At 38.2% G+C, this 72,089-nt stretch overlaps 3 protein-coding genes across 3 annotated transcripts; 1 reads left to right on the top strand and 2 right to left on the bottom strand.

The window, feature by feature from the left end:
• Positions 1-1,531: 1,531 nt before the first annotated feature.
• On the bottom strand, positions 1,532-3,311 carry LOC138898774 (uncharacterized). Its single transcript, XM_070184871.1, has 4 exons — positions 2,789-3,311; positions 2,183-2,668; positions 1,624-2,053; positions 1,532-1,556 (listed from the first exon to the last, which is right to left on the bottom strand). The coding sequence occupies exons 1-4, from the start codon at positions 3,309-3,311 to the stop codon at positions 1,532-1,534; spliced, it is 1,464 nt and encodes a 487-aa protein (XP_070040972.1).
• Positions 3,312-37,663: 34,352 nt separating this feature from the next.
• LOC104113379 (J protein JJJ2) lies at positions 37,664-40,195 on the top strand. Its single transcript, XM_009623521.4, has 4 exons — positions 37,664-38,024; positions 38,500-38,551; positions 38,623-38,690; positions 39,482-40,195. The coding sequence occupies exons 1-4, from the start codon at positions 37,872-37,874 to the stop codon at positions 40,001-40,003; spliced, it is 795 nt and encodes a 264-aa protein (XP_009621816.1). The 5' UTR covers positions 37,664-37,871; the 3' UTR covers positions 40,004-40,195.
• On the bottom strand, positions 40,192-45,626 carry LOC104113380 (pumilio homolog 24). The gene is made up of 17 exons (XM_009623522.4): positions 45,323-45,626; positions 45,034-45,087; positions 44,270-44,331; positions 44,067-44,148; positions 43,859-43,982; positions 43,671-43,754; positions 43,362-43,476; positions 42,788-42,938; positions 42,594-42,707; positions 42,427-42,498; positions 42,214-42,264; positions 42,071-42,121; positions 41,871-41,978; positions 41,506-41,697; positions 41,187-41,261; positions 40,695-40,942; positions 40,192-40,612 (listed from the first exon to the last, which is right to left on the bottom strand). Exons 1-17 carry the CDS (start codon positions 45,554-45,556, stop codon positions 40,501-40,503), a joined length of 1,929 nt encoding a protein of 642 aa, XP_009621817.1. The 5' UTR covers positions 45,557-45,626; the 3' UTR covers positions 40,192-40,500.
• Positions 45,627-72,089: the final 26,463 nt, after the last annotated feature.

Here is a 72,089-nt window from a genome sequence, read left to right as displayed (position 1 = left end):
ACTTCGCATTTGCCAAGTTGATGTTGCAATTGCGACATCTGAGGCCATTTTATGGATTTCTTCTTTTTTTGACTCGTTTTCACTTGGTTTCTTCATCATCACTTCTAAATCACATAGAATCTTTAAAATAGAAGTAAACGACATTAAACACACAATTTTATCAATCAAACATAGTAAAAATCTAAGCTTAAAGACGAGTACCAACTTATCAAACCCCCAAACTACTATTGCTTGTCCTCTAGCAATCAAAGCACAAAATCCCCTTCCAAGTATTTAACTCAATAGTGCATCAATATCATACCAAGTCAAAAGGTCTACTTTAAGTACAAACACATGACTTTGATTGGTACCAACAATTAATCCAAACCATATGAAACACCAAAAACTTCTCATAAATTTCATTACAGTTCAAGTGCTCAAACACTATGTTAATCAAAGTATCAATCAAGTCATGACACTAAAGCTTCAAAATTTACCTCTTTATCACAAATAACTTTCCCTTGTTCATTCCTCCCAATTAAAAATAGGATTAAATTCACAACTCAAATCTCATGTGCCCTCACACTTAAAAGAGAATCCCACACTCATAAATTGCCATTCAAAACATATATGGGATATCAAATGGAAAGAATTAACTCTCTCTCATAAAGATGTTCAAATGCACACAAGTAGTACCATAGCCTTCATGTATTTCTCCACTAATGTAGACAAACTTGGCTCAAAATCAATTAGGACTTAAAGGGTTGTAGTTTAGGCTTTTGGTTATGGTAGGGAATAATTTTGGTTAGAGTGACTCAAAACCTCCCTAAGCAATAAAAATTTTCAAATATCAAAGTATACTTCCTTCAAGAACTTTTCCACCCTTTCTTAATTTTTCTTTTCATCAACTCGTCTTTCATTTTTTCACAATTCTCTATTTTTCCTTCCTTTTTCTTCTTTCTTACTCATTTATTTTTCAAAAATCAAGGAATGTTTCACTAATTTTTTTATATTACCTTTCACCTTTTAAGCCACTTTCACACCACAACTTTTCCAACCTTCACCCCCAAACTTAAGCTTTTAGCCTATGTTTACACTTTCAACGTACTTAGGGAGGTAGGATGCCAAAAGATAGATCAATAATGAACAAAGGGTTAAAGCTTGTAATATGGTTACCAAATTAAAAGTTTAACGGGTCAAAAGGGGTTGACTAGGGAAAATATGGAAGGGTAGGAAATGTAAGGCATAATAGCGGTCCAAGGAAGGCCTAACAACAATTTTCAAACCAAGTTAGTCTACGATTTCGCCTTGAAGCACATTCCGGAAAAGTTCTAGACTACAAATAATGCAAAATAAATCACAATAAATCTCACCACATATGGCAGGTGAAAACTCGAGCAGAATACAAATCCAAAATCCAATTGAAACAAGATCATTTGATGCTCCACACTAGGTTTGCTATCTTCCTCTAGTTGTATCTTGTGCTCACAAATACCGGCGGGAATCCCTAGGATATCCGCTATAGTCCAACCAATGGCCCGTCTATGCTCCCTCAAGGTCTCAAATAAGTGTTCAACCTGCACATCATTTAACAAAGAGGAAACAATTAAGGGTAGAGTTTCATTAGAGCCAAGAAATGTATACCTTAAGTGTGGCGGAAGTGGCTTGAGCTCAAGTTGTAGAGGCTCGATGATTGAAGGCTTAGCGGGAGCAGTGGCTCTATTCTCCAAGTCAAGAGAAATCTTCTTTGGTGCATAAATGTAGGATCCCATCCCTTCCAATGCATTCACCATTTCCACATATCCTTCTATGTCTTCACCATCAAAATTCATCACTATTGCCGACAATGCCTCAGCAAGGCATTCTTCTTCCATATTTACCTCAACAGCATCCTCTACCACCTCAATAACATCAATGACAAAGATACTCTCATATTCGTTTGGCAATTTCATACCCTTACTTGCTTGAAAGGTAACTTCTTCGTCATTAACCCGGAATTTAATCTCATTTATTTTTGAGTCCATGAGTGCTCTCTCGGTAGCAAGGAATGGTCTCCCCAAGATGATAGGGATCTCTTTATCAACAGAACAATCAAGAATAACAAAGTCAGCATGGAGGAGAAACTTCCCCACTTTCACAAGCACATCATCCACTATCCCCACCGGTCACTTTATCGAATGGTCGATCATTTGCAACCTCATACTTGTAGGCCTAGGAATTCTCGATACCGCTTGCTTATAGATAGCAAGAGGCATTAAGTTGATGCTAGCCCCATTATCACAAAGAGCCTTTGCAGAGTCATGCAATCCAATAATGCATGGAATGGTGAAAGCCCCCGGATTCTCTTTCTTTCGGACGAAAATTGTTGCAATGATAGAGCTAACCCGGTGGGTGACACTCACCACTTCATTCTTGGTTGTTTTTATTTTAGTGATCAAGTCCTTCAAGTACATAGCAAAACTGGGCATCTCTTGAAACACTTCCACAAATGAAATGTTTTCCGATAATTGCTTTAGGATGTCATAGAACTTCTCAAGTTTGCTATCATCAACCCTTCTAGCTAGTCCTTGAGGAAATGGAGGAGGAGGTCTAGGAATCACTACTAGAGGTTTTGGTGCCTCTATTACTTTTTCCTCAACCTCTTCACGGCTCACATCTTGAGCTTTCACCTTCTTCGGGGTTCTTTCAACTTCAATAACATTTGGCACCTCAACTTATACCTCATCTGCTTATTCAACATCTTCCACTCCGACCACTCGTTCACTCTCAATTTGAAGTAGTTTCCCACTTTGAGTTGTAATGGCCATACAATGAGATGTTGGGCCACTCCCACTACCTTTTGGATTTGCAATTGTATCATTTGGGAGTGTGCCTTTTTGCTTCGGGCTTTGTTCTCTTGAGAAATCCCTCATTTGCATCTCCAACTTTTGAATAGATGCGGTATGAGAACCCACAAGATCGGTCATATTTTTCATCAAAGTGTCGGACCTCTCTTGATTTTGCAATACTCTTTCAAGCATGTTTTCCAACTTGGAATCACTTGAAGAACTCTCCTTCCAATGTGGAGATTTAGAATATTTCCCCTTTGGTAGAACATATGGGTTTGAACTCCGGTTAACAAAATTGTTGGTGTTGTTACTCCAATTTCCTTGATTAGAACCACCTTGGTTGTTTTTCCATTGTTGGTTACCTTGCGGGTAAGATCTCCATTGGTGTTGTTGTTCTGATCCTTGGTAATTTTGTATTTGATATCCTCCTTGTAAATTGTTAACATATTTTTCTTCTTTGTATTCCTCATTTGACATTGGTTGCACATCTTCCACAATATTCATTTTCTTTGTTTGGCTTTCAGTGAACATTTGTCAACACATTCACATTGGTAGCAATCCCGGCAATTACGTGATCTCTTTCTTGATTCTCCTTAATCATGTTGGTCAAAGGAGTACCATATGAGATTCCACCCATGGTGTCTTCCAAATGACAAGCTTGGTTGTGTTCGGCCATCTTGTCGAGGATTTGAGTGACCCTTGCAAATATTTTATCCGTGAATGATACATCCGTTGCATTCTTGGCTATGGATTGATTCATAGTATCCAAGCCCATGTAGAACTTCTCCAACAAAATAGTGTTCGAAAACCCATAATTCAGTTATCTCACCAAATATAGCTTGAATCTAGCTCATGCCTCATGTAGGTGTGATGACGTCCAAATCCACTACTAAAAAGTAAATGGAAACGGTCGCATGCAATATAATTTACCCAACTGTGAGTCGAGGTCGAATCCCAAAGAGAACAATATGTAGGCGATTAGGAATGTAAGAAAATTATCACTTATTATGCAATGCCAAACACTTAGAATGGTTTTTGAGAAAATATTATAACTAAATGCGAAAACATAAACTAACCTAGAAAGCAAGTAAAATGATCAATGGCTACAAGCATGGGTGCATCGGGATTTACACTCAAGTAACGATCCAATATATTTCACAATTTTATACATATGAACGAGTTTATTATTTATTAGCCTCGGATAATAATTCTATATTAGCTTCTCTCGAAGACTAACAAGACTTCCTAATTGAATTATTTCTAAAACAATTAAGATATTAAGCACAACCGAATACGGGTACAAGTAGTTCATTCCTATCCCTAGGTAGAATCTATAAAGTGAGGGTTAACGCCTCAAGTTTTTGTTAATTAATCTTTCCCAACCCCAAATTAGTTTTTCCAAAATTAATCTGAAGTGAATAGGTGAGTCCTAGGGTTAGCTAATCACTTTGGAAACATTTAAGATCAAGAATAATTCAAGAAACAACAACTCGCTTCATAATAAATAAAAATCGTTTAATACATAAGCACAACAAGGTATTTAATCCATACTTTAAATATGAATATTTCCATAAACAAGATTCAAGTGTTGGAAATAAATACTACACACTTAGATATACAATACAAAGCAAGGCAATGAAGAAATGAGTATAAAAGAGTAAGAAATTCTCAACCAAAAGCTTCAAATCTTCAAGACCCAAGTGTGTGTGCAAGAACTCTAGCTTCCAAAACTTGTTCTCTCTAGTATATGGACTGAAAATAAGCCAATGATGGTTTACAAATGAGCTAAGTCGGGTATTAAATGGGTTTAGGATCAAAAAATGTAAAATGACATAATTGCCCAGAACTGAAGCGCGATCTTCGCACTTTTCGCATTTGCGATCATTGACTTTCCTGTTGACCTTCGCAAAATCGAGAAGGACTTCGCATTTGCGAAGTTTGACTGTCTGGTTTGACTTCACATTTTCGAACTATGCTTGATTTGGCTTGCTTCGCATTTGCGATTAATTTCTCGCAATTTCTAGGTCTGTTTCTTCACATTTCCCACAAATGTGTCGCAATTGCGACACTTGAGGCCATTTTCCAGATTTTCTTATTTTTAACGTCTTTTTTGACTCGTTTTCACTTGGTTTCTTCATGATCACATCCAAATCATAGAGAACCTATAAAATAGAAGTAAATGACATTAAACACATAATTTTATCACTCAAACATAGCAAAAATATAGTCTTAAAGAGAAGATAAGTTGGTAAAATACCAACTTATCAAACCCCCAAACTTAAACTATTGCTTGTCCTCAAGCAATGAAAGCGACAAATCTCCTCCCAAGTATTTAACCCAATAGTGCATCCATATCATGCCAAGTCAAAAAGGTCTACTGTAAGCACAAACGCATGACTTTGCATGGTACCAACAATTAACACAAAGTATATGACTTACCAAACACTTCTCATAAACTTCGTTACACTTCAAGTGCTCAAACACTATGCAAATCAAAGTAGCAATCTAGTCATGCCACTAAAGCTTCAAAATTTGCCTCTTTATCACAATTAACTTCCTTTGTTCATTCCTTCCAATTGAAAATGGGATTAAATTCACCACTCAAATCTCATGTGCCCTCACATTTAAGAGAGAATCCCACACTCATAAATTTCAATTCAAAACATAAATGGGATATCAAATGGAAAGAATTAACTCTATCTCACAAAGATGTTCAAATGCACACAAGTAGTACCATAGGCTTGCCCTTCATGTAATTCTCCACTAATGTAGACAAACTCGGTTCAAGATCAATTAGGACTTAAAAGGTTGTAGTTTAGGCTTTTGGTTGAGGTAGGGCACAATTTTGGTTAGAGTGACTCAAAACCTCCCTAAGCACTACAATATTTCACAATCAAAGTACACTTCCTTCAAGAACTTTTCCACCCTCTCCACCGTTTTTTTTTATTTCACCTAGTCTTCATATTCACAATTCTTTATTTTTCCTTCAATTTTTTATTTAAAAATACTACTCTTTTTCTCCCATTTTATTTTTATTTTTATATTACCTTCCACCTTTTAAACAACTTCACATCACAACTTTCCCATCTTCACCCCCAAACTTAGGCTTTTAGCCTATGTTTATACTTTTAAAGTACTTGGGGAGGTAGGGTGCCAAAGGGTAAGTCAACAAAGAACGAAGGGTTAAAGCTTGTAACAGGGTTGCCAAAGAGAAAGGTTAAAGCCTCGAAATGGGTTGACTAGGGAAAATATGTAAGGGTAGGAACTTTAAAGCACAATAGCGGTCCAAGGAAGGACTAATATCATTTTTCAAACCAAGTTAGTCTAGGATTTCGCCTTGAAGCACATTCCGGACAAGTTCTAGACTACAAATGATGCAAAAGAACTCACAATAAATCTCACCACACATGGCACATGAACACTCAAGTGGAATACAAATCCAAAATCCAATTGAAACAATGACTCAAAGAAGTCACATATAGCATAAGAAGCTATTTAGTGAATCAAAGAGCCAAAAATTGAGTCTAAAAGTCATGACAATGATCTTTACTTCAATCATTTTTTTCTTTTCAAAGATCAAAAAATCAAATGCCGAGGTTTAAATCATGTTGGTACCAAGCAAGCCACAAATTGGCCAATGGGCACAAACCCCAACTCAAACCACTTATTCTTCCTAAATTAACAAAAACTATATCTAAACTACAAGACTAATTCCCTTAAGAAAGTCTCCACACTATCCATTATCAGGAAGAGTCGAAACAAAATTTTACCAAAAGTTACCCGGTTGAAAAAGAAATTTGGCATCCTCGGAAAAAGAACCGTGGTGAAAAGAAAACCAAGGATATCGCCACCAAAATAAAACATACTATGTAAAAATCAAGAAGCTAATAAACATACTAATATAACACATCACATGAAAATAAAATAACATCACATGAAAACAAAATACCAATCTACCTTATCCACAGTTATACAAGAAGCCACCCCCAACTCGAAATGTTGCAATGTCCCCAATGCAAATAAACAAAATAGAGTAAAATGGTGAAAGGTGCTCTCTGAATACTTCATCAAGTGCTCTCCTCACTGTCGGACTCCGTCGCATCTTCTTCTCCTTCTTCCTCGGACCAATGAACTGGAGCATCATCATCATCTTCCGGATCGGTCAATGGTAGTGGCTCTTGAGGCTTTAGAACTTTCAATAGCCCCTTCACACCCTTCCACAAATGGGTGAAGAATTTATCTCTCTTCTTCTCCCTTTTCTTCATCCTGGTGTGTGCATTTGCCAGTTTGGCATTTGATGTGCTCAAACTACCGTGCGTCGTGGCCAAATCAGTATATGCCTTCTCCAGCTTCTTTAGGTGATCCCCCTGCTTATTCTGATCCTCAAGGTACTTTTGAAAATCTTTCTTTGAAATGTATGCAGAGGGTCCCTCAGATGTTTCCCCAGGTCCCTGTGGAAGGCTAGCTACTAGATCGCGAATCTGCCGTATTTCCTCGGAAAGCATAGAAAATGGCCCTCATGTAGAAGATGAAGGCTGGCTACCCTGGTCAGTCTGAGAAGACAATCCCAACTTCCCCTTTTTGCTCTTGACGGTGTCGCCCTCTCATCTTTTCTTTAATGGGTTGATAGGCTTTCCCGGCTCTATCCAGCTGTCCTCCGAGTCCTCATCAACCCCAGTAAGTTGGCACAACTCAGTGATAAAAGATGGGAATATCAATCATGGACCGTTTAGATGCCGATACTCCCTCAGTTCAATGATGAAAATCTCACCAACATTGAGCGGAATACCATCAAGAATGTATGCTACCATCTGGGCTCTCATTATAGGTACATTCCATATATTCGACACGGGAGAGATGCGATTGCATATGATGGCCAGCCATATCTTAGCTTCAGCAGTGAATTCCTTGGATGCGATTCCTCTCATTTCCACTACCCAAGGAACATCCACACACGGGCATAATTTGAGACCAACCAATCCCCAGGAACACAATCTTTTGCACGGAATGAGTCCATATCCTAGTCATGGAGGTGATAGACTTGGTTCACAGCTTCTGCTCCGAAATGTACCATTTTTCCGCGAATCCTCATCTTTGGCTTTTTCGACCTGATGGCTGGGAGATTTGCATAGAACTCCCTCACCCATTGCCCATTGGATCTACAAGGTTGAGGGGCGAAACAGGTCCAGCCCATGTCTACAAGTCTTCGGTGGAACTCAGGAAGACATTCCGGGACCTTATCCAACAATATTCCACTTTCCGAGACCAACTTCTTTGAGATTAACTCAGCATAATATCATTCCTGACATTCAAGTGACAAGAATCGGTGCTGGTCATTATTCTCCTCAACCTCCAAAGGACTTTTGATGCGCGGATTCATCGGAGTTAGTGCTCAATTTCAGCTTATGTACCTGTAAATAAAGCATTGGAGTGAAAACATGGTATGGCTATGAAATATATTGTAAAATGATTCAAAGATGTCAAAGAAATGATTGGACAGTCGAAACCATCCTTAGAAAACATTTTCAGATTTTCAAAACTGGAGGTGTCTTCTCTCTGATATCGCATTTGCGATATTTTCTTTGCAATTGCGAAGGCATCAGATTTTCTAAGGACTCGCAAATGCAAAAATCTCTTCGCAATTGCAAAGATAGTGAAGGCTGCCAGTATTCGCAATTGCGACCACCTCTTCGCAAATGCGAAGAGTCTACCGCAATTGCGACCCATCGTCCCCAGCTTTAGAGCAGTCCTTAGACTCGAATTTGTTTTTTCTGATGAAAACACTTTTAAACACCCCAATCAGTTTTTCTTTTAGGCATTCAAATTGGAAATAAACATCACACACAACCACATATTGTAAAAAATTTAAATGATTCGGCCAAGAATCTCATTCGGGCCTTTCATCGAACACATAGGAAGCACACAAACCACTCTTATTTTAACAAAACCATGGGTACTCAGACTTCCCCAATTTTCTAAGAAAAGGTCTAGGCTCACACTCTCAACCAACCTCACCCAGAAATCAATACATGATTGAGCAATTTATTTATTTTTTTGAATAATTTCTCACAGGGGAAGGACCCATTTGAAACCTAGGTTTTGAGAAACAAATGAATGAAGAAGAATAAGGTGCAATGATTAAGCGTTCATACCTGGATGCTTGCACTTAGGAGTGAAAATGAGGGAGTTTTGAAGTTGGGAGAGAGAGATACCAGTCGTTCAGTTTCTTTTTGCCTCAAAGGATTTTGCATTTTTTGTTAAACTGAACAACGAGACCCATTTAAGTCCTTCAGAGGTCGCATTTACGACCCCACTTTCGCAATTGCGAACTTCCAAATTTCAGCAGTGGTCGCAAATGAGACGGTTTTCTCGCTTTTGCGATGTGGGCCTGATTCGCAAATGCGACTGATGGTGCTTCTGCAATTTTCAGCTACTGGTTTTGTTGACCTATTCAAATCAACTCCAAAAATTCTAAAACTTGGCAGATTAGTTCAAAATAATATACTAAGCTATTTTTAAAAAGAAAATTTCAAAAACGACTAAAAATTTTAAAAACGATGGGTTGCCTCCCACCAAGCGCCGCATTTAACGTCGTGGCCCGACGCGGAACAATTTTACCATTTTTCTTGCCACTTGGACGATATGAACTGGGCACCTAGCTTGTAATCATGCTTGTGACCATGAGCGGTGGGGGTGGTAAATAGATGATCAAGCCAAGCATTAATTTCATCATTTTGCACTTCTTGGCTTTCATGTGAGGAATGTTATTTTGCCTTCTTGTTCCCTCAAATTGTAAGATGTATGGCCTTTGCCTTTCCTCCTCGAAATCCCTCATTGACTCGTGTAGTTCAATTCCCATATCACCGCACAAGTCCAATGTTAAAAAGTGCTTGGAATATGACATCAAACCTCCAAATTGCAATTCTTCCCGGATTTTGACATCCTCTTTTTCCCCCGGACTAGAGTCAATCTCAACCATATTTTCAATTACACCGGTTGACTCTAATTCCATATTTTTCTTGGCATCACTAACACTCATGGGGTCGGTTGGCATATGTTCAATTCTTGATTCCCCAAAATGAAGCTCACTTTCTTCCTCGAAATCGGACTCTTCTTGATCTCCTTCCACACTCTCAAGTTTGTGGGCATAGTGAGCCTCAACCAATATTTTCATTTGATTTTCCAAAGTGCAGATATCCTCATCATTTTGAATCAAGCCTTGTTTCAAGTCCTCGAATTCCAAGCTTTGCTTTTCCTCATTTTCAAGAATGGCCTCCAACATAAGCATCATCCTCTCATTTTGAGCATTTGAGAGTTCTTCTTGGTTTTGATCAAGTGCCAAGGAAGGATTTTTGACTTCAACCTCTAAGGAAAATATTTGTCTATCATTCACTTCCGATGCTTTTTGGACTTCTTAAGCTTCAAGCATATCTTCCATTTGTGATTTCAACCTTTCAAGCGCCAAGTCATTTTGGAGACTATTCTCCAAAAGCTCCTCCAAGGCATTTTGCTCATTGTTTCCTCCTTCAAGTAGGCATTCTAACATGAATTTGAACTCTCCATTTCTACCATGCTCAATTTCTTCCACTTCCTCATCCCTATAATTTTCATCACAAAAAGTAGAATCATCATAGCGGGGGCTTGGGGAAGGGAAGGACAAATAAGTACAATCATCCCAGTGACTATTTTGACGACCACACTTATCACAAATACTCCACTCGTGGGTTTGGGATTGTGCGCACAATCCACCCTCGGGAGAATTTAAACAATTTTGCCATGAGTGTGGTCCTCTACAATAAGGACAAGGGTCATCAAAGTATGAATAACTACCATCCGACCAATTTTCATTATATGATGCCATTTATTTTTCTTTTGAAAATTAAAAAAAATAAACAAGAAACAAACAAGAAAAATAGACCAAGGTAAGAAAGATAATTACACAAATATTCACAAGTTTGGACCAAAGCACTTACGCTTATTTCTCAAACAACCTAAATTACGCCAAATTGTTCCCTGGCAACGGCGCCAATTTTGATTACATCCAAATCCACTACTAAAAAGTAAATGGGCACGGTCGCATGTAATATAATTTACCCAACTATGAGTCGGGGTCGAATCCCACAGAGAACAATATGTAGGCGATTAGGAATGTAAGAGAATTATCACTTATTATGCAATGCCAAACACTTAGAATGGTTGTTGAGAAAATATTATAGCTAAATGTGAAAACGTAAACTAACCTAGAAAGCAAGTAAAATGATCAATGGCTACAAGCATGGGTGCATCGGGATTTACACTCAAGTAACGATCCAATATATTTCACAATTTTATACATATGAACAAGTTTATTATTTATTAGCCTCGGATAATAATTCTATATTAGATTCTCCCGAAGACTAACAAGACTTCCTAATTGAATTATCCCTAAAATAATTAAGATATTAAGCACACCCGAATATGGCTACAAGTAGTTCATTCCTATCCCAAGGTAGAATCTATAAAGTGAGGGTTAACGCCTCAAGTTATTGTTAATTAATCTTTCCCAGCCCCGAATTAGTTTTTCCAAAATTAATCCGAAGTGAATGGGCGAGTCCTAGGGTTAACTAATCCCTTTGGAAACGTTTAAGAGCAAGAATAATTAAAGAAACAACAACTAGCTTCATAATAAATAAAAATCATTCAATACATAAGCACAACAAGGTATTTAATCCACACTTTAAATATGAATATTTCTATAAACAAGATTCAAGTGTTGGAAATAAATACTACACACTTAGATATACAATACAAAGCAAGACAATGAAGAAATGAGCATAAAGGAGTAAGAAATTCTCAACCAAATGCTTCAAATCATCAAGACCCAAGTGTGTGTGCAAGAACCCTAGCTTCCAAAACTTGTTCTCTCTAGTATATGGACTGAAAATAAGCCAATGATGTTTCGGGTATTAAATGGGTTTAGGGCCAAAAATTGTAAAATGACAGAATTGCCCCGAACTGAAGCGCGATCTTTGTATTTGCGACGCAATGTTCACATTTGCGATCATTGACTTTCCTGTTGACCTTCGCAAAATCAACAAGGACTTCGCATTTGCGAAGTTTGACTGTCTGGATTGACTTCCGATTTGCGAGGTCCTTTGTCATATTTGCAAACTATGCTTGATTGGGCTTGCTTCGCATTTGCAATTAATTTCTCGCAATTTCCAGGTCTGTTTCTTCGCATTTCCCACAATTGTGTCGCAATTGCGACATCTGAGGCCATTTTCTAGATTTTCTTATTTTTAACATCTTCTTTGACTCGTTTTCACTTGGTTTCTTCATGATCAATTCCAAATCACAGAGAACCTATAAAATAGAAGTAAATGACATTAAACACATGATTTTATCACTCAAACATAGCAAAAATATAGGCTTAAAGAGAAGATAAGTTGGTAAAATACCAACTTATCAAGGTGTTCTCCTGGTAATTTCTTATTGATGAAAATTCTTTCCTGAATCTCGGACTTCTTGCATTGTGGGAACCATTTTGCTAGGAAATCTCGCACAAGTTCTTCCCAAGTGTGGATGGAGTTAGGAGGTAGATTTTGGATCTATTGTCTTGCCTCTTCGATTAAAGAGTATTTGAACAGCCTCAACCTTAGGGCATCATCCGAGACATGATTCTTTTTATGCATTGCACATACATCCAAAAGGTTTCTAAGATGTTGTGTCGGATCATCGTCGGTGAAATTTTGGAAGAACCCATCCATCTTTAGCATTAGGATTAGACTATGTTCCACTTTGAAGGTAGCAGCGTCAACTCTAGGAGGGACAATGGCGTTTGTATCCTCAATACACTCATCTATGTCTACAAACAAATTCTCTTCTTTCGGTCTGTCCTTGCTCACCTATTGACACCAAGAAAGGCAAGAAAAATGTGATGGAATAGAAGAAGACGTAAAGTAAAGCACGCACTAGTTAGTAATTTCAAAACTGTATTCCCCGGCAACGGCGCCAAAACTGGATACGCTCAAATTACACTTATATAAAAAGTGTAAGGCGGTCGATGTCAAATATAATAACCTAAATAGGTTGGGGTCTAATCCCATAGGGAATATGTGTGAAAAGGTTACTTGAATAGTGTGTAACTTGACTTAAGCTGTATCTACTCCGTTAGTTAGGAAAGAGTTTTGTAATTGTGAATGGTTAAGAAAAGCTATTTTGTTAAGAGAATTGATTAATTTGATTAAGAAACCAAGGTTGTGTCCCTGTCGATGTAATGTTATTGGTATTAATATGATATATTTCTAATGGGAGGTCCTTTGATATGAAAATAGTTCCTAAATGACCACCCAATATTTTCCAATAATTAGGTAGTATTTCATTTTTATGATTTTCCCAAATATAAAAGAGTTACAATTAAGAACAACCAATTAATTCCAAGTAGAACCTACTTATTCATAACCGATTCTATTAAACAAGTCTTAAAGCCTTGAGTTATTGCTATTCAATTCTACCAAACCCTAACCCACGTTTCCAAGTAAAAGATAGAGTAAAATGGCACTAGTTAATGTTTGCAACAATTAACTATAAATGAAGCATGCGAAATGAATTGAAATCAACCAACCATTATATATATTTAATGGTAAACACCGATTAACATTATACCCAATTAGGGTCCACAACCTTAGTATTTAAAGTTTGTTGTTCAAACTAGAATACAAGAATAAAGAATTAAATTAAGTCATAAAAGCATACAAAGAGGACAAAGTCTTGGAATCTCCCTCAAAAAACTCCAAAATAATGGTGTATTCAATGCTCTAAGTGTAGCCTCTTTTTCAGACAAGATGACCCCACAATTCGTGGACAATATGTGACAAACATTACCCTTCAGATTAAGTATGCGGCCGTAGAATGGGTGGCAGAACACATTCACGGTCCGCACATCTTCAGTCGTGCCGCATATCTGATCACTAAGTTTTCCAGTTCTCCCTCGCATATTGATTATGCGGTCTGCATAATGGTTTTGTGTCCGCATAGTGTACTGCAAAGTTAACTTCACCGAAAGCCCTCTTGCATTTGTGTGACAACTTCACAGTCCGCAATTCACTTTTGCGGTCGCAGACCTGTCGCATATCTGCCTTTTCATGGGTTTTTTGTCATCTTTTTTATGTTTTTGGTTCTTCAAGTATGGTATCCTACAAAACACCAAAACTGCATAAGAAATGACTTATAATGCTTTAAAGGATGAGATACAGTCTATGTAATTAGTACCAAAAGTGCCGCATTTCTACGACACATCTGTAATGGACTTTTCCAATCTCGTCACTCTCTTCAATCCGAGGTTAGGCTAGCTACTACATTATGCACTTTATATGCAGATCCAGGTGTTGCTTATAGAGTTGATTGCTAGGGTGTTGTACCGGTACCGTTAGTGATTTTAAGGTAGCACTGTTATTCCCATCTTCAGGCCTTGGAGTCCCTTTTCTTACTTTTGTCCTTACCTTTATGTACTTTAGATATTGTTTTATCAATATTCAGACCGTTGTACTTATTTATTCTATAGAGATCATATACTCGCTGACACCAGGATTCTGAGATGGTATTTCAGTTGTATCACTATAATGTTACAGTTATTTACCTTATTCTGCTTTTGAGACTATTTCTTATTATCATTGAAGTTTATTTCTATACTTTGAATATTGGCCTTTCTAGCAAGCAGTGTTAGTCCCCGTCACGGGTTTGGTGGAATTTGGGGTCATGACAAGTTGGTATCAGAGCACCAATTTGCTTAGGTCTCACAAGTCATGAGCAAGTATAGTAGAGTCTTGAGGATCGTTATGGAGATATTTGTACTTATATTCGAGCGGCTATAGGGTTTTTAGGGAGTGTGGATTTGTTTATCCCTAAGTCTGAATTTGGTTTTCTATTTTCTCATTGATGGTGAGGACACGATCGTTGGATGCAGCTAACCAGGTGTCGGTACCATAGGCTAGGGCTGTGAGAGGCCAAGGTCGAGGTAGAGGTAGGGGCAGAGCACGCGTCGCAGCTAGAGCACTTGCTCAAGCTGTTGCTATGGAGCCACCAGTAGCACCTATTGAGGATCAGGTTCTTGACTATGATAATCGGAGGTACCAGCTCAGGTTTCTCGCGGCCTATTTGTTTTACCAACTGTTCAGGATGCTTTGGTCCATATGGTTGGGTTGTTCGAGCATTTGGCTTCGATCGGGGTATTCCTACTATACCATCTACTTCCTAGCAGGGGGCGGAGAGTAGTCTCAAACTACCCATATCCCAGAGCAGGTGGCCCATGTTTATCAGACTCCTGTAGTGTTACCATTTGGGGTAGTTCATCCTACTATTGTTGCGCAGCCTGAGGATAGGACTGCGATGTGAGCTAATGAGCTGAAATGGTCAGATAAGTTCACCAAGTTGAATCCTCCTCACTTTATTGGTACACCTTTAGAGGATGCCCAGGGATTCTTGGATCATTTTCATGAGATTCTACGCAATTTGGGCGAAGTTAAGTCCAATGGGGTTGATTTCACCGCCTTCCAGATGCAGGGTCTACCCAAGAGGTGGTGGAAGGTTTATGATATGGGTAGACCAGTAAGATCACCTCCTCTTACCTGGCCTCAGTTCTCAAGGGTCTTTTTGGATTATTTCATACCCCGCACTAGGAGAGGGGAGTTGATGAGGCGTTTGAGTACCTTCAGCATGGTCTGATGTTAGTTATTGAGTGTGAGATAAGGTTCATGGGCCTATCCCATCATGCTACTATTTTGAAACCCATTGAGGAGGAGAGATTAAGTAAATTCATTGATGATCTTCACCATGGTATTCGCATTTGTTATGTCTAAAGAGGTGGAGACCGGGACTGCATTTCACCAGATTGTGGAGATAGTGCATTGTATTAAGCGCATTCGCATTAAGACCAGAGAGATGATGTAGGGTAGGCACAAGAGTTCATGATGTTCATGGAGTTTCATGGGTGCCTCATCTAGAGGCCGAGGCCGATTTGGGGAAGGCCATTCTAGTAGGCCAGCTTATCATTCAGCACAACCCAATCGAGGAGCTTTTGTGCAGCCTTCATTCAATACACTTCCTGCACAAAGTTCTCATCGCACTCTATTTGTTCAAAGTTCATTAGTACCCGGTTCTTCTAGCGGTTATCCTGGTTCATGGGGTCCAACTCAGGACCCGCAGTCATTTCTAGTCAGAGGTTGCTGTGAGTGTAGAGAGTTGGGGCATGTCAGAAAGTACTTCCCACATCTTTGTAGAGGTCCAGTGCAGTAGAGAGGTCAGACTATAGTTCTAGTATCGGCTTTTACACCACCCGCTCAGCCAGATCGGGGCAAAGGTCGTCTAGGACATGGTCGTCCTAGAGGGGTAGCTCAGTCTAGTGGAGGTCAGTACAGATGATGTGCGTTCCCAGGGAGGATCGAGGTCGTTGCTTTTGATGTAGTGATTACATGTATTGTTTCTGTGTGTCGCAAGTATGCTTTAGTATTATTTGTTCGAGGTTTCACTTATTCATATGTGTCATCATACTTTGCTTCTTGTCTGGATATGCCTTGTGGTTCTCTTGATGCTCATGTGCATGTGTCTACACCTGGTGATTCTGTTATGGTGGATCGAGTCTATTGGTCCTATGTGGTCACTATTTGTAGTTTTGAGATGAGGATGGACTTTTTATTATTAGATATGGTGGGTTTTTATGTGATCTTGGGTATGGATTGGCTATCTCCATACCATGTTATTCAAGATTATAATTCTAATATCGTGACGTTGGTGATGTTGGGGTTTCCAAGGTTGGAGTGGACGGGTTCTCTTGGTTGTACTCCTTGTAGAGTGATCTCATTTTTGAAGGCTTAACAGATGATTGATAAGGGATGTTTGGCATATTTAGCCTTTGTTAGAGATGTTGTACTGATACTCCTATTGTTGAGTCAGTTCTAGCAGTGAGGGAGTTTCCATATGTGTTTCCATCAGACCTACCAGGCATGCCACCCGAAAGAGATATTAATTTCGGCATTGATTTGGCACCAAGCATGCAACCTATCTATATTCCTCCATGTTGTATGTCTCCAAAAGAGTTGAAGGAATTAAAGGAACAGTTGTAAGAGTTGTCGGATAAGGGGTTCATCATGCCTAGTATTTCACCTTGGGGTGCACAAGTGTTGTTTATTAAGAATACGGATAGATCTATGAGAATGTGTATGTACTATCCGCAATTGAACAAGATGACCATCAAGAAAAAGTACCAATTTCTTCACAATGATGTTTTATTTGATCAGCTTTAGGGTGCTAGAGTGTTCTAGAAGATTGACTTGAGATCAGGGTATTACTTGCTGCAGATTAGGGCTTCGGACATCCCTAAGACTATTTTTCGGGCTTGTTATGGGCTTTATGAATTTTTGGTGATGTCATTTGGGTTGACTAATGCTCCAGCAACTTTCATGCACTTGATAAACTGTGTTTTCTAGTCTTATTTGGATTCAATGGTCATTATGTTCATTGACAATATATTGGTGTATTCCCATAGTAGGGAGGAGCATGAGCGGCATTTGAGGATCATGCTCCAGACTTTGAGGGAGAAGAAGCTATATGATAAGTTCTCCAAGTTCAAGTTTTGGTTAGACTCGATGGATTCTTGGGTCATGTGGTATCTATTGATGGTATCAAGTTGGATCCGAAGAAGATTTACGCAGTTCAGAGTTGTACCAGACCTTCTACCGCTATAAAGATCAAGAGCTTCTTGGGTTTGGCTGGTTATTACCGTTACTTCGTAAAGGGATTTTCATCTATTGTCGCCCCATTGACTAAGAGCCTATTTGGATGGGCTTAAAAGCTGGTCAAACCAGCTTTTAAGCAGTTTTTAACTTGTGGAAGTGTTTGGAATCCAAACAATAGGCTTAAAAAAGTTAAAATCTGCTTAAAAAAAGACAAACCAATAAGTTGGAAAACCAAACTTTTTATCTAAATTGGCTTAAAAGCCATATTGCTTTGACCAAAGTTATTATATTCTTATTCCTTATAATTTTTCTTAATCCCGAAATTACCCCTAAGTAAAAACCCTACAACATACTACTTATTTTTTCTCCATTCTCTAATATTTGTCAATTTATTGAAGTTCTTAACGTGAAGCAAACAATAGTTTTTTAAATAATGTTTGATACATTCCAATATTTTGTAAATATTATTCTTTTGGCTTCGTTTTTTGGTTCCATAACATTTAATTTTTTTGTCGTTGAATCCTTCCTTTTTTATTTAATTGGTGTAATTATATTCTAAAATCAAATCATTCAATGAATTTACGTGTTACCCCTGAATTTGAAGCTATGAACGGAAAATATAATAATATAGTCATCATATTCTTTATAATGTTAACAACTTTAAGGATATTTCAGTCATTTTAACAAGAAAAAGTGTCTACCAGCACTTGTTTACTAAACACTTCATCAGCTTATTTTAAGTTTCAGCACTTTTATCCAAACATGTAACTGCTTATTTATAAAATAAGTCCCAGCACTTATAAAGTGCTTTTAAGCACTTAACTTAAAAGCCACTTTTTTTAAGCCAATCCAAACGGGCCCTATATTGGTTTTGCCTTCAGGATCGGGATCATATATAATTTATTATAATACTTTGTGGGTTGGAATTGAGTGTGTGTTGATGCAGGATGGTAGGGTAATTGCCTATGTGTTGCGCCAGTTGAAGCCCCACGAGAAGAACTATCCAGTACATGATTTGGAGTTGGTGGCTATTATTCACGCACTCAAGATTTCGAGTCATTACTTATATGGCATGTCTTGTAAGGTGTATACGGATCATCGGGGTCTTCAACATTTATTCAAGCAAAAGGATTAGAACTTGAGGCAGTATAGGTGTGTGGAGCTATGAAGGACTATAATATCACTATTCTTTATCATTCAGGGAAGGACAATGTGGTAGCAGACGCCTTAAGTTAAAAGGCAGAGAGTATAGAGAGTTTAGCATTTATTCCAGCTAGGGAGATACCTTTGGCTATGGATGTTCAGGCTTTAGCCAATAGGTCCGTGAGATTGGATATATCATAGTCTAGCAGGGTTGTTGCTTGTGTTGTATCTCAATCAACCTAATTTGAGCGCATTAAGGCTCGTTAGTATAATGATCCCCATTTTCCTTATGGACGGTGCAGCAAGGTGGTGCTAAGAAAGTGTCTAAGTAAGTCTATTGTTCTTAATGTGGATGGGTTGAGAGCATTGTTTCTTGAGGAGTCTCATAGTTAGTGGTATTCTATTCATCTGGGTGCAACGAAAATGTATCGTTATTTGAAGTAACATTATTGGTAGCGTAGGATGAAGAAAGACATTTTTGGATATGTTTCTCGGTGTTTGAATTGTCAGTAGGTCAAGCATGAGCATCAGAGACCTGGTGTATTGCTTTAGAAGATTGAGATGCCTGAGTGGAAGTGTGAGAACATCACTATGGACTTTGTGGTAGGTTTGCCGCAGATATTGAGGATATTTGACATTGTTTGGGTCATTGTGGACAGACTGACCAAGTATCCAGTTATCACTTCCTACACTTCGGAGCAGTTGTCTAAGATCTATATCTAGGAGATTGTTCACTTACATGGCGTACCTGTTTCTATCATCTCGGATTGTGGAACTCGGTTTACTTCGCATTTTTGGACAGTTGTTCAGCATGAGTTGGGCACATAGGTTGAGTTGAGTACCGCATTTCACCTTCAGACGGACGGGTAGTCTGAGCGGACCATTCATATTTTAGAGGATATGTTGAGAGCACGTGTCATGAATTTTAGAAGCTAGTGAGATCAGTTTCTTCCATTAGTGGAGTTTGCATATAACAATGGCTATCATTTGAGTATCCAGATGGTTCCAAATGAGGCATTGTATGGGAGTCAATGTCATTCTCTGGTTGGTTGGTTTGAGCCAGTGAGGCTAGATTGTCAGGCAGAGATTTGGTTCGTGATTCTTTGGAGAAGGTGAAATTGATTCAGGAGCAGCCTCGCACAGCGCAGTCCAGGCAGAAGAGTAACACTGATAGGAAGGTTCTTGATGTGGCTTTCATGGAAGGTGTGAAGGTTTTTTTCTGAGTTTTGCCTATGAAAGGCGTGATGAGATTTGGGAAGGGCAAGTTAAGCCCTCATTATATTGGTTGTTTCGAGGTATTAGAGAGAATGGGTGAGGTGGCCTACAGACATGCTTTTCCGCTCAGGTTATCGGGAGTACACCTGGTGTTTTAGATTTTCGTGCTTCGGAAGTACTATAAGGATCCATCGCACGTGTTGGATTTTAGTTCAGTGTAGTTGGATGAGAATTTGGCTTATGAGGAGGAATCGGGAGTTGAGGTCGAAGAATATTGCTTTAGTGAAGTTTCAATGGAGAGTTTAGCCGGTCGAGGAGGTGACTAGGGAGATCGAGCATGATATGTAGAGCAGATATCCTCATGTTTTGATATCTTAAGTATGATTCAAAACCCGTTAGAGGATGAATGTTTGTTTAAGAGGGGGAGATTGTAATAACCCGGATGGTTGTAGTGTGTATTTGAGCCCTATTTCCCTATTTTATTCTTCACGTATGCTTTCTTGTTGTTTTGTGACTTGCGGGGATGGTTGGTTTGGTTTCGGGAAAGCTTGGAGCAAAATGGAACAATTAGTTCCAAGGTTGGAAGCTTAAGTTATAAGAGTTAATCGAAATTTAACTTTTGTGTAAACAACCTCGAATGGTGTTTGGATGGTGTCAATATGTCTGTATAGTGATTTTATACTTAGGAGTATGTCCAAATTTTGATTTGGAGGTTCCTAGATTATTTTGGCTCTATTTGGAGAAAAGTTGGAAATTTGAAGGTTTGGAAGGTTCATAGGTTTGACCGGGAGTTGACTTTGATATTATCATTTTTTATATTATATGGGACTTGTGTACAAATTTTGGCATTATTCCGAGTTGGTTAGACGTGGTTCGGCATGTGTTTTGAATATTGGAAGTTGATTAGTTCATTAAGCTTGAGTTGAGGTGGAATTTGCAATTTTATGTTACTTTGTGTGATTTGAGACCTCGAGTAGGTCCGTGTTATATTTTAGGACTAATTGGCATGTTTGGACGGGGGCTTAGGAGTATTTAGGATGGATTTCGGATCATTTAAGATTGCTTGGATTGCTGAATAAATGTTGGTGTCTGGTGCGTGCTTCTGAGTCGTGGATCAGGTCACACGATTGCGATGGCTTATTTTGGGCAGCACTATTTTTGTTCTTTGCGTTCACGTACAGGGCATCGCGTTCACGGAGTGCTTGGGATATCGGTCTTCACATTTGAAGGAGAAGGCTCGCGTTTGCGTATAAGGAGTGGGTAGCTGGGATCCTTCTAGGTTTAGCCTTAGCTTTTGCGAAGGCATGGACATGTTCGATTAGGGTGGGGATGCAATTGCATCGCGTTTGCGGGTGGCAGACTGCATTGCGAAGAGATATTTTCCCCAGGGGCTGTTTGTGCTTCGCGAACGCGAGGCTTGGGCCGCATTTGCAAAGGGTATCACTGGGAAAACTTGTAAGAGTTATAATTCTAGGACTTAGACCTATTATTTCATATTTTGATCCCTAGACTTCGAGGGGACATATTTGTGAAGGGAATTTTCACACAAGACAAGAGGGTAAGTGATTTCTAGTTGATTTTAATGTTATATCTTGTTTAACTATGGAATATTTCATATAGCTTATGGGTTTGAAGGAGAAATTTGGGGATTTGGGCTATGGTTTTGGTGAGTAAAAATGGAGATTTAAACCTCGACTCAGAGTTGTATTTGGATGAAACCATTATATTTGGATTCAAATGGGTAGTCGGATTTGTGACTTTTGTCGGGTTCCGGGAAGCAGGCCTGGGTTGACTTTTTGGTTGCCTATTTTGCAATTTGATAAAGATTGGAGCTTTATTACTTGGAATCGATTCTTACACCATTTTTTGACGTTATTGAGTTGTTTTGGGCTAGATTTGACCCGTTCGAAGGCCGATTCGAGAGGCAAGGACTTTTTGGTGTATTGATTCTCGCTCTTTGAGGTAAGTATCTTGTCTAGGCTTATATTGAGGGTATTTTCCCCATAAACTACTATACTTGCTATGTGTTGGGACTGACACACGTATGTGGTGACGAGCATATATGTATACACTGTGATTATTCATGATCCCCAGTAGACCTTAGGCTATTATGTGTCATGTTTTGCTAGCATGCCTTCATGTTACCGCATTTTCTCTATTTGTATTACTAATTAAGCTATTATTCATGTTAGAATGCATGTCTAAGCTATGTTCTTATCCGTTTGAGATACGTTAGGGCTATTTAGCTATGTTGAGTTGCTTGCCTTAATTATAGTCATACTTTTCAGTCATGATATTACATCTGCGTGCTATTTCACCATCTTTATATACTTCTTACATGTTGTTGGTGTCCTTACTTGTGTGATATGGGTTTGAGTGGATTTGTTGTCTGTTGGTATAATCTATGCAGTATATTGATTTTTGATGTTGTGAACTATGGGAATATTGGGATTTTAGCGGATTAATGACTGAACTGGGGCCATAGAGTCGTATTGATATTGATATTGAGGTTATGCGTATGCCATACCCCCTTTATTGGGCTGAGTGGTATTGATATTAAGGTGACGCGTTCTCCGGGCCATTTGGCTGAGTTATGATCGTTGACTTTTGATCAGCGCTTAGGCTAGGATCCGTCTCTCTAGAGTTAGGTGATAACCCATACCACTTTGGGCCCTGTGAGTGCAGACTCTTGGTATGTGCTGAGTGAGTGGCTTTATGCTAGGCACACGTACAGTGCTGATATTGTGCTCACTTGATGATTTATCTATGAATTCATTGATTTTGGTATTGATACTTGTCATGCTAGAATAGAGATGTATCTACCTCATGCTAATTAATACTCTACATCTTGATAGTGGTGACTTAACTGAGTTGATTGGAAGGCATTCCTATTTCCTATTAATGTGAATAAGTTTAACTTGTTATTCTTGAGTTGCTTTCTCTTTATTTATTATTATTGTTATTGTTATTGTTATTGTTATTGTTATTGTTATTGTTGTTGTTGTTATTGTTGCTATTATTATTATTATGTTGTTGTTGTTACCGTTATTGTTGACTGTTGAAAGTGAGTGGCAGACTTTGCCAATCTCGTCAATATCTTTATTTTGAGGTTAGGTTGGTTACTTACTGAGTACATAGGGTCAGTTGTACTCAAACTACAGTTTGTACTTTAAGTGTAGATCCAAGTGATGTTGATAGAGTTGATTGCTATGGTATTGTACCAATACCATTGATGATTTCAAGGCAGTGTGCCGCAACGGATTGATATTTGGTTATTGCATTTCATCCGTACCTTCAATTTCCTTGGTTGTTGCCTAGTTTATTTGCATATATTTCTTATGTGCTGGATTGTTGACTGAGCAGAATCTGTTGAGAAAACTGAGAGCACCAATGTAGTTTTCTCTGTGATTTCATGATTTGATCATATTTATATTCTATACTTGTTGAAAGTATGAACTGTACAGGTGATAGAGATTATCATTTATAATTCTTGCTTTTATTACGTCGTCGAGGTTAGTTATGCTACTTATTGAGTACATGGGGTCGGTTGTACTCATACTTCACTTTTGCACCCTGCGTGCTGATCTTGGAGTTGATGTTGTTGTGTATGGTTGCCTTTCGAATTTAGCTACCACTTGTCCTTGGTAGTTTCAGATTTAAATTCTGTTTATGTACATTTCGAACAGATGTTGTACTTACCTTCATATCAGTTTTATAAATCTTGATCCTAGTGGATTATGACTTGTACTACCTGTACTTGGCTTATTGTAAAGAAATTCAGTTATTTTTATTTATTGACCACTTTTATTTCATAAGAATTGTGTTGATCATTATTTGTCTTACCTAGCGAGTTCGGTTAGCTGCAATCACGAATAGGTGGATTTTAGGGTCATGATAGTATCAACCCCAAACCGCATTAAAATCACAAGTTCTGGCGGACTTTGTTTCCAATTTTAGCGCTAATATACTCCCCGAGGTGGAAAAGGAAATGATAATAGCCTCTAAAACTGTATCAGGAACCTAGACATTGTATATAGATATCTCATCTAATGTGAATGGGTCCGGGATCGTAGTATTGCCCATCGCACCGACTGGCGAGACAGTCTGGTAGTCGATCAAGTGTCATTCAATATCTAATAATGAAGCTGAGTATGAAGCTGTTGTTTCAATACTTGAGCTAGTTCAGGGACTCGAGCCCAAGCAAGTAGAGTTAAAAAGTTACTCACAACTGGTCATTAATCAAGTGCTCGAAACTTGTGTAGATCGAGAGGCGCGCATGCATTAATGTATCACATGAGAAACACGACTCCTAAGCTAGTTCTAGGAATATAAGGCAACTAAAATTCCCCAAGAAAACACTGTCGAAGAGGATGCACTATCCAACTTGGGGTTAGCTGCAAACATCTCTGTCTCCGAGGCAAGCTCTGTCGTCCATTTATTATGTCCGACGGTCGACCAAGTCAAGAGGAGATAAATACCACTAACATAATTGAAGATTGGAGAAATAACTTTATTGATTATTTTCATAATAACATGATGTCTGAGGATAAGAAGGTTGCTCGATAGCTCAGGATTCGGGCAGCTACCAAAAAACTTTTAATGGCCCACTGGCCAAATATTTTGGGACTAGAAGATGTAGAGTATGTGATGAGAGAAGTCCATGAAGGACACTACGGTAACCACTCAGGAGACAGGTCGCTAGTTAGAAATTTAGTTAGAGCATGATACTACTAGCCCCGAATGGAGCATGAAGCAGCCGACTTTGTCAAGCGATGCAGAAAGTGCCAACTATTCTCACAACGGCTACAACAGCTGGTGAACCATTACATTCCATATTATCCCCTTGGTCATTCATGATGTGGGAAATGGACATAGTGGGACTTCTACTGCAAGCACCAGGTCAGGTACAATTCTTACTTGTGTTGACTGATTACATCTCAGAATGGGTGGAAGCAGGTGCATACTCATAGATCCTAGAAAAGGAAGTGATCAACTTCGTGTGGAGAAACATCATATGCAGATTTGGGGTATCTAAGGAAATTACATGTGACAACGCAACACAGTTCGTAGGGGACAAAGTTATAAAACTTTTCCAGGAATAGCAGATCAAAAGAATCACCCCCATGCCAACCATCCAGGAGCTAATGGACAAGTTGAATCTTCAAACAAAGTCCTACTTAGTTACTTGAAAAACTGATTAGAAGCAGCAAAAGGAAAATGGCCAAAAGAACTGCCCGGATTATTATGGGCTTACCGCACAACGATAAAATCAAGCACCGGAGAGATACCTTTTTCCCTAGTGTATGGGTCTAAACTGTTGATTCTAGTTGAAATCGAGGAACCCAGCCTATGGTCTACACACGCGATCGAAGACTCGAATAAAGAGGCAATTGCTTGCAGTATGGACTTGGTGGAAGGATGAAAGGAGATGGCTTTGATTAGAATGGATACACAAAAATAACAAATCGAGAAATATCATAGCAAGAAAGTCAACCTACATTGTTTCATGGTAGGCGACTATGTACTCCGAAACATATTTGCAGTTTCCCAAGAACCAAACATGGGAAAGCTAAGGACGAACTGGGAAGGACCCTATAGAATTACCAAAATAACTCACGAGGGATCATACAAGCTTGAAAACATGGACGACAAGTCAGTAAAGGCAAATTGGAATGTGACACATCTCAAACGATTCTAATTCTAAATTGCGGCGATTTTCTTTCTCTATACTTCAACTTGTCTTATGAATTTGTTATTTTGTACTAATATTTTTATATGATAAGAAATAAATCAGCCCAGTCTAGTTAATGACCACACAAGCCTTTTTTAGAATAACCAATGAACCTCTGTTATTCTACGCCAAGGTCAAACAGTCTGATCATGAAAGGGTACCGTCTTCATATAAGAATACTCCCCCAGCCCCTCGGTTTCCTTTTGCATGAACAGGACCCCTAAGAGAAATCGTCGACATCGGATGGCATTCTAGCATTCGAGTCTTCATTCCTCAAACTCGAACTTTGAGTGGACTGACACCTCGTATGGAGTCCATATGTGAACATCCAGGAGGTGAAAAGACAGAACAAGAGAATTTTAAAAGGTCAGGAAACATACATTTGGAATATCTCAAGGTGAACAGAAGATTCATATCTCCAAAGTTCGGAAGACTTCACAAAGATGTCACAACTGAAGACATCAAAGAAAAAGCCTGCAAGATTTTTAGAAAAAGTCGCCTCAAAAGAAATGCGAAATGTAAATTCAAATCAGCATAGGCCGTACAACTAGAAGGTAACTGATACAGCAAATGTGTTTAGACTCATTGTCCCATTCAAATGAACAGAGTTCCATTTTTTTTAAATACTTATATTTCACTCATGTCTTATGAATATGCTTTCAAACAAGCTCTCCCTTTCTTTTACGCCAAAGTGAAGGTGAGACGTCACCTCCACTCGCACCAAATAACCACTTTTATAAATATAACTTAAATTGTTGAGTAATGACTGGCAATGATTGCTTCCAGAGCAACAACTCAAAGAAGTTTCTAAGTCTACGAAGAATAAACGCATAAATTATGACATAAGTGTAAAAGGCACAACCAAATTCACAAGAATATATATATATATATATATATATATCAAAAAAGGCCTGGAATCAGGAATACAAGTTATTGCTTAAGAAGAACTAGGGGGCCGGACTACAATCGGGGGCTTGGGAAGCATAAGTGGATGGGGCATTGGGATCAATATTAGTAGTTTCCGGAGAGGTCAAGGATTCATGGTTAACCTATTATCCCTCTCCGTCTTTATCATCACAGCCTTCCTCGTCCAAGTTGGTGTTAAGCCCATGCCTATCGGGAGAGGGAAGGCCAAATAATACCGGTAACTCCCTTGTCTCGTCTTCAAGGTTGGAAATTCTGAGAGGTATATCCAACTCACCAATATATGCCTCGTGGAGGGCGTGGAGGCGAGTCTATAGAACTGCCCAGGCCCCGTCTAACACCATCCACTTCTGTAAATTCACAAAGGCCTCTTGAGCAGATTCTCGATCGGTATTATTGACTAACGTCGTCGCCTCAACCGCTTCTCACTTGGACCTTAGGCCCTGGAGCTTAGTCTCCAATCGAGAGAAACTTTCCCTCGGCCACACCTCAACACTAGTCTTTGTGGCCAACTCTCATTCCAGAGCTGAAATCCTCTTGGAATCCATGTTCCGTTTGATCCAAAGGGAAGTTTCACTAGCCAAATATTCTTGCATCCTCTAATCATGGATCCTATATGTGGCTTCCGTCTGTATTTTGAGGGCCTCGTTCTTAGCCTTCATCTCCTCGATCTCTTTTTGGAGGTTCTCATTCTCGGTCCTTAGCACTTTATCGTATCTCACCACCTTCTTGGACAAGGCCATGTCACCTCTAACCCTTTTCAAGGCCCCCGAGGACAGGGCAATGAGCTGTTTTTAAATACAAAAAGGGAGGGGGAAAGTCCATAAGATTTCTCCGATAGTATAAGCACAAAGAGGTTGCCATAGTATATCTTACCTTTTCTATGTCATAAGTTATCTGAGTTACCACCACCTCAGCACTCAAAGAATCCAATTTAGCCCATTCTTGTTGGTTCAATAGCTTGGGGAGTTTCACAGCAACAAGTTGGGAATTCGTGAAGACATTTTCATCGTTGGGCAAAGAAAAACTAATGACCCTCCAGTTGTCGGTTCTTGGGCATGCAGAAACATCAAGAGTTTGAATGAGCACCTCAAAAGTGTCCCTCGAAAGGTCCCTCTCATTCATAGGCGGGTGGCCATGGGTTGATCGGTTTTAGAAACTTTGGGAAGGTGCTATAGCCCTCACCACCTTGAATTGGCTGTGTTTCCCCGCTATCAATCCCTCCTCAGAGATTATTTTAGTCATCTGCTTTGGCCTCAAAACCACATGACAGGGGAATTCCTCATTAGAGTCGACCGTGAAGGGCTCGGACTGGGTTGGCCTTTCAGAATCTTCCTCTTGAGTGACTTGGGGACTGCCCTAAGGGGCCTCCCCCTCATCCCTACGATGAGTTGCTCTCCTCTCGGGAACCTACCTCCGTCGGATGACAACGGGACGGGGAAGTACTATGGAAGCTCCGGCAACATCCTCTCGTGAAACTTTGAGAAGTAGTTCCCAGATCAACCTAAAGGCATCAGCTATGGAAGGAAGGCCGACTAGAGCTTGTAGTTAAAAAAAGACTCTCTTCTCAAGCCTCATCCCTACAAGAAGTCTATTTGAGTCAGTAATGGGAAAAGGGGATAGCGTAAAGAAGAAAACGCCCATTATAAGGCTCATTAAATTTTTGCCAAGGGATTCAAGTTTTGTGGTGCCAAGGTAGAGTTATGTGTATATATGTAGTAGTTAATCTTCGCTGCAATCTTGCTCGTCGCGGTACGAACATTTTGGGTTGAAGAATGCACTAAGGAGTTGATGGAAATTTTTGACAGAAGAAGCTGATTCTGCGGTCAGTTTCACGATCGCAGAACCACTCCATGGGTCGCATACCCGTGACAGAGTTGGCAAAAAAATGGTTGAATTTTGAATATAGTTTTGTGGTCTATTCTGCAATCGCATATCCATTTCGCGGTCCGTATTTTCCATCGCAGATTTGGCATGAAGAATTTTGTTGGATGATTCTGCAGTCCATTCTGCGGCCGCATAAGTGGTCTACGGACCGCAGACCTATCGCAAACTGGTCCAGACCAGCCCAGTTCTTGGCATCATATTCATGACCCATTGTTTGGGCCGCATATCTATTATGCGGTCCATTCTGCGACCACAGACCGGCGTTCGGAGGGTCCATTTTCCCTATTTTATAACTCGGCCCCATTTTAATAAACAGCCTTTGGGGATTATTTTGGAACGATTGTCTGATGATTTTAGAGAGAGGTAAGAGCATTTTAGAGAGAGAAGGGGGAAACCTAGCATTCTAATCATCCAATCTTGCACCAACCTTCAAGAATCAAGGAAGTCAATCACTAGATTATTATCTATCCGGGTAAGTCCTACTCCTAAGCTTTCATGCAAGAGGTTATGAGTTCTAGTGTATTGTGAGGTTGTAAATAGGCCATGCATGTGACAATAGGTTGTAGTATTTGGGGTTAATAAATCATTTTGGGTAGTTCTTGTTGAAATTGGTTGAGGGAGGAAGGGATTACCATTGTAGAACTTTGTAGTCTATTTTGCATACTAGGTGTTTGACAAAATTCCTAAGAGAGTTACACCATGAGAATCCTTCTAATTATTATCCGATTTTCACTATCTTCCTATAGATTGTTATTGCTAGAAGTGTTGGGACGTTGTAGTAACTTAAGGAAAGCTCAAACAAGGTATGTTGGCTAAACTACTCTCATAGAATTGAATTCCATGATGTTCCCCTAAGTTTCAAGTATGGTTGGATCAAATTCCTTATTCCCATGTTCCGAGTTGTTCCCAATAAATTTGATTATCCCGAGTAAGCAAGTGTCGAGAATTATGTATTCAAAATGTATTCCGAATGTTCCTATCACATTATGTTATCCTTCGAGAATGTGTTCAAGAATGATATATGTATTAAATTATTATGGATTGAGTCGTGTTTCAAATAAAAGTCCATTATGCTTAACTTGGAAAGAATACTCCATACGTCTAGAACTCTAATTGCTTATATGTGTACCTAAAGTCTTGATTTGAAATGCCTTATTGTGGATAATCTATAAGGATGCTTGAAAGTGAAAGAAGTGGGTTGGAGATATAAAGTGTGGCCAACGTGCCAAGAATGAAAATTATACTTGTGGCGAATGGTGCCAAGGAAATGAAATGATGTGAGAAAGGTTATGAAATGAGTCTTGATTCAACTGTTCCAAATTGACTTCGAAAATAGATGTGCCTAAAATCTTATGTACTCAAGTCATGCCCAAATGTGGTTGTTTTAACTAATGCTATACTTTGTAAGTATTTCCAAAGTGTTTTGAGCTCTTATATATTCATTAGTTGAAATTGTGTATTGCCCTTTTGGGAAAAAGTATTTCAAGAATGAATGATGTGTTAAAGATTTTCTATTGTGACTTAATTATGTTATACCCCTTTTTGGGAAGAAAACCTTGTATGAAATCAATGTAATCAAACACTTATTTCTCATATGATGAAACTTTATGAACCTACTCTTGCTAAGGCCAAAGGTGCAAAACGGTTATTGGAAGAGAACCCTTTGTACAAACTATTAGCATTTTTGGAATCTAGAGTTGTGGTATTGTGATTACACCTCCACCCGCATACATTGGGGTGAGGCGGCGGAGTCGCTTTGTGTAGAGTTGTGGTATTGTGATTACACTTACACTCACATACATTGGGGTGAGGCGGCAGGGATTCTTTGTGTAGAGTTGTGGTATTGTGATTACACCTCCACCCACATACATTGGGGTGAGACGGCAAGGCCGCTTTGTGCAGAGTTGTGATATTGTGATTACACCTCCACCCGCATACATTGGGTGAGACAGCAGGGCCACTTTGTGTAAAGCTTATGGTATTGTGGTTGCACCTCCACCCGCATACATTCGGGTGAGGCAGCAGGGTCGCTTTGCGTAAAGGTGGTAACAGAGGATCCCCGACTTAAAATTTATAAATGTTGTTGGAAGCCCTTGATAAATTTTCTTTTGACTTTAACGGCTATCTAAGCCCTTTATTTGTTACCATGATTCATCATATCCATGTTGTATTTCCAAGTCCTTGAATAGGTGTTTTGGTTTCCATACTAGTACTATTCCACATGTACTAACATCCCTTTTGTCGGGGGCACTGCACCTTCAACGGATGCAGGTGGTTCAGCAGCAGGCAGCTTTAGTCCTCTTTAGCAGTCACTCTCTATTCATCAGGTTTTGGTGAGACCTACTCTATTCCGGACCTTGTGTCATTTGACGTTGTATTTTGAGCTTTGAGGTATAGCTGGGGCCTTGTCTCCGGCACTTCCATTCTTAGCTTCTGTTGCACTTAGAGGCTCCGTAGACAGGTTTTGGGTGGTAATTGATGTTGGGAATTAAACTAGTAAGTGTTGGTATTTGGGAAAACATGTTTTTCAGCATATCTATAAACTTGTAATATTTTGGAATTCATAAATGAATATCCTTTAGTAATGGAAAAAGAATGTGGAACACTTGACTCTTCTCATGTCTATCACTTGTGTTGATTCTTATATTGGTAATGGGCAAAGTTGGGTAGAAGGCATCTAGTAGGCTTGCTTAAACATGGTATCTCGGTTGAGCTCCAGTTGCGCTCTCCGTGGCTGGGGCGTGACACACATAGAGGAATAGGAAGGCTACCATGGTACGACGCTCGAATATCACCGAGCTCACTAGCAATAAACTTCCAAGTGCTCGATCAGTTGGTCGAAACTCGCAGGATCTTGGATATCGATTATTCAATGTCGGATACTCTTTCGAAAGGCAAAGCGATAGCTACAAAAAATCAAAGGTAAAAAATAATCTGAAGCATGTTACTAAGGTAGGGTAACTCTAATACCCACGATCATTGTTCCACTTTTTCGGGAACTGGAACTTATCGTTTGCATAAAGAAACTTGATGGGAACTACCGAGTATCTTTCGAACCAGTGACAGTCGAAGTCATCTCTGTAGTCGAATATTTAGAGCCTTCGAGCTTCGCTGCAAAATGTTGATTACCCCCTCCCTCGATAGATCTTGGGGGAATATAGGTGAAAAAGATGTTGGAAGGTAAAATCTACGCCAACCTTTTCTGCCAGATAACATAGACACATAACTAGCCTCCAGAGCTAAGGGCCAACCTATGCCAAGCACAGTTTTTACTGAACACAGAATTCAGCGACCATGTCATCAATTGGGGAAGGGAACCCAATAGTAAAAGGATACATGGGGATAATTGAGTGTCCGGGATGATGACTGGTGAGTCGTTAACCCTCTCGGGGAAGTTCGAGAACGAGGTCTGTCTGGATCTCCGATCTAAAATCCTTCTGAAGTCGGCACAGGATGTCATTGGTGATGAGGGTCAGGATCAAAATGGGGGCATTTTGATCCCCACTAACTTCTCTTTAACGTTAAAGTTGTTGTCTTTCTTTACTCCCTAGGCATGACACCGGAGAATGTTCTTTTAGGCTGAGATGCCAAATCCACCTTCTTGGTGGTCCTCCTCATTTTCGCCGGTGGTGAGGCAGTGCACACCACCGTCCTTTCTATATTGGTGGTCACTGGAACATCCTCCTGCACATTTGAAGGAGAGGAAGAGGGTGACCACTCTGAGAGGTATTGGTCCTGGGTCCCATTAGATGAGATGGAGCTTAACTTTTGAAGAATGGGGTCTTTCTTAAAATGGCGAGGAAGATGATTGGAACTTAGAGAGATTTAAAAACTTGAGAAGGAAAAGAAGACAAGCTTTGAGTCTTCCTCATCTTTTATATCTATCCAAATTTCACATCCCCAAACACTGATTGCAATTGGGTGTGACCATGTGTCAGTTGTATTAATGAAAGCAACATCAAGTGTCAAGTGCTTGAAAGGACGCCTGACATGAACGGCGCATCTTTTTCACTTTACCCTTCCCAAGGAGCATTAATTTAACTCAAAGGGGAAATATCCAAGTACATTTTGTACCATGTCCCGACGACTAGACATAGTCGATACCATTCAAGCACCACATATGTCTTCACAAATATGCTCTCTCCGGGACTGCAATTAGTCTCTTCGAGGTCCGGAGGGGTGTCGCAAGTCTAGTTCGAATCCATAATTTGTTACAAAAAAAAGGAAGGAAGATAAAGTAGTTTTCATTCATACTTAACAAGGTTCATTGCAAACGAGGTATAGCCTCAAATAGAAAACACATGAGGAAAAGTAGATGAAGGAGGGAATGAAGATAACGAACCTTTTTCCTTTGTGAATACTTATGCGTTACCTTCAGGTTTGAACCCCTGATAGATCCTGTGATCTTAGATTTCTGCCACCACTTCGCGCGTGCGCTTGTCCCAAGTTGGGCCGAATGTTTGGAGGCTGGTGGCCTGCTTCCATTTCCTAGCAAGTGTGGCTGACGTCGAGTTCTCTCTCCCGTACCTTCTGTACCTCTTTACTCCAAAGCCGTTTAGGGGGAGAATTATTTCGATGGATAGTCGGGGTACACGAACTCTCGTGGACTTTGAGGACAATCACAATAAGGGTTGGTTCGGCCAGTTTGTTGTAGTCCCTACTTGTGAGTTGATTCGGCCTGAGTACGAGCTTATCTCGGAGAACGACAAATGTGAGGACACTTCCTCTTTATTGGCTCATATCTTTCTTTCATTTTCTTTCTAAATCCATTATTTTCATTTTCTTGTTCCCTTATTTGTAGCCATTAGTTTCGAAGAGCATTCTGAATATTGAAGAGTGGGTCATCTTAGCAACCTCCTCTATAACTGAGAGATCTTGGAGGTTTATATCGATAGTTTTTGGGATGGTGAGCAAAGGAACATGGTAAGCATTTGAACCAACTGCTTTTCTATTGTTTGGCTCGTAGGATTTCGTGCCCTGGTATTGTTTTGCTTATTTCTTCTCTAGGTATTCCTCTGAGGAAGGCAACTCCACAAGTATTGATCAAGCTCCCCACTTCCATTGACTCTGCCATGGAAAGAGTCAAGCAACTCGGCATTGAAAAGAAGAGAAGACTCGTCAGCTTCTACTTTGGTAGGCCTCCCAAGGATCAAAATTTTTGATAGGGACTAATGGTGTCCAAGGCATCCCCTGAGTCGCCCTTCAAACCAAGCATCCACAAGACACCACCACCATAGTAGTCGAGGATGAGGGTTCGGAGTTCCTTGGTTCAGAGTCCCGTGGCTTGGAGCCAGTATGAATCCTCACTTGGATCGGGGGAAAGGAATTGCTTAGGATGTCCCACTGGAAGACCTATTCGTTCACACCTACTGGATCCTTCAGCTCAGTGCCCTCCTCTCACTGGTTCTTCGACGAACGCTGGTACCTATCTGATTTTTGATCAATGTGCTGGAAGGGGTCAATATCCTGAACCATTCTGGTGAAGGGATGGTGTGTCTAGAAGGGTTGATAGGTACCTTGGAAAGGAAAGTGATATCTGCTCAATCCGGAACCACGCTGGCAAACAATGTGCTTCACTGCACCCTTCGAGTAATGTTTTCAACCTTTTGTCTTTTTTTTTCTTTGTTCGACTTGTATGTAAGGCCAAATTTCTCTTGTGCAGGCGAATTATATCTTGATCCATATCTAGGATATGTTCTCCTTTTGTGAGAGAACCATAAAAGTATTGAGGAATAATGCTAAAGATTGGGAAGCCCACTGCGCAAAGGCACTCACAGACAAAGGCCAAATTTCTCTTGTGCAGGCGAATTATATCTTGATCCATATCTAGGATATGTTCTCCTTTTGTGAGAGAACCATAAAAGTATTGAGGAATAATGCTAAAGATTGGGAAGCCCACTGCGCAAAGGCATCTATTAGCTGTTAGCCTGTTTGGCCAAGGATGACCTGAAAAAGCTGAAGAAGTAGATCGATAAGATGGGCACCACATATTGTGGCAGTGTCGAGCACTTGGAGTCATCTCTGGTTGAGAAAGAAGCACAAGCAAACAAGTTGGTTGATGCTAATGCAACACTGACTTACAACCTAGCTCGAGCTAGGCTCCGTGTATTATACCTTGAGCAGGCCCTCAGGTCATGGAAGGACTCAACCGAGGCCCAACATGCATAGGTGAATAGGTTACAGGAAGAGAGGGATGCCATGGCTCGAGCGCTTGATACGATGAGGTTGCAATTGGAGCTGGCACATAATGTCATCTTTCTGCAGTCCAAGTTATCCACATTGGAGGGCGTCCATGTAGGAATCCCCGACTTGGAGGAAGAAATAGAAAAGACAAGACGGGCCGTGGAGGAAGATAAACTTAATCTTAATGCAGCCTCTCCCAAGAGAGGACTTTCGGAGGATGAAGAGCTTGCCAACCTTTTGGAGGACACCGAAGAAGAACCTTCTAGGTCGCGCCTTGACCCGTCGACCCCTTTGAAGTCGTTCCGGATTGATTTGATAGGTTTCGGCGTCGAATGTAGAAGCTCGAATTGGGGTTATTCGTGGTTTTAGCATTGTTTGATGTGATTTGAGGCCTCGAGCTGGTTCATGTTATTTTTTGGGACTTGTTGGTGTGATTGGATGGGGTCCCGGGGGCCTCGGGTGTGTTTCGGGGTGGTTTCGAACAAAATTTGGATGAAAAGCTGTTGCTGGTGCTGGTGTTGTCTTTCGCGAACGCGTTCACGAAGAAGGATTTATGGGCTGGTGGATTTTTTCCTACACGAGGTGGAATTCTTTCGTTCGCTCGAGGAACATGAACGATAACACAGTCACCCCAGTGGCAGTCACAGAGAATTAGGGAAATATGTCCATCATGAACAAAAGAGTCTATGTTGTCAACATGAGAACTCCCAAATTGCCCTGACGCTTTATTCCATGCCTCAATGACCCCCTCGAAATCCAAATATTTAGGGAGAACCTCCAGGACTGAGGGCTCGGAACTTTAAAGTTCCCCTATCTGCCATTGTGAGATTTGGGGCCTTCTCCTTCACTTCAAAAAGAGCAGCATATGAAACACTCGCAGAAGTAGCAGGTGCATAAGTAGGGGGTTTTCTGGTAAAAGTGGAGAAGTGCATGCAGCTAAGGGTGTTGAGGGGTGGTCATTTGCTAAAGGAAGGTCGAAATTTTAAGAATCCATGGGAATAATGAAAGAGGAATTGAGAAATGAAGGACCAATGGTAAAGCTAGTGAAGCAAAAAGGAAAATGAAGGAAAAGGTCTGGAGAAGAATTTAAAGCTAAAAAGGAGGCCCATAGCTTGGTATATATAGGCAGGAAACTCTGCCATTCATAATCGACAAAATTGAGAAGGGTTCTTATCATAAGTAATCATCATTGCCTAAAGACTGTAACAGATGAAGAAACAAATGGAAGGCAGCCACATATCCTAGTACATTAAATGTGGACTATGCGTGAGTCACATCAGTGTTAAAGATTGAATTTTGTTGAAATTCCTTTCTTGTTAAAGAAGGATTCTCAGGAAGATTGCCACCTACCAAAAGATTATCACTTATCAGGCATTCATTGTCGAATCGCCCGACAAGTGGGGGAACTGACTATATTGATAAAATTTACCCTCCACGTAGTGTGCCCGAAAAATCCCTTGTGGCAAGAGAGACACAGAAATCGAGATAGATGATGGGATCCACTATTGGGTTCGGCAAACCCTCTTGCTCCGGAGATAGTGGTTATCGGAAGGTCAAACATTTGAAAGGTGAACGTGCATTCCCGGAGACTCAGTTAACCACGCCCAGAGATTTGGACATCGGACGTTACGCTGAGACGGCTACCACTATCGAGGATATCGCTCTCAACTACCTAACCCCTGGCGCGCTGGCCCAAAACTCGAAGCGGCAACGCTTCCTCTACTACTAGAAATCCCGTCCTAATACTTCGAGAAAGGGGCATATGAGAAAAGAAAGAAAACTCTCTTTACACACAAAATCATCTTGTTATTAGAATCTTTTTAAATAGCTTTGTAACTCGATCATTCTTGCTATCGGGGATTGTTTGGAGATTGAAAATCAAAAAGAATCTCCTCTGCCTTATCAATCTGTTTAGTTTATTCCATTCTTTCTTATTTATCATTGTTTATTATTTGTGAATATCTTAAATCAAACAAAATGCTAGTGGCCCTGAAAAATATTAATTCAATTGTCTATTCTCAAAATGAGTTTTTGGGTCAAATAATTTACATGCCAACCTACGAACACACTTCCAAGAAAATCCTTGCACTACAGAAATAACAAATTTTGCTAAACTATGAATAACATAATTAAAGGATCCGAGAATATATAAAAAGTCAACTTCCTCAAAGTAGATGACACTTGCCAAATATCCTTAAGTCCAGAATATTACGGTTTAGAATTCACCTTTCACCCAGTATGTGCTTTTTAAATAATATTGCCATTAGTAACTTTTCTCATTTATTCCTTTACCAAACAAGGATACGGAAACTGACAATCACATGAAACATCTACTTCTGTCGATGTTCCAGCAAACAAGTCCACGGGAAAGTAAATGAGGTGAACAAATTATTTTGCTTCATTATTAATTGAAAATGAATATTCGCATCATACTGTAAGATTATAATTTTAGCAAACTTGGCATGAAGAATCCATCTTAGATGATTCAATGTTTAAATTATTGTATATACTTACTCATGATTTCATTACAGATTTAGTATCATTACTTTCATTGAAGTTAATAGGCAAATATTTATTTGATTTTATGAATTCAAGTATATTTGGACTTCGGTTTTACCTGGTATATAGTTGTCGTAAAATGATTTGCATAACTTAGATTTGTTAATACAAATTATTATATTGATTAATTTCCTAGCTAAGAAAAAATATTTTAGCAACATGGTAAAACAAATGAAAACTTACATACAATTTTGAAAATATATTATATATCTCTATATACAATAGTAATAGACACAAAAATCTCTATTGATAGGTATAAAAATAGTCGTCCTTAAATAGGAAATATCAACTGACTAAACGGTATTAGACATATAATACGTTAAGAAAAGTAGGAAAATATTCAAAATTAACATGTCGCTCGGTATAACATGGACTTGGTTAAGCAAGATGTTAATTAGCCCAAGATCAAACCACGTACGTGTCAACACTAACAGTAATCATACTCGCCCTCTTCTTTTACTTCGTCCCAACAACTGAACAACTTTTGAAAAACAAATCTATAGTCCCCGCAAACTGTGCGCTTCTTTTTCTTAACCGCTCCACCCATTCTTAAATTATATTAACGCTCTTAATCAACTCTCGCTATACTCTATACATATTCCACCTATAATCATAATTAATCATCATTGCGTTTGAATATTTGGTATAGATCTTCAAGTAATAATAACCACAATTATCATTGCATTTGATTATTCAAGAATTGCATTCGTCATGGGAAGAAGTAATGGAAATGAATCTGCAGATGCAAAATGGCAATTGGTCTCAGAAATTTGTAAACTCTCTAAAGGGATGATTCCTTGTTCCCATCAATACCTTTTGTATCACAGAGATTCGGCATTCATCGACTGGTATCTTGTTCTTGATGTACGTGTATTTTCTAGTTTCTTCTCTTTATTGACATGCGATGCAAGTTCCCTATTGTGTTTGTCCTTCTTTCTGTGGTATAGAGTTTACAACAATTTGTGGAAGGCTAATAAAACGGGCAGCAATAGTCCTATCAGATCACTGGAATTCTAAACTCGTGACACTATAATTCAAAAAATATGACTTCGCCACTAATACTAATTTTTCCTACTAGGGACTTAACTTGTGTTGTTGTTTTTTTCACATTGTTAACAAGGAAATAAGAGATGTTCAATTGGATGGCTGACCAGGAAATAGAAAATTCAATTACATGATAATTGCCATGAGTCTAATTGAATTTGAACTTGTGTCACTGTAGTTCTCATTGTAACTTCTTGGTCATGGGGTTATCTCTTGGGACTCATCATCTTGTGTTATCAGGTTCTTTGTAATTGGTTTTATCAAGAATTTTGATGGTTCTGATTTCTGAGTTCAGGTCGATGAGAGTGATGGAGCAGATGTCATTAAGCAACGATATCGTAAACTAGGTACAACTAATTTGCAAGATTTATAGCTCAGATTCTGGTTATTATGAACTTTTAATTAAGTTTGATTGTAGCTTTGCAGCTTCATCCTGATAAGAACAAACATCCCAAAGCTGAGATTGCATTCAAGTTGGTTTCCCAGGTAGGCATATGAACTTTGGTTTATCATTTTCTGTATTAATTTTAACTTTCATGCTCAGTCCGTGGTACTTTTGGCAATGGACTATGATTCAAATCCCTCATTGTGATATTGTTGATGATGCAAGAACCAAAAAATCATGCTCAGTTGGATACTTGGAGTAGTTTTAAAGTTTTTCTCTACTCCCTTTCTCTTTAAATAGCTACTTCTTTTATTTTCTTTACCCCTATATTCTTGGGAAGGATATCATTTACGCACTCCATGATTTGGAAATTTACGTGCTTTTCGTTACTAAGTATGCTAAAAATAAAGTGCTTTTGTGTTACAAAATTGTTGATTAAGAAAGATTTGTACTACTCATTTAATAGAAAAGGCTTTCTTCCCAAAATAGTCCTGACGCAACACTTTGGGAGATAAATCGTAGCCCCTTATCCTCAAGTCTTTGATTCCTCCATGTTTGTCCTTCCTAACTAAAATTTTAATGATGGAGGAACTTCGAGTTTTTTTAACATGTATAATTGTAGGCACTTGTTATATAGGAGTATGATTTATGAATTTAAACTCACTAAAAGTGTAAGCTTTTATCTAAGACGTGTCCTTCACTTGAGTAAAGATCAGGAATGACGCTAGCAGCAAGCTTCCTTTTACCCTTTATCCTTTTTAAGATTGTGCTCCATGTTTGTAAAAGAAAACTGATGAATAGTGTCCCTGTTTCCTTATTTTCCCTTTCGAATAATTAGCTAAGACAAACAGATAATTACCTAAACACCAAAAGAACTCATGTTTTGGTACAGGCATATGTTTGCCTGACAGATGAAGCAAGCAGAGAGACTTTTGAAGCAGACAGAAGAAACCACCACATATGCCCAAAGTGTCACATAAAATCAAGTGAAAAGCCTCCTAGACATGGCAATGTTGCAAAAGTGGCCAAAACATTTACTACTAATGAAGAGGCACGGCCAGTTTCCAGAAGCATTTCACGTGTTAAACAACTTAAAGCCAGATTTATGGAAGAAGTTGCAGTTATAAACACATGTCTGAAGGCGAAATCTCCATGTACTTGCTCAACAGAAGCTCAGACTTTCACGAGACAGAATGAAATACCAATCTTCAATACATTTAATTATGAGTTACAAGGCTATCCTCATCCTAGCAATTATAGGAAGTTGCTGCATAGATTTCAGGAAAGAAGCATTGAGAAACATGTTTCTAGTAGTCACGACTGTAGCTATCCAGTGTTTGAGCTTAGATCAGAAAGGGAAGCATATGTAGATAGATTTAATAGAACCGGCTCTAAGCATAAGTTCTACAACTAGCAGACACCATGATGCACTTTTCATCTCCTTTAAGCTGTCATTTAGTGTTTGGATCATACTACGCTGAAAATATACAACTTACAGCTAGCAATGAATGCTTCATTCAAGTTTTCAACCTGAGTTTCCCTATACTTTTCTCCTTTTGTAATTTCTCCATGTTGTCATAGACAAATCAGGACAACTTCAAACACCTCCAAAAGATGTTTCTTAATGATAAAAAGACGAGCTTTACTGAATATTAGGAAACAATGCAAGACTTTAACATAACAGTATATGGTACAACCAAAAGAAAAATTAAAGATTCTTTTATCGTATCATCTATTCATTGACTTACAGAAAACTTCATCTTTTGAGTGTGAAGACATTTGCCAGGAACTCATCCTATGCGCTCCTTGATCACTATAATAACCTTGGACATTGGAGTCCAAATGCTTGATCAATCTAAACAAGATCATGGACTTGTCTTCCTCATTATTGGCTCATTCTGCTTTAGCAGATCATTTGGCTAATTTGAGGATACCATCATCTACCAAGGGCTGAACTTCCTTCTTCACAAGCTTGTGTACCTTAGAACTTGAAGTTTCCAACAGTGCACTAATCACTTTCGCACTGCAAATTGTAAAAGATGTCAGAAAGAGGTTTTTCCTCTGCAAATTTGCTTGAAAGGAGGAAATGAGTTCAACAAACCAACCTGTGGCCTTGAGCCCAAATTGCGCATTTCCCTTTCAGGGCTTTCTCATACAAAGTGCAAGCAAAAGAAGGGGAGTCCAAGATCAGTTTTCTGATGGTCCTGCTAGAATGGAAGTGTTCAAGGAGATGTTCTTTATCTGATTCCTCCACTTTAGGATGTGCTGCCAGAGTTGCTATAGCACCATGTAAGGTTTTCAACTTTCCATCTAAAGTTGCGTGAAGGATGCTGTCTGCACCTTCCATGGCGACCTGTATTAAACAAAAATGAGTGTAAGTATATTCTTGATAGCAAAACAACATATTCAGCATGTTTCAAGCAGTACAGTAGAAGTTTGGAACAAAGTTTATTTTCTATAGGACCAAAAAAGATATATGTATAGTTCAGGAAAGAAATCCAACATTTATTCATGAAAACTAGTTTAGGACAGAGTGGTATTTAAAGGTTATGATACATTGAAACTGCAATAAGTTTATTAAATCAACAGGGCAATACCTCATAAATGACCTCTTTACCAAAGTTTGATTTTAGCAATTCCCCTGCCATCTCACAACATGCATCGATGAGTTTCTGCAATATTGATCAGGAATGACTTGGTAAAGGGGATAAAGTTGAATACATAAATGACAGGACAATACAGAAGACATTTCATTTAAAACAAAAGGAGACAGCGTTCAAAGAGCTTTGAGAGTTGAAAAGAGTGGCAGAAGGAAAGGATCACAGAAAGTGAAATGGGCAAGGCAGCAAGCTTGATAACTGAGAATAAAGAACAGCTCTATAGAGATATATGAATGAGAGAGTAGAAAATATTGACCTCAGCTAGCCCACTGTTGACCAATAATTCTTGCCGCCTTGTAAGAGGATCCTTCTTTCCTCCTTCGTTCAAATGTGAACTTTGGGTGGCATCGGCTGCAGCACCTGTGTCACAGCTATCTTCTTTATCAGCTTCACCAAGCCCTGAAGCTTCTGTTTCTTCATCCAATGCAACATTTACATCTGAGGGGCTCTATCAATTTTTAATTTCAAAAATAAAAGATCATTAAATTTAGCTGCACAGCTTACAACACTTTTCAGAATTTCATGAAAATCTCCTTTTATAAGGTAATGGTGTTTGGGATCGAGGTGTAGTTGTTGTTGATAAGATAATGGTATAATTTCACAAAAAGCTTGAAAAGATACCTTGGTGACAAGCGAAGGAACAGATGAACCAAGAGCTACTAGCTCATCAGGGCTGAAATGGCGTGAGCTATTTGGATGCAGTAATTGCAACAATGGGCGTCTACCATTCTGTGACAGCCAGAACCAACAAGCACAATAATAAATTCACAGGACGCATTGCCAGGGGGCAGAAGATTTTATACAGCAGATGAAGGATAAACCTGATCTGAAAGAAGCTCCGTAAGGATTCCTTCAAGCTCACGAATGATAACCTGCAAAGAGTTCAATGTGACCAGCTTTAAGAGTGGAAATCTTCATAACAGGCTGCAGCCTAGATAAGTTAGGAAAAGCAGCAGGAACAAACCTTTGATAAAAGTTTCGTGTCATCAACAATTGAAAGGATGGAGACGAGCACCTGAAAGTTTTTGAGAATGGAAGCCGTGAAACTAATAGAATAATAAAAGTACTATACAAGTGAGAGACAGTGGCATGGATGAAGACTGGAAATATCTGAAAGAAATCACAATGGACACAAATAGACCAAAACACATGGCAAATGCAAGAAAATCAAGCTTACCAAAGTCCCACATTTATCCCGAGCTATCTTTCCGACCTTGTCTTTCATCCCTTTAATGATTTTCTTTCGGTCCTAAAACAGGAAGGTTCCAAAAGGAATTTGAAATAAGTTCACTTACAAAAAATCCACTAGGACATGTTTAGGATATATAAAGAGTGCTCCAAAACCTTTGCAGTCCCATGTTTGATGCAAAATATCCCAATCCTGGATCCATCCTTTGTGTGAATCATTCGAACAAGGTCTGGACTTGACAACTGCTGGATTACATCTGCAGCAGAAGACTTGGAACAAACTAAAATTTAGAAAGGGATGATTCAGAATAAGCCAACTCATTAATTCCTCATTAAGGTTTCTGAGGTACCTGATCAGCAATAGTTAAGTACTCCACAAGTGCCCTGTGTATAATTGAGTGGTCTAGTATTCCTTTCTCCAAAATAGGCTGAAGTACAGAAGTCATGTGCCGTATGACTGAAGTCTTTTGAAGCTTTAGCGTGGATATAACATCAACTATTCTGGAAGTGTCATAAAATGTGAATGGGGGCTAAATCAGAAAGCAAATGCATTCGTAAAGTTAAAAGATGAGATACGATGTAAAGTATACTCTTCATAAGAGAACCAATATGATCTAATATTAATTGTATGCAACACGCTTTGTTTTTTCGCACCAAAGTTTGCTATCAATACACAGAGGAAAGGCGATTACCCATTTACTCAACAATATCAAATGAAGGAGTAACAGTAAAAGGATACTTCCTTGAGAGAAAATGACATGCAGAGAAACAAAAAAAGTATCATAAGGATCCATCACAAAAAAAAGTGTCATAAGGATATCCCTGTAGAAGAAGTAAAAACATGCCCCAAGCTGACACAGAAAACTATTTAAATAGCCAAAAGTACATATGCAGCATGCCATCATTAACAGCTTGAATTTTTACCTTGCTTCCTTCAGTGAGGTCAAATCTTTGAACAACTGAAGCTCGGGAGAATACAGCTCCATGAGAAGAGTTTGTTTCTGAGCTGCATTTCCCAACTGATAAGCATGTTCAACAACTGCAACAGAAGCAGTGGTATTAAGGGAATTATTGGGGGGGGGGGGGGGGATTTATCCCAAAATTATGGCTTGCAACAGCCGCAGGAATTGATTTTTAAACAGAAATGCAGGATCAGACAAAATAGATCAAAAGCTGAGAGGTAAAAAATTAATCAAAACAAAGTTCACAACAATAGGAACCACGTTATCTTACCAAGTGAACCAACCATATGCCTAAGAAGAGTAGCAACATGCCCATGAAGAGAGGAAATAAACTCCGCCAGTTGCTCCTTGGATGCTGCAAAGCACAAACGAAGCAGTTAAAAAGACACGAAAGACGTTTTCTCTGTTTGAGTTGATCAAATTGCTCGGAAGAATAATTAGTAACTCAATCCAGATTACCAGTATCAAGCATCTTTGTCACCAGATGAACTGCATAGGTATTGCTGGCAAGAGTGATAAAATGAGGCCGAATCTCCACAAACACAGCATTTCTTTCATCTTGTGTACAATGTTTCACACAAGTCTAATGTTAACAAAAAAGAGTTAATAAAACCATATGGAGCATCATAAATCATTGTCATCAACAAGAAGAAAAGGGAGGATGAACCTGAAGAACACGAGAGGAAACATGGGAGCTTGCTATTTCAGGGATCTTCCCTTTCATTTTCTTTAAGGCATCAGTCACCAATCTGCATCAATGGATAAAAAGATTGAAAAAAAGACATTATAAAGACTGAGTAACAAATAAAGTACGATCTTCCTGCAAGATTCAGGATCAAATCAAATGTTTGAAGTTATATGACAACACACCTTGATCTTTCTTCTTTTGCAATATTTCGAGTTCTCATCTTCTCCCAGAGTGATGCGAGCTCCTATCAAGAGACCAGTGGTTGAATGACTAAGCAATTAAATATGATAACACAAACAGTTGAGCCAAACAAACAATCAACTATTAGAGTCTTCATGAAGCCATGTTAAGGTTGAAGCACCATTGTGATAAAAAATATTTCAATTAAAATTTTAGACACAAATTGTATGCCCCCGAGGCCATCAGATCAAATCCAGTTTCCCCACCAACCCCACTGGTTTATTTGTAAATTCAAGAAATCCTTACATTTCCTATAAATAAGTTAATGAACATATTCCACTAGGATAATAAGATTGAACAGAAAATTTTTAAGAAAAAAATATTAAGATGAAAAGAAGTGTAATAGCAGCAGTAAAGCATAAACTGATGACAATATAAAGATGAAAAGCTTGTTAAAGTTGAAATTTAAGATAAAGGTGCCATTTATTACTATTATCATTACCATTATTGATAAACAAAAAGGCCGTTTACAGATATCATTTTATCTTGGCTTTGTTTAAAGATGTAGAGAAATGGCATCTTTATCTTGACAAAATAAAAATGTCATGTTTTAACATCTGTAAACGAAACCGAACTAAAGATTGATTCATCTTTCTTTCACCATAGCCATCAGAAAGATAAAATAGCTTTGGTAAATTTCAAAAAAAAAAAAAAAAATTAGTCAGCGGTATTAAAAGTTAACTTAAATCTTAAAAGAATGTAGTACTTGCTCCAATGTGTAATGTTTCTTCCTCTTCTTCTTCCTTGCTTCAGCTAGCTCCTGCAACAAAACCCCATTATTAACCAAACACTAATCAAAAGGACATTTTGCAGCTCAAAATTATTAACTTTTCAAATTATAGCAAATATTAAGAAAATAAAACGATCTTGGGACTGAAATTTCAATCTTTTCTCCATTTGCATTTCCCCCCATTGCCAAAACTTTAACGAAACTACGAAAAAAGGCGAACCTGGGACTCGTAAATATAAATGTTTCAACAGAAAAAGTAGCGTACCTTTGCCTGTATACGACGCTGTCGCTTGGTATCAACTGGGTCGTTCCCAACATGAGGCTTAGGTTGTTGCTTTTTATCTCCCGGCTTTGAAAATTTATTATGGGGTTTCTTCAGAACCTTAGCTGGAACACCAGTTGATGATTTCAGTTTCTTGGGAGTTGATTTCCCTAAGGCGGCTGCCGGAGCATGCTTTCGCTTTTTGGAGTCGTCTCTTTTTTGGGGTTTTGCTGCCATTGCTGTTTACTCTGAGATTCAGCTTCGCTATGGTCTGTGAGTTGGGGTTTTGCAAGGGTTTTAGTTTGTGGGTTGGGCTTTGCAGGATGAAAGACTTAAGGGCCGTTTGGTTCAAAATTATGTGGGTTATTCGATATAAATTTTGGCAGTTATTTTATACTATTTGGTTGGAGTTATTAGCTAAAATTGGTAGTATTGTTTTTCTATCAAAATCTAAATATTGTTATGAAAATACTACAATGTGGATATCAATTTATTACTATATTGTAGATAATCTTACTGAAGAATATTATCCATTTAGTACTCTATATTGAAGTGTATCTACAAGCAGCTTATACAGGCAGATTGCAAGCAATTCAATGAAATGACTTGCAGCAGTTTCTTATTAAACAGGCAGGTTGCGAGCAGCTCATGCAGATAGCTTACAAGCAGCTCAAGAAAAGTCTCGCAGTTGAAAAGCCTCACACCTTCTTCTTTTCTTCTATAAATATAAGAGTTTTCAGTTCATTATGTACATCAATTTGAAGTTGAGTAATATATCAATCTCTCTCTATACTTGTCTTTGGTTAATTTACTTTATAATCTTTATTTTATAACAAATATAACTTATTACATATAAAAAATAGGATAAATAATTCCAAAATTATAATCTTGGGATATCCTAATTTTCAAAAAAAATAACTCCTACACATTGTCTTGCCCGTGATGGACCAAAATATAAACCCTAAAATAAGTGGTCGATCATTTGGTTTAGAAACAATAAACAAATTCGGCACAAAATGTAATACACAGATTAGTAATAAGGATTACAATATAAATATTATTTTAATTGAGGTTGTCGCATCTAATCTTAAAGCGGGTTTAAAATAAAGTATTACATCAAATATTTTCAGGGGTAAAAAAGAGTTGCTACCTAATAAGTTAACAAGGTGTATTAACCACCTATTTATTGCTAATTGCATTGATTAATTCCATTAAAATCTACAAATTTAAAGATCTAGGTAAGGGTTCAAATTAAATAAAAAAGAACGTGTTAGATACCTTTCAAAATCCACGTAAGGCGATTTCCATACTTATATTAATTGGAATTATATGATTAAGACATACAAGTTATTATTCTAAGTGAGCTAGGCATTAAAGAAACAAAAAATAATAAACAATAGAAAAGATAAACTTTAGATACAAATAAAGAAAGTTTTATACGATAAGCCAATTCGAGTACAAACTTTACATAAGAGAAAATAAGTAAATAATTTTGAAGAAAGAACGAATCTGAATTTAATAAAGGTTTAAATAAATACTTGGCTATCTTACGTAATAATATAGAAAGTTTTATACGATAAGCCAATTCGAGTACAAACTTTACATAAGAGAAAATAAGTATACAATTTTGAAGAAATAACGAGTCTAAATTTAATAAAGGTTTGAATAAATACTTAGTTATTTTACGTAATAATATAGATGTAACAAATAGAAATAATAAACATATAGACGAGGTTAAATTAATAAAAGTTAACTAAGGCTTTTTACCAATCAATCAAAGTGCAATGATTGATCAAGAAATTTGTCTATCTTATCCGGCTACTCTTAATTACCGCTACTAGTTATATTGTTTACTTAAAGCGCTTTCAGTGTGAAATCCTATTTCGTGGGGACAATTGTATTTATACTCAATTTTTGGGTCACAAGTTATACCTATTTTGCACAAAAAGTTTCAAGCTTACCTATTTTATGATCAACTTCAGACTTATTGGGTTATCTATACCCCTGCAGTTATATTTTGGGTTTAAATATACCCATCATTTAAACGGAGGGACACGTGTTATCGTCATGTTGGTCAATTCTAAATATCTCCTAATTAATTAAAAAGACGCATTAACCATACCCGAAAAATAATTATTTTTTTGTAAAAACTGGAAAAAAATGAAATTATTTTTACTAAAAACTTAAAAAACGAAAATATTTTTTTTTCAGTTTTTACAAAAAAACTACTTTAGAAAAAACTGAAAAATATTTTCTAAAACAAGGTTTTTGTAAAGACTGAAAAAAAAAAAAAAAATCAATTTTCTTTTTTTTTATAAAAATTGGAAAAACTGGTTTTTTTTTAACTAAAAACTGAAAAAATGAAAATATTTTTTTTTCCAGTTTTTACATAAAAACTGCTGTTAAAAAAAGCTAAAAAAAATTCTAAATAATATTTTTGTAAAAACTAAAAACCAAAATTTTAAAGTAATATTTTTGTAAAAACTGAAAAAACAAATATTTTCTTTTTTCTCAGTTTTTAGTTAAAAATATTTCGGTTTTTTCCAGTTTTTAATTACTTTAGAAAATTGCTTTTCAATTTTTTTTCCAGTTTTTACAAAAATATTGTTTTAGAAAATATGTTTTAGTTTTTTTTAAAGCAGTTTTTTTTGTAAAAACTAGAAAAAAATTATTTTCGTTTTTCAGTTTTTTGTAAATTGTTTTTTAGTTTTTTCCAGTTTTTACAAAAAAAAAAATTATTTTTCGGGTATGGGTAATGGGTCTTTTTAATTAATTATGAGATATTTAGAATTGACCAACAGAACAGCGACACGTGTCCCTCCGTTTAAATGAGGGGTATATATGAACCCAAAGTATGACTGCAGGGGTATAAATAACCAAATAGTATAACTAGGAGTATTTTTAGACCATTTTCGAAAGTAGAAGGGTATATTTGGACCCTTTGCCGGAAAAAAGTGCAGTGCACTTAAGGCCAATTAAGTCTAAAGTACAAAAACTGCACTTAAGATGCACTTAAGGCCAAATTGTTCTGAAGTGAAAAAATTACATTTTATATGCACTTAAGGCCAAATAGGTCTGAAGTGCAACCAATGTTTTCATGCACTTAAGGCCAAATAGGTCTGAAGTGCAAATTGCTTAGAAACAAAAACTTGTTCTTCGAATTTCAACAATGCAATACACGATTTACACCTAAATCTACTCCAAATGAGCTCAAATTTGAAACATAGCCTCCAAATATCATCAAGAACAAACTCTAATCATCAATTTGTCAAAATAACAATAAATCTAACAAAGTCATTTCGCAATCAAGAAGAAGAAGAAGAAGAAACCCTAAGCAGTATCAAAAATAAAGTGTCATAGTGTCACGACCCAAAATCCCACCACATGCGTCGTGATGGCACCTAGTCTCTAAGACTAGGTAAGATGATTACTTAAAACGATTAAGCTAGTTTTAACAATGATAATTTAAAACAGAGTTTAATGTGAATACCGAAATAAAGCAAAATAAGCCTACGCGATAATAATCATAACAACCTCCCAAGACTAGATAATATAGAGTCACGAACTCTAGCTGAATACATGGAAAGATCTCAAAGATCGAAATACAATATTGTTCAAATGACAAGCTCACAATACAATGAAAGGAAAAGGACTCCAAGGGATTGCGACGACCAATCAACTCTACCTTGAATTCTCGCGATCAATAAGCTAACTCTGCCCGAGTCCAATATCTCCAATACCTAGTTCTGCATAAAGATGTGCAGAAGTGTAGTATGAGTACACCACAATCGATACCCAGTAAGTATCAAGACTAACTTCGGTGGAGTAGTGACGAGGTACAAGTCAAGACACATACTAGTCAAAAATAACTTGTGCAGTATAGAAGTATAAAGCTAATAATGAAAGCAGGAATCAGTAAATGGCGACAAGAATCAACATATGATATAAACAGTAAAGTAATACGAACACCGTGAAAGTACCATTGAAACCAAATGAGGAAAACAAATAACAACCAATTAAATCAAGCCGTTCTAGCACAAGTTTCGCAATGTTACTCCGAGATACCTCATCTCATAATCACAAGTCACGAATCTCAAACCACAAATCATAAGCTCACGATAACTTGTGCCCACATGTCTAATCACAACCGCACGGATAACTCATGTGTCAATTCCCAATCCGCCCGACATGTTCACAGGCTCCCAATCACAATCCGCCAGGAATAGGCACAGGCTCAATATCAACATGAAATCAGGTAATACAAGAATACATGGGCATGATCAATAGATGTTAAGTTTCATACTCCCGAACTAGTATAAGTGGCATCCTAAGGCGTATACTTATACGAGTGTTCTAGTACAACTCAAGTCAATAAGTAATATCAAAGGCATCGAGTAGTTCATTGAAAACAACACCACAAGTCACGTAAGGTGTATGACATACACAAGGAGGATCACACTATCACACAAATATCATCAACATAATAACCCCAGGCCATCACACATCATCCCTGACATTGCCACCTTTATCTCTCTGATGGCCACCCATATTACTCCGCCTTGACAATATCATTAACCACATGTATCACTCTGCACAATAGCCACCCTTATCGCTCCGTCCGGATAATAACACAATAGCCACCCGTATCACTCCGTACAATCAACAGCAGTGAGATGCCACCCTTATGCCCCGCATAACAACCACAGTGAGATGCCACCGGTCACGATCCAAAATCCCACCACAGACGTCATGATGGCACTTAGTCTTTAAGACTAGGTAAGTCGATTACAATTACATTTCAAGCCATTTTATTTTTGAAACATATAATTTAATGCAAGAGTTGAAACCAAAAGCGGAAAATAAATATAACCACCTCCCAAGACTGGTAATACTGAGTCACGAACTCTAACTGAAAACATGCAATGATCTCAAGGATCGAATATACAATATTGTTCGAATAAGAGTTGATAATACAATAAAATGGAAAGACTCCAAGGGACTGCGATGACCAAGCAGCCCTGCCTTGAATTCTTGCGATCACACTCTAATCTCTATCCGAATCTGATATCTCCAATACCTAGCTCTACACAAAAATGTGCAGAAGTGTAGTATGAGTACACCACAGTCGGTACCCAGTAAGTATCAAGACAAACCTCGGTGGAGTAGTGACGAGGTACGGTCAAGACACTCACTAGTCTATTAACCTGTGCATTATAGCAGTATACAAAAATAATAAAAAACAAATAGCAGTGATGCCAACGAGGATCAATCAGGGATATGAACAACAAGGCAACAAGAACACCATAAATATTGCTCAAACGAATAAGGAACACAAGTACAACAAATTAATCTAAGTTCTTCAAATATACGTCTTTCAAATATAAGTTTTTCAAATAAAAATATTTCATTTAAAATCTTTCGAATATAAATCTTTCAAATAAATATCTTTCGAATATAATTCTTTCAAATAAAATCTTTTGAATATAATTCTTTCAAATAAAAGTCACTCTGTGAGACCTCATTTCATAATCATAAACCACGGGTTTCAGCCCACTTTCATATTTCTACGGCACCTCGTGCCCATATTTCTATCATAACCACACGAACAACTCGCGTGCCAATAATAAAATTATTATATTTTTTTCCCAACACCTCGTGCCCACATTTCATATCACATCTGCACGGACAGTTCACGTGCCAATAACATAATCATTATATTTCCCGGCACCTCATTCCCACATTTCATATCACATATGCACGGAAAGTTCACGTGCCAATAACATAATCCACCCGGCAATAGCCACTGGCTCATAATTTCAACATAGATCAGACTATTATTAAGTTTACCGAAACAACAAGTCAAGTTGCACAAGATATAAAAATAAACACAAGGAAAATCATAACATCACATGAAAATTACTAACGCAATAACCCCACATCATTATATAAAAATCATCAACAAAATAACCTCACCTCATCACATATCATCCCAGACAATAACCACCCTTATCTCTTATATAGCCACCTGTATCACTCCATATAATAGGCACCCTTATCCGTCCATCCTGACAATATCAATAGCCACCTTTATCGCTCCTATAGCCACCTTTATCTCTCATATAACCACCCTTATCTCTCCTTATGATAGCCTCATTTATCGCTCTGTATATTAGCCTCCCTTATCTCTCCTCCAAGACAATACCCAATACACATAACAATAGTGAAATGACACCCTTATGTCCGCATATTATCAAATGTGGAATGCCACCCTTATGCCCCTATAATAATAACTCAAATCACACAACAATTTGCACGGAATATTATCACAACAACACAACACAGCATATTCATATCACAAATTACCCATAGGCCACAACCATTTCTAAAGACACAACGAAATCAATTAATTTCACAACAAGTAACCCAAGGCTCCACACAACGTATATAAAATCTCAAAAATAATAGTAATGATGGAAAAGTAACTCAGCATAGGACAACACCTTCTTTAACCTATATTGATTATATTTCATGATTCCATACTCATTTACATCATGAATCCGTGAATTTATGAAAGAAAAATCAGATTTTTGTAAAATCTTCAAAAAATGTAAAATGAAGATTTGAAGGTCAATCTGATATCGGAATTTGATAAAATTGGTATGGGTGAATTTGTAATTGAATGGGTTGTCAGATTTTGTGAGTTTTGTCAGATTCCGAGACGTGGGACCTACGGGCAATTTTTGAGTTAAATTTCGAATTTTATTGGAAAATTAGTATTTTCATATGGAATTAATTCCTATAATTAGTATTGATTGAATTGAATTAATTTGGATAGATTTGAGCTATCCGATGGTCAATTTAAGCAAGAAGACAATTTTAGAATATCGGCCTAACTTCAAAAAGGTAAGTGTCTTGCCTAACCTCGAGTGGGGAAATTACCCCTTAGGCATTAAGTCTTATGTGCCATTTGTGAAATGTGAAAAGTCGTGTACACGAGGTGACGAGTACGTACTCAGGCTTATATGTGCAAATTTTATTGGGTTAATGTCTTAGGCATTATTGTGTAGTAAATTAGATAATTGTTGACATTTATTTAATCATCTATTTGCAATGCCTCAAACCACATTTATTGAATTTATTTTTATATGACGATTTGAAGTGAATGTTACCTGTATATTTATGTGAATTTCGTGAGTTTGATGGTTTGATATTCTTGGAATTTAATTTCATTATGAGTTTTTCCTCTGTAAATAATTAATTAAATGAGCTTAAGAAGAGGTATTTATATAATTATTGAGAATTTGGATTAAATGAAGGCGTTGCCCTATATTGAGTATTTTCCATATATGTTGTTGTTTTTAGATTTTATACACATTGTGTGGAGCCCTGGGCTATTTGTTGTGAAATTAATTAATTTTGTTATATCTTTGGAATTGGTTGTGGCCATTGGGCAAATTGTGATATGAAATGATTTTGTTATGTTGTCGGGATAATATTCCGTGTAAATTATTGTGTTATTTGAGTTATTATTTTGAGGATATAAGGGTAGCATTTCACTGTTGATATTATGTGGGTATAAGGGTGGTATTTCATTGTTGTTATGTGTGTTGAGATATTGTCTGAACGGAGCGATAATAATGGCTATATGAGCGATAAGGGTGGCTATTGATATTGTCAGGGCGGAGGGATAAATGAGGCTATTATAGGAGTGATAAGGGTGGCTATATGAGCGATAAAGATGGCTATTGATATTGTCAGGGCGGAGGGATAATTGAGGTTATTTAGGAGTGATAAGGGTGGCTATAGGAGCGATAAAGATGGCTATTGATATTGTCAGGGCGTAGGGATAAATTAGGCTATTATAGGAGTGATAAGGGTGGCTATATGAGAGATATGGGTGGCTATTGTCAGGGATGATATGTGATGATGTGGGGTTATTGCGTTGGTAATTTTCATGTGATGTTGTGATTTTTCTAGTGTTTATTTTTATACCTTGTGCAATTTGTCTTCTTGTTGGTAAATTGATAATAGTATGATCTATGTTGAAATTGGGAGCCTGTGGTTATTGCCAGGCGGATTATGAAATGAAATGTGGGCACGAGGTGCCGTGAGTAAATAATGATGATATTGGCACGTGAACTGTCCGTACATTTGTGATATGAAATGTGGGCATGAGGTGCCGAGGTGCCGTGAGTAAATAATGATGATATTGGCACGTGAATTGTCCGTGCAGTTGTGATGTGAAATGTGGGCACGAGGTGCCGTGGTTAAATGAGTGATGATATTTGGCACGTGAGTTATCCGTGCGGTTGTGATAGAGAAATTGGCACGAGGTGCCATGGAAATATGAAAGTGGGCTGAGACCCGTATTTTATGATTTTGAAATGTTGTATTACATGGTGACTTTTACAGGGTGAATTTTACTCGAAAGAGATTTATTTGAAAGTATTATATCCTGAAGATTTCTATTTGAAAAATATATAGGCGAAAGATTTATATTGGAAGGACTTGATTAATTGGTTGTACTTGTATTCATTATTTGTTGTGCAATATTTATGGTATTCTTGTTGTCATGTTGTGCATATCACTGGTTGATTTATGTTGCCCTTATTGTTATTTATTTCCTATTATTTTGTATATCATATTGCATAGGTTATTAGACTAGTGAGTGTCTTGACTGTACCTCGTCTCTACTCCACCGAGGTTAGTCTTGATACTTACTGGGTACCGACCATGGTGTACTCATATTACACTTCTGCACATTTTTGTGCAGAGTCAGGTATTAGCGCTATCGGACTCAGATAGAGTTAAAGTGAGATTGCAAGGATTCAAGGTAAAGTTGCTCGGTCGTCACAGTCCCTTGGAGTCTTTCCATTTTATTGTACTGTCAACTCTTATTCTAACATTATTGTATATTTGATCCTTGAGATCATTTCATGTATTCAGTTAGAGTTTGTGACTTAATATTACCAGTTTTAGAAGGTTATTATATTTGTTTCCGCTTTTGGTTTAAAAAAAATGGCTCAAAATATAATTGTAATCGGCTTACCTAGTCTTAGAGACTAAGTGCCATCACGACGCCTGTGGTGGGATTTTTGGGTTGTGACAGATGAATATCTAAAGTTGATGTCAAACTCAATCAAGGCACTTTCAAGTGGTTCTTCCAGCTTCAGGGCGAGCATGGAGTTTATAGGACTCAACAAAGAAGTTAAAATAACTAATGGACAATGAAAACAAGAAATTAACAACGAAACTAAAGAGAAAAGCACAAATAAAATAAGCACGAACTAAAAGAAAGCATACAAAAACTAGTTAATCACTAAGTATGAGCTAATACGTCTAGAATAAACATGAAAAGAAAGAAAAAAAAACAAACCGAAAAGGATATATTTAAAATTTAGGTAGAAAATTGGTTACTGGAGCAAGATGGCCACTGGTGCAAAGTGGACGAATTTGGGCTATTTTTGCAAAAATCTGAAAATTTAGCAATTTCCTTCAAGTTCTTCATTCTTCAATCCCAAATCCAACCAAAAATACCTCAAATCTTCATTAAATTTAAGATACAAGTTCCCCACAACTCCATAAATAAACCCCAATAATCTATCTCAAAATCACCACCAAAAATTTGAAACCTATTTTCAAATTTCTTCTTCCAAGCTTCAAACCCTATACCATAATTTGGAAACCATGTTTTCTTCACCTTCAGCTAGAAAATAATAATATTTAACCCAAGGAGCAATGTAAAACAACTTTCAGATTCAAATAAACTTCAAAGATTTATATTGGAATTTCTAAAAATGTAGCTCAAAGTTCTTCATTTTGTTTCTTCAATTTTGAAATTTTGAGCTCAAATCAAATACAAATCACCAAATGAAACTTCTATTCAATTCCAACTCAGATTCACCACATAAATCTTTAAATAGAACTCCAAATCCTCCAAAGATTCATCAAACAGATTCGGATCTACCAATTTTGCAATTTGTTTTTAGATTTTTTAAAATTTCTAATATAAAAATTAGTGTAAATAATCAAGAAATTTGTAGAAATAAATCCTTTTAACCTTCGATCTAATAACAAGATGATATGAACATGAAAGCAAAAATAATAAGAACAAAGGATAGAAAGATATAATTTAACAAAGAACTAATTAGAAAAATTGAAAAATATTTTAAATCAAATACAAATACCCTTCAATTTAAATCCTAATCAACCCTAAACTATACGATAACTCTCAAGATGAAGAGTAATAAAAGCCACCTTAAAGGTTTTCAAGCAACAATATAATGCATCTATAACTCTCGATCAAGTAGTTAATAATATCAATATCAAATTAAGCTAACTCTAAAATGAGAGCCTTAAGGGTTATTTATATTAGGGAGTAAAGTATTACAAGTATAGCCACCAAATATAACGTAGTCTTCAATTGTTGACAAAATTGCACAACATGCCATCTCATTGTAAGAATAGCCTCCAATTATAATCCAAACTGCTCGATGGTTATCTAGATTGTATTAATTTTCTTGACAAATCTTTCCAAGAAGTTCAATGAGAAAATTGTTGCAATATTTTGTTTTCCTAGTCAATGCAGGTCTGGTAAGATACAACCTTTTAGGAGGGGGAAAGAGAAGTAAGGGTCACCCGCAAATCAAATTTTATACTCCTTTTATTTTAATTTGTTTGAATCTTTTCGGCGTATAAGGATCAAACAAGCTAATTTTTTGTATGAATTAGTACATAAATTTTTAAGTTTCTTAAATAAAATTTACATATTTAGAAACTATATAAAAAGTGTTATAAATCACAAAAATTAACAATTCAAAATATTTAAAAATTATTTGTGAAAACCATAATCAAAGAAAATATTATTGATTCCTCAAATAGCAATATGTTTATTTTTTTGAACGGGGAGTATATATAATCAATGCAGGTCTTGTAATTGAACGAGGGACAAGTCATCTCAATATCTAGCTTCATTCCAGTTAAAGGACAAAATGAGTACCTCCTGGAATAGTTATTCTCGGCTTAGTACGTCTCTACTTCCCTTACGTAAGATTGAGTTTCAAATGATTATCTCAGATTTCCAACATCATTATTTAGTATCTTCTTACTTTATGTTTCTTTTTTCGATAGTCCTATGCAGTTATTGGAAAATATATGTCCAGTTTCTTGACAAATATTTCCAAGAAATTTTATAGAGAGAACTGTTATTCTTTTTCCTTGTTAATGATGGGTATTTAAACTACACCATAAAATTGGAATGAACGATGGAGCACAGTGTCGGAGTCAGAATTTTCATTAAGGGAGTCAGAATATAAAGAAATAAACTCACCAGAAGTTAAGGAGTGTTATTATATAGTATATATATATACACATATTTTAAAAAATATTACCGAGCTAAACAGTGTAATTTTCCGACGAAAGAGTGGCAGTTGACACCCCTTGGATGCATGTGGCTCCGCCCCTTATGAAGCATTGAATTTTTTTATTTATTTTGTTTTCTTTAACGTGATGTATAATAGCTCAGGTAAATTGTACATAACCTATACCGAGCTTACTCAGCTCAATATTTCCTGTTTGTATCCAAAAAGTCATAACAAGTAAAATAAAGTTTAAGATCTAAGATTAACGCAATCAAAGTTGCCTAACATGTTAAAGATCACATTTTTGCTTGGAATATACCTTGAATTCTTCCGTACATGTTTAAAACTTCGAATAACAATAGAAAAGGAGATGTTTGACTTTTGTATCGTTAATGGGGAAGTTTGCCTGGAAGCTCAATGTAGTACGAAGATGGCCAGGGGAGCTTTAAAGTTAAAATTAAATTATTTGGTAGAATTAATAGAATGAGAACGAGAATGGAAAAGATTTGTAAAAAAAATGGAAGCTACAATGTATTCCTTCTGGAACAATTCCAAGATATTTATGCCCCAATCTCTTTCCTTAACTTCCAAATTTTTGCTTTGAACCTTGCGAATTCCTGATCTTCTCCTGTCCCCCTTCTTTTTCCAAATGAATGTCTGCTTGTTGAGGAATTGCGTGACATTATATATTCAACACGTACCCTCACGTTGGTTGACTTCTATTTTAGGGGGCAAACACATTTAAATTCTTTTGATAATGGATGATGATGAAACTCATCAAATTCATCCAAGATTCTTTTGCTAATGAATGATGTTGAGAACCAAATTCAAGACCTCTATCTGCTCTACTACCATGTCGAAGCATATAACTATTTACTCGTAAAACGATATAGTTGAATTTGTAATGTGATTTATAGACAAACAAATCGATTTGACCCAAAAAATGATAAAGAAATAGGACTGAAATTAAAGAAGATAATAGGCCTGGTTCCGAAATCAGCGTTTCCAAGATCAAAAGTAAAAATAATGATAAAACGATGAAAAAGCTATTAGATTGAGAACAAAATGGTAAAAAATAGCTTTTGTGTGCATAATATTTCCTGTCCTCACAATGGTTGTTAACCACACTATTTATAGTTCTACCTAGGGAAACCAGATCCTAGGATCAAGCTCCTCTTTTAATGAGAATAAAAGTGTCATTGATGAATATGTAACGACAGACCTTAAATGCAAAAATTCTCTGTAACGGCTGCTCATTTAATGCTAGCAAATATTCCCTCATTGAATGCTGTCCGATGGCAAATCTTTGAACTTCTACTGCCGACTATGTTCCTTTCGGAATCCATCCGGTACCGATCACACGCGTCGCATTCGGTACTAATTATTTCTCGACTCGTTCTTTGTCTATCTTCAGCTCCATGTGTCATCTTACCATTCGACCACTTATTATCAACCAATTTTACCCCATGCAGATAGTCCCCCTACTTTCTGGTGACGCAACTTAGTGTTACCGGGAAGTAGGTGAAGATTCCTTGCTTGGCAAAAAAGTTCCTCAACAGTCTCTGCAACTTGAAAGGATGCACGCCTTCTCGCATTTAATAGCCCGAACATGTATTGCCCCCCGATACAACAAATATTTTCGCTGGTTTTCGAGGTAATTATGACCACGATTTTTGCCGTCTATAACTTCTCTGCTACTTATCATTTTTACTTCTTTACTCCCACAACTTTCATAAGTCTTCCTTCTTCTCTGCATTTGCTTAGAAACTTTAACAACCTTCAACTTTCTTAGCAATAACTTTTTCTTTTACAAACCTCTTACGAGTTACCACCATGTCTTCATACACTACTTTCGTTGGTAATACCGGTCTTTTCTTTGGTGGAGGCCCGAAGAAAAATAAAGACAAGGAGGTTGACGTTGAATCTGAACCTCCAACTGTTAGCACCATCATACCTTTTCATCTCAGCACTGCAAACAACCTTCAAGAAAAAGCTTCTTCTGCAACTTCTCAAGGCCACCGGTTTTGGCCAGTTCGTAGGTTTTCCTCCTCCATTCGCCCTTTCAGTATCCCAACTGTGAAGGGGGACTACAACTGTCCCAATATTGAAATCCTCGCCCCAGATATGGCAGAGCGAGTTACCTACTCCAAAGGGGGGGTTTATGTACGTCTATACGTATCCCTTCACATTGGATCCATTCTCTTTGGGGTCGAGTGAAGGGATCGACCCAATAATTTTGGAGTTTTTCCACCGATATTAGGTTTGCTTAGTACAAGTAGGCCTATCTATATAGCGGACGGTGGTCTACCTTCGTCAATTGTCCACTGAGACCGGGAAAACCCTAACTCTTGCATATATAATGAATACTTACTCTCGCAAGATTTTCCATGGGGTAATAAACTTTAGTAAGCGTGGTCACTACGCTCTCCTCACCAGCGTAGACGATGACAACGACCACGGATAGATGGAACGGTTCGTCATTATTTCTACCATGGACATCATCCCGACCACATCTCCAGCCTTTCTCGAGTCGTGGAACCTTTTTCGTAAGTTTTCGATTTTCTACTTTCTTTCTCCGCGAACAGACCATTTCTCACTTTTGTTGATTTTTTGTTTCCTTCGTTTCAGCCACCCGATGGGAATTGCCATGGGTTCAAGGCCTTGACCAATGGGTTCAGAAAATTACAACTCCAGAATCCCGACGGTGGAAGGAGATGGCCCACCAAATATGGGTAGAATCCCAAGCACCATTGTAAGCCAAGTCCTTCTTTTCTTTTATACTTGTTCGAACACAAGAAATCTCATGGATAAGTTGCTAACTCCATTTTTGCTTGATACAGGGCTTCTGAGGGGCTCTGTCATCTGGCCCGAAGTCGACACCTTAGATGACCTCGAGGAGGCCAGGAGGGTGCTACAAAATGCCCTCGCTCGAAGCAGAGCTCGTGGATCTGCCCGAGTCTTTGGTAAGGGTGCCTCCTCTCGGAGTCCCCAATCTGAGAACAAAAGACCGTAAAGAAGATGCTCCTCCTCGGCAGGGACTCAGGAAAAAAGAGTGAAGAAAACACCATCCGAGCCGTCCATAGTGGTCCTCGTTGATGAAGGAGAATCCAGTGATGAAGAGGCTTCCCTTAAAAGGATATCTTCATTAGCCCAACCGGATGCTCAGCCGGGGGAGCTTCAAACCCATAATTAAAGGAAACTCAGGCGCTTTGGGGTGAGATGGACCTGGTCGAGAATGTCGATTCTTGCTTCCTGGCCCCAATTGCTGTATGCGGTCCAAGGAGTTCGGACCCTGAGCCTTTTCTGTCCCCAATCACTGAGCAAATAACAACCAACACTCCTTCTGCCACATCTGCTTCTTCTTTTACACCAACAACTTCTCGCCCATAGACGCCAGCTGCCGCCACCGGTACTAACTGCATCATCTCCACCGCATCAGCTGATTGAGAAAGGGATGTTTCCCCCCGGTCTCCTGACCACGGGAACCTGGGGAGAACCTATGCTATGCCTTCTCAAGATCCCCAAGGAAGGCAAAACGTCACTCTTTCAATCTCGAAAGAGTGTCACGTCCTCTCCAGGCCGGTGGAACTTGCCAATTATATGAAGCTGCTGGCATCGGTGAAGGATTGGAAAAAAAAATAGGCTCCCTTTCTAGGGAGTGTTTGATAAACAATGTCATGCACAATGCGGCGCATGTACCATCCTACTTTACTTCTATCCTTTTTGACATTTATATGCTGTAATGGTAACCTTCATTGTAATCTTTTTTTTCTAGGCCAACCTCCTTGCTTCTGAATGCCTGCAAAGGTTGATCCTTTATAAACAAGAACTTTCTTCCGAGTGGGATCAATTTTTGGCTGAGAGGAACTAGCTTGCCGTGCACCTCCCAGTGCTGGAGGCAAAAGCTACTCATATAGATGAGCTTGAAGCTCGATTACAGCAAACCAAGCAAGACAAGATGGCCCACAACCAAGAAGCTTCTCAACTGCACAAAGACCTTAAAAAGGCTAAGGCTAAGTGTGTCGAATTTCAAGATGATGTAATCGCTATTACCGAACGAGAGTTTTCCTTCAAGGAGAAAATTAATAATCTAAAGGCCAGATTATGATCCAAAACCGAGGAGGCCAATACTTCCAAGGAGAAGAGAGCCCGAATGTAAGAGAGGCTTAAGATGGCCATGGAGCAAAATCGGCTTCACTCAACTACAAATGTTGAGCTTGACTCCTGGCGCCATGAAGTCCGAAAGAGAAGAGCTCCAGGCCGAAACTGATAAACTCCGGGAAAAACTCCGAGATCAAGAGGATTCCCTTATCTTCAAGAAGACCTATGCCATGTATCATATGAAGAGGAAGACCTTGGAGGAGTCCAAAGTGGGCATCACCAACTTAGATGATTGTGTTGCCCAGGCCCGGGAACTAGAGTTATCCGCTCGTGAAAACCTTCCTGCTCGGCCCACTGCGACTGACTCCTCGAATAATAGTTTTGAGTATTCGGGAATCGAAGGGGAGACTAAAGAAGATGAAGGCCCTGAACCAGCAGTGGATCCGCCTTCTTCTCCTCTTTCGAGTTTTGGCGGCACGAATGATGTATAATTTTTTTTAATCTTTTGTAATTATGCCAAAATTTTATTGAGTTCGGCACTTTAATAATTTTTCTTTTTTGCTTAAGTATTGTGCAAAAATATCCTTTTTATGTCTAGTTGATTAAAGCTTCAGGTATATTTATTCATCCGATATCTTTTGATTCCGGGCATAAATTCTTCCGTAATCTACCTTTTACTATGCGAGTTTCGTAAGAGGGGACCCTTATGTTTATGGTGCTCTTGAAGAGGATGTCTACTATTCATTCCGGCACAAGCATTTGAAGTTTTTGTTAACTTTCAAACGATAAAATTAACTCATTATTTAGACAAAATAAGATAAAAATAAAAGGACTTTGTTTTATTCCCTCTATTTTTAAAAGTACGTAGGCATTCATTTGCTTAAGTAAATAAAGTTACCAATACGTGTGGCTAACTTGTACAACTTATTTCTACAAGGCTGATTGAGCAGTCCTCGGTCCTGATGAAATATTGATCCCTGTTCTCGTAGTCCCCATTTTCGTAGCATTCCTGGTGCCATATCAGATATTATCCCCCCAGCGTTCGAATGCAAAGCATGCAAATTTGAACATTGGAAGTCTTGTACCCAGATTACTTCATCGATGGAGACAAATTGTGAATGATTAAATAATCTTTTTTTAATAATGGAAGGCAAGGCTTACCGTCGAGCCAAAGATAATTTAACAATCCACATAGTTGTTATACCATCGATGTGAAATTTTTAGTGCCTTGTATTTAAAGGTCTTGACTTTGCTGATAATGCTTCTTTCGTAGTATGCTTTTCGTTGCTGCCTCATTAAAAACCTTACTAGAAAAACCCGATTGGGATAAAAATCGGTCGAAGGGAAAAAAAGTGCATCACATACATTCAGTATTGATAGGAACCGTCATCAATAAAACCTTTTGAGGTGAGTCACGTTCCAATTACTAGGAAATTTGACTCCATCTTGATTTTTCAACTCATATGATCCCTTACCGGTGATAGCTGAAACCCGGTAAGGACCTTCACATACTCGTCCCAGTCTCCCGGTGTTGACTTCCTGAGTGCTCTGAGTCACCTTCCTCAACACCAAATCTCCTACTTTGAAATAGCGGAGATTGGCCCTGCGATTATAATATCTTTCCATTCTTTGCAGTTGAGCCATCATCCTTGCGTACGCCAAGTCCCGGTGTTCATCAAGCAAGTCCAGCTTCACCATCAACACTTTATTATTTTCTTCTTTGTTTGCTTGGAAAAACTTTAAAGGCGTCTCCCCCACTTCTACCGGTATATGAGCCTCCGCGCCATACACGAGTGAGAAGGGTGTTTCTTCCGTGCTCGACTTTTCCTTTGTTCGATATGCCCATAGTACTCCCGGTAGCTCATCGGGCCACTTTTCCCTTAGCATCTTCTAACTTCTTCTTAAGCTTCTGAATAATTACCTTGTTGGTTAATTCTGCCAATCCGTTAGCACTTGGGTGGTACGATGAAGACGTAATTCTCTTAATTTTTAACTCTTCCAATAATTTTGTGCCTTTTGAACCTATAAACTGTGGCCCGTTATCACAAGCGATTTCTTTCGGTATTCCAAATCGGCATATTTTGTGGTCCCATATGAAGTCGACCACTTCGCATTAACCTATCTTTTGATTAGGACTTGATTCAACCCATTTAGTAAAAAAAATCAGATAAAACTAAAGAAATCTTACCTTTACGGGGCCCGGTGGTAGAGGACCAACTATGTCCATCCCCCATTTCATTAATGGCCACGGGGACATGAACGAATGCATAAGTTCTGCTAATTGGTGCACCAAGTGCACATGATGTTGACATTTGTCACAGTTTTGAGCGAATGCCTTTGTATCATGTTCCATTCGCGACCAGTAATAACCTACCCAGATCAACTTTAGCACTAACGAATCTACACCAGAATGATTCCCGCAAACTTCTTCGTGGACTTCCCTCATCACGTAGTCTGCCTCCGAGGCCCATAGACACTTGGATAATGGTCATTGGAACGACCTCCTATATAACTGCTCATTTACGAGGCAGTAGCGAGTTGCTTTGGTCCGTAGTGGCCGGGACACCTTTGGGTCCTTGAGTAATTTACCATGCCGGAGATGCTAAATGAATTCATTCCTCCAGTCCCATACCAAGTTGGTCAAATTTGCCTCGCAATAGCCATCCACGCCCAACACCAAATGTAGAAGTTGGACGACCGTACCAGAATTAGATCCTTTCATTTTCGTGGATGACCCCAAATTACCCAATGCATCAGCTTCCACATTCTCTTCCCTTTGAATGTGGATGTTTGTCCATTCCCTAAATCGTGCAAGCAATGCCTGAAACTATTTCAAATACTGTTGCATGCGTTCTTCCTTTGTGTTGAAAGTCCCATACACTTGGTTTACTACCAGTTGGCAGTCGTATTTCACTTCGATGAACTCAGAGCATAGTTCCCGCACTAGTTCCAGTCATGCAACCAAAGCCTCATAATCGGCTTCATTGTTAGTTAACAAAGCAATTTTAATGGCCTGCCTAAAAGTTTCCCCCGAGGGAGTGATTAGAACTACCCCGAGACCGGACCCTTTTACATTGGATGCTCCATACGTAAACAAGGTCCAAACTACCGATGCCATATACGACACCAACACTGCTTCTTTAGCAGCCAAGGGCATTAACCCGGGACTGAAATCGGCCAAAACTTATGACTTGATTGCAGTACTGGGTTTGTACTCAACATCGAATTCGATAATTTTGACTGTCCATTTAGTCAAACGGCCTGACAACTTAGGCTTGTGAAGGACATTCCTAAAGGGAAAGGTTGTGACAACGACTATCGGGAGGGCAACTACGAGAGCTAAGGCCAGCTTTTTGAGGTGCGGATAATGAGTCTCCTCTACCGACAATATTTTATTAATATAATTAATAGTAAATTGCATACCTTCTTCCTCTCGGACCAAAATAAAACTTACTACTACTTCCGAGACTGCTAGATATATTAACAACTGCTCGCCTTCCCCTGGTTTTGAAAGTAACGGTGGGCTAGACAGGTACCTTTTTAGGTCTTTCAATGCCTGTTGGAATTCCGGAGTCCATTCGAAATCGTTCTTCTTTTTCAGAAGTGAAAAGAAGTGATGGCACTTCTCTGAGAATCTTGAGATGAATCTCTTTAGAGACGCCAACCTTCCGATTAGCCTATGTACTTCCTTCACACTTGTCAATTGGCCCGAAATTTCTTCGATAGCTTTGATTTTGTCTAGATTTACCTCGATCCCTCATTGCGAGACTAGGAATCCCAAAACTTACCGGAACTAACCCCGAACACGCATTTCTCCGGGTTGAGTTTCATGTTATGCTTCCTCAGAATGTCAAAAGTCTCTTGGAGGTATTTCAAATGATCTCATGCATTTAAATACTTGACTAACATGTCATCAATATATACTTCCATTGTTTAGCCTATCAGATCCTTAAACATTTTATTAACAAGCCTTTGATAGGTGGCTCCGGCGTTCTTAAGCCCAAAAGGCATCACATTATAGCAATATGTGCCAAAGTTTGTTATGAAAGAAGTTTTTTCCTGATCCTCCAGATTCATCTTGATTTGATTGTACCTGGAGGAAGCATCAAGGAAACTCATTAGCTCGTGTTCGGCCATCGCATCAATCATTTGATCAATGTTTGGCAACGGTAATGAGTCTTTAGGGCACACCTTATTTAAATCTTTATAGTCTACGCAAATCCTAAATTTATTATTCTTTTTAGGTACTACAACTACGTTGGCTAACCATTCCGGATACTTTACCATCCGGATTGAACCAATATTGAGTAGTCCTGTTACTTCTTCTTTAACAAACATGTTCCTGACCTCCGCTTTCGGGCATTTCTTTTGCCTTACCGGTGGAAAGTTTGGACCCAGACTTAGCTTGTGGACCTCTACCTCCAATAGGATACCTGTCATATCTGAGTGCGAACATGCAAAGCAGCCAATGTTAGCTTTAAGAAAATTTGTAAATTCTAACCTACGCTCGGGATTTAACCCTGTTCCTAGATGAAACTTCCTTTCCAAAAACTCTTTGAACAAGGCCACTTGCTCAAGTTCTTCTGTGGTCGACTTGGTCACATCCGTCTATTATAGTAATTGAAAGTATCTCGGAACATGATAGGATTCCGATGAATCCTCGCTTTTATCGTCTTCATTCAAAAAGGGAGAAGGCATCGGTTCCTGTAATTTCTTTTTGTTGGACCTTTCCCTTTTCTGCTGGAAACAGTCACCTCGTTCATTTCCGTCGCTGCCGGCTGGTTTACTCTTATTTTCTTGATTCCCCCCTGCATCAAAAATTTCAACGATTGGTGATATGTTGAGGGTACAACCTTCATCTCTTTTATCCACGGCCCTCCGAGGATTACATTATAACCCATATCGCCATCCACCACTTCGAATAAAGTGGCCTTCGTTACTTTTTCGGCATGTGTGGTCAGCAAAATCTCTCCTCGGGTTGTCACGCTTGTCAATATGAAGATAGCTAAGAGTTTTGTCACAGGAATGATGTTCCCAATTAACTTTGCTTGCTCTACAACTCTCCATTGTATTATTTTGGCTGAACTTCCTGGGTTAACCAAACCACGTTTAGTTTTGAAATCTAAAACAATTAGAGAGATTACAAAAGCGTCGTTGTGTGGCAGAAGAAATCCATCTGTGTCCTTCTCCGTGAAGGTGATATCATCGGGAGTGACCCTATCCGATGTCTGAAACCCTTTGCTGCTATACCCATCAGTCTTCTTGTACGGTATAAAATGGCCTCTAGAGAACTGCCGATCCGCATCGAAATAGCTTTTAAACTTGTCCTAGCTTTTTTCTCGACCTGGTCCCTTAGCCGATATCGAAGACCCAAGATGATCGTCTTCCATACTTATTTTTGACTCATAATAGTTATGGACATCTGCCCATGTGGTTGCCTGAAACTCGAGTAAACTCTTCTTCAGTTTTATGGAGGCATCAGAACTCAATGTATTTAGAGCCTTTGTGAATGCCTCCGCTGCCAATTCATCTGGAACCGCTGATAACAACATCCTTTCTTTCTGGAACTGGATCACAAATTCTCGCAGTAGCTCAGATTCGCCCTACGCAATTCTGAATATGTCTTCCTTTCTGGCATGAACCTTCCTTGCTCCGGCATGGGCCTTAATGAATGAATTTCAAGCATTTCAAAAAGAATAAATTGAATGCTCGGTTAAAAGAGAGTACCATGTCAGGGCCCTCTTTTTGAGGGTTTAACCAAACTTCTTCAACAAGATCGACTCGATCTCATGTTGAGCCAAATCGTTTCCTGTCACAGCCGTGGTATAGGTTGTGATGTGCTCTTGCGGTATGTCTTGCAATCTTTGTGGAATTAATTCTGGTGCTGCACTTGGCTTAAACTGCAACTGTGTGTATTTTTTTGAATCCGGATCCTTTAACAATGGTGGTGCGCCCGGAATCTGATCCATCCGAGCGTGAAACTCCTTCGCATTCTGATCCATTAGTTCGTTCATTTCTCTCATGAATCTCATGAGCTCGGTTATGAAAGGATCACTTTCGTTGTTGTTCCTAGATCTGCTACCGGTCCCTCCGGCTTCGACAAAACTGACTTCTCCCCTTGGGGTGTTGTTATCGGTTCTCTGAGCCGTTTGATTTATGGGAACGCTAGGAGGTATTGGACCCTTACGTTTGCGTTGTTGGAAACACATGTCAATGCTTGTTTTAACTATATCATCCCCCGATCCTGCCTTGAGAGATGATCCGTGATTGTTTTCTTTTGTTCCCTCATGAGTTTGACCATCTCCACGACATGTTCCTCCTCCGCATCATCGGGAGTTGGGTCTCGCACATGGAGAGGATACTGATCCTCGCGAACCGGGGTTATTTCTTCCCCCTCACTACGGGTGTCGCTGATTGAGTCATCACGCAGGGACAATTCTTCCCGTTCAATGCGTGCTTCAATGTTGTATATGTTGTTGACATTGTTAGCTGCCATATCTGATTTTCACTAAGGAAAGAACTGAAACTTGTTAGTAATAAATGAATGTATCAAAGCAATTATGCAACTGTCTATGCCCCACAATGGACGCCAAACTGTTTACCCGTAAAATAGTAAAGTTGAATTTATAATGTAGTTTATGGACAAGCGAATCGATTTGATCCAAAAAATGATAAAGAAATATGACTGAAATTAAAGAAGATAACATGCTTGGTTCCGAACTCAGCATTTTCGAGAGCAAAAGTGAAAATAATGATAAAGTGAGCTGTTAGATTGAGAACAAAATGGTAAAATAGAGCTTTTGTGTGCATAATATTTCCTGTCCTCACAATGGCTGTTAACCACACTATTTATAGTTCTACCTAGGGTAACAAAATCCTAGGATCAAGCTCCTCTTTTAATCAGAATAAAAGTGTCATTGATGAATATGTAACGGCAGGCCTTGAATGCAAATATTCTCTGTAACAGCTGCTCATTTAACGCTAGCAAATATTCTCTGATTGAATGATGTCCGATGGAAAATCTTTGAACTTTTACCGCCGACTACATTCCCTTCGGAATCCATCCGGTGCCGGTCACACACGTCGCATTCAGTACTAATTGTTTCCCGACTCGTCCATTGTCTATCTTCGACTCCACATGTCATCTTACCATTCGACCACCTATTATCAACCAATTTTACCCCCATACAATAATCATCTTAATTATCTAATAACTTAAGCCGTTAGATATAACATATTTCTATATAATTATTTAATTATATTTTTAGCACTTGTGTCTATCTTTTCCTAGATCTCATCCTAATTTTCCAATATTCATAGTTATAATAACATTGATAAAGAATTTTAGGAACCTTGCGGAGAAAGAAAAATGAGGCATAGACCTCAACCGCAATCAATATTGATTTGGAATTGGTCCTCATACTAGACCCCAATTGCAAAGTAGAGTCTCTCTTTTTTTTTTTTTGCAAATGCAGCACAATTTCTCAGTAGACAATTAGATAACCTAGGTGTTTGCTGGTAAAAGAATCTAGCATAGAACCCGATGTTTACGTTATATACAGCAAAATTAGGATTTTCCCTCTTGTAATCTAAGTGAAATTTGAGTAGCAACTGCACCGGTAGACCTGGACAAATGTTAATAGGCAAACTTTCAAAACGTTTCAAGATGGTTTGCTCTATTTGGAAACTATTTTTCAGAGGCGTGAAAAATAAAAGTGAGTTGAGCGCCTTGATGGGTTTTTTTTATATTCCATAGTCAAAGTAAAGATTTAAATGGTTACATAAGGTTAGTTTTGTTTAATGAGTTTTTGTTTGATAATTATTAGTTTAAGTAATTCTCTTCGATCAAATAATTTTCTTTATAAATAATTCCACATTTTCTTGTTTCACGTAATTATCTTTTTTCTGTGAAAAGCATGTGTAAATCTTGATAATTTTATGTTTATAATAATTTATATCTATTATGTCTATATTATTAAAAAAGTTAAAATCCCAAAACTAAAAAGTTTTGAGCTTTAGCATTTCGTTCGGCGGTTTGAGATTTTGAGTAGTTTCATATGGTGCATTATAATTTGCGTGTATGGTTGGTCTTGATTTTCGAGAGGCTCTAAGTTTGTGTACACTTGATAATTAAACTGTGATATTGTTGATTTGGCATGTATATTTGACATGCATGTATAAAGTTGTATTTGTCCTCATGCTAATTAGTATTGATGTCTCTACTTGATGTTTAGAGCTTGAAATCACAGTTTACCTTGATAAATCTCTCTCTAAGTGATTTTTGTAGAAAAGTTGATGCCTTGATTGATATTCTTGAAAAACATGCCTAATTCTCCTCTTATTCTGTTAGGTTGAGCCTGTTATTATTTGATCTGCATTTTCCTATATGCTATTATTCTTCTGTTATTGTTGTTGTTGGTTGTGGAAAGTGAACATCAGACTTTGCCAACCTCGCCACTATTTTCTCCAAGGTTAGGCTTGCTATTATTGATTACATGAGTTTGGTTGTACTTATACTACACTCTGCACTTTGTGTGCATATCCATGTGTTGCTGATGGCAATAGTTGCTAATGAGCTGTTTATCCAGATTTGCTTGGTAATTTTGAGGTAGCACTGCAGTTCCATTCGCAAGCCTTAAAGTCCCCTCCTTTACCTATTATTATTATTTTTTAGCTTTTCGAAAAATGTTGTATTTTGTTCAGACTTTTTATTTCGTATTCTATAGAGCTCATGCACTCGGTGACGCCAGATCATGGGTGGTTTCAGTTGTATTGTCATTTGGACTACAATTATTTATGCTATTCTGTTGTTGAGCCTATTTCTTGTTATTATTGAAGTTTATTTCCTCATATTTGTTGTTGGCTTGCCTGGCAAGTGGTGTTACGTGCCATTACAGTTCCGGTGGGATTTTGGGTCATGACAAGTTGGTATCAGAGCACTAGGTTTATATAGGCCTCACGAGTCATGAGGAGGCCTAGTAGAGTCTTGAGGATCTGTACGGAGACCTCTGTACTTATCTTAGAGAGGCTATAAGGTGTTAGGAACTTTCTCTTTCTTGATTCCTTATCGTGCAACTTTATTTCGGCTCGAAGCCTATATCATCCGTTCCGTCCTATTCAATTGTTTGTAATTTTGAGTACTCGATGTCAGTTGGGAACCTGCGAGTTGTGATGATGATACATATATGGTGCAGGATGTTTTCCCCGTGTTATGTCACGATCCAAAATCACCATTGATCCTGATGACGCATAATCCACTTGCTAGGCATATCAATCATAAAGCAATAACAAAGCATGATAACAAATTTACAGAATGTAAAAGTTCGAGAGTCCAATAATCATAGATAAAAACTGCGACAAATATGTAAATCCCCTAGAACTGGGAATATTGAGTCTTGAGCTCTAATACCTGAATACAAATATGATAATACAAAGTACTGTCTAAATCAAATACACTAATAAAATGATAAAAGGAGACACAAGGACTGTAATCAAGATGTAGCTCTACCTCAAGTCTTCGCAGCAGCAGAATTCTCTAAAAGCTCAACTTAGCTCAACTCCCAGATCTGCACAAATAATTATAAGGTGTAATATGAGTACAACTGACCTCATATACTCAGTAAGTATCATGACTAACTTGGAAAGGTAGTAAGCGAGAATCATCAATGATACTCACATTTCGAATTTGTACAATTCATGAATACAAATATACGCATCAGTAATACTAGAATCTATGCATAAAATAAAGATAAGTCCTACAGTGCAATAGAGAAGATATGCACTAGCATCAAAGCGAAACAACAGTTCAGCATATAGAGGAGATATGCATAAATGTACAAGTCAAGTTACACAGAGAGAGACATATAGAGAAGATATGAACTGAGTATCCTTTCATCAACTAAGCAACATATAGAGAAGATATACATAAAAGGGCATGTATATAATTCTGGAGCTAACATTAGAGGAGATATGCAATAAAAATCATGTATATACCAAAAATTTGCATATTGAGAAGATACACAAAAACTCAACATTGATCTATTTTCCATAACCGCATGTACGTCATAAAGGAGAAATATGAGTGGATGACCCTTAGGGAATGTATCCTTGTCCACACACTGCAGGGACAAGTTATGTGCCATAACCGCAGGGGAAACTCATGCGCCACAATCAACTCAACCCGCACATACAACTCACGTGCTATCAAACCAATCTAAAACACAAAAATTATATACATGTATACAATAAATGGATATCAAATCACATACTCTTGCACTGATAAAATAACATGCTAGTATGTATGCATGTGCAAAGTGTACAACTACAGATCAAATTAGGTGGATACGCCACACAACGGTGAGTATCATGTTCAAACAAGAAAGTAATCCTACACATGATCTATAACATGATTTACAAAGTCACGTAGTCGTACAAAATATAATGCTTGATAGCAAGAATCATAAATATTCAAAATAAAGTCATAATATAGCTCAAAGACCACCCCAAACATGGATAAACCCGGTGTACGCGCATATGCTCAACCCCTCGCATGTACACCACCTATCGGCACATTGCCAACATCAATAATTCAAGCAATTAGTCCCTCAAGATAAAGCTACGCAAGATACTACCTCAACCATGCAAGATCAATATTCCAAAATACCTTCCCTCGCAAATCGGCCTCCAAACGGATCGAATCTAGCCAAAATAACTCAATAACGTCAAATAAATCTATAAGAATCAATTCTAAACAAAGCTTCAATCTTTATTCAATTCTCAAAAAGTAACAAAAGTCAACCCCGGACCCACACTGTCAAAACCCGAGTCAAGAGGTATATCCCCATTACCCATAACCCCATGAGTCCAAATATATAATTAGATTCCAAAACCAAGTCCAAATCATATCTCAAAATCCCATTTTTTTATTTTCTTAAGTTGTAGGAATAATTCCCAAATTTTCCTCAAAATTCCATGTTGTTTGTTAATAATCCAAGCAGATTCTTGAAATAATATTAGAAATGCATAAAAATCACTTACTGCAAAGCCTTGTGTTGAAATCTCCAAGCCTAAATCGCCTCTACCAAGTCTAGGGTTCAAAATATGAGATAATGAGCCTAAATCTCGAAATGCCTAAATGAAACCAACCGCAGGTGTCGCATTTTGCGATAAGGGGGTTTGCAAATATGACCCTCTCAAATGAGACCAAAAGATCGCAAAAGCGAACAGAACCCCTGTGCAGCAGATGTCGCAAAAGCGACCAAAAACCTCGCAAATGCGACCCTTAATTGCAAAAGGAAGTCGCAATTGCG

The sequence above is a fragment of the Nicotiana tomentosiformis genome, chromosome 9, assembly GCF_000390325.3.
Source record: "Nicotiana tomentosiformis chromosome 9, ASM39032v3, whole genome shotgun sequence".
Classification (NCBI taxonomy): domain Eukaryota; kingdom Viridiplantae; phylum Streptophyta; class Magnoliopsida; order Solanales; family Solanaceae; genus Nicotiana; species Nicotiana tomentosiformis.
This window is presented reverse-complemented; position numbering and strand designations above follow the sequence as displayed.

Excerpts from the sequence above, each read along its gene's own strand:
- LOC138898774 (XM_070184871.1), bottom strand. The coding sequence starts at position 3,311 with ATGAATATTGTGGAAGATGTGCAACCAATGTCAAATGAGGAATACAAA. Across the intron at positions 2,054-2,182 it reads GAGAATTCCTAGGCCTACAA|AGATCCCTATCATCTTGGGG; the intron begins GTATGAGGTTGC and ends CTGTTGATAAAG. Across the intron at positions 1,557-1,623 it reads CCACTTCCGCCACACTTAAG|GTTGAACACTTATTTGAGAC; the intron begins GTATACATTTCT and ends AATGATGTGCAG.
- LOC104113379 (XM_009623521.4), top strand. The coding sequence starts at position 37,872 with ATGGGAAGAAGTAATGGAAATGAATCTGCAGATGCAAAATGGCAATTG. Across the intron at positions 38,552-38,622 it reads GCAACGATATCGTAAACTAG|CTTTGCAGCTTCATCCTGAT; the intron begins GTACAACTAATT and ends GTTTGATTGTAG. Across the intron at positions 38,691-39,481 it reads CATTCAAGTTGGTTTCCCAG|GCATATGTTTGCCTGACAGA; the intron begins GTAGGCATATGA and ends GTTTTGGTACAG.
- LOC104113380 (XM_009623522.4), bottom strand. The coding sequence starts at position 45,556 with ATGGCAGCAAAACCCCAAAAAAGAGACGACTCCAAAAAGCGAAAGCAT. Across the intron at positions 42,265-42,426 it reads GGGATAAATGTGGGACTTTG|GTGCTCGTCTCCATCCTTTC; the intron begins GTAAGCTTGATT and ends AAAAACTTTCAG. Across the intron at positions 41,262-41,505 it reads TCAACAGTGGGCTAGCTGAG|AAACTCATCGATGCATGTTG; the intron begins GTCAATATTTTC and ends TCAATATTGCAG.